The 71,689-nt window shown below is 45.9% G+C and overlaps 1 protein-coding gene across 4 annotated transcripts; it reads left to right on the top strand.

Annotated features, from left to right (window-relative positions):
- Positions 1-529: 529 nt before the first annotated feature.
- Positions 530-45,580, top strand: LOC128343375 (major histocompatibility complex class I-related gene protein-like). 4 transcript variants are annotated; one of them, XM_053292354.1, is made up of 10 exons: positions 530-979; positions 15,621-15,890; positions 22,134-22,412; positions 26,274-26,558; positions 28,263-28,349; positions 30,385-30,474; positions 31,904-31,987; positions 33,519-33,540; positions 43,200-43,232; positions 43,949-45,580. In XM_053292354.1, exons 1-9 carry the CDS (start codon positions 916-918, stop codon positions 43,204-43,206), a joined length of 1,188 nt encoding a protein of 395 aa, XP_053148329.1. In that variant the 5' UTR covers positions 530-915; the 3' UTR covers positions 43,207-43,232; positions 43,949-45,580. The 4 variants fall into 4 exon arrangements, with proteins under 4 accessions (XP_053148329.1, XP_053148328.1, XP_053148330.1 ...); XM_053292355.1 differs by lacking the exons at positions 31,904-31,987; positions 33,519-33,540; positions 43,200-43,232; positions 43,949-45,580 and adding exons at positions 2,120-2,619; positions 30,842-30,969 and having other exon boundaries at positions 861-979; XM_053292357.1 differs by lacking the exons at positions 31,904-31,987; positions 33,519-33,540; positions 43,200-43,232; positions 43,949-45,580 and adding exons at positions 2,120-2,583; positions 30,842-30,969 and having other exon boundaries at positions 861-979.
- Positions 45,581-71,689: the final 26,109 nt, after the last annotated feature.

The raw sequence follows: 71,689 nt of genomic DNA on the forward strand, positions 1-71,689 counted from the left end.
TCATGAATTCAAGGGGTGGGGGGAAATCTGGAAATAAAACAAGTACTGTGGATCTGGGTCTCAATCCTAATGGGTTCCTAGCATCCCCTAGACTAGGGGGGCCCTAGTCAATAGATGCAAGATATAACAAAAGATGGTGACTGATGGCTTCAAACACTGGAAGAGAGTGTTGGATATCTGCAGAGAGGATTGAAAGGTTTAATTATCAGAGCAGGGTGGGGACCTGCGACCATTCCTGTGGGCTCCAGCTCCGGGTCTTTTAAGCAATGCCTCTGTTTGGGCATCCGTCCAGGCCTGCTCAACTTAGGCCCCCCCAGCTGTTTTTGAACTACAACTCCCATAATCCCCAGTGACAGTGACCCATAGCCAGGGATTATGGGAAATGTAGGCTAACAGCTGCAGGAGGGCCAAAGTTGAGCAGCCCTGGTCCAGGTCCTTCTTGGGGCAAACCACTCCTGCAGCCATGGGTGGAAGCAACCAACCTTGAAAGACTGGTGGATGGATTATTCGCTACCACTCCTATTCCCCTGAAAGCCAGGCTCAACTAAAACAAAGTGACTCTTTTTGCTTTTAAAAGTTCACCTGTTTTAGAAATGACGGGACGTCCCGCAGAGACAGCCGAGGTGGGGAATCAACTTAGCTCTGCGGCCACGGCAAGTCCCAGCAGCCACGGCGTTTTAGTCTAACATGGGCTAGCTAGAGCGCCTCGCAGCCCCACCTTTTTGGGGAGGAGTTTCGCGGGAGCTGCCAAGCTATGGCTCCCTCCCCAGGCCAATCCCCAGAAAAGGAAAGTGCTTGCAAAGCACTGAAAGTTGGAGGGATCTATTTTGGGAACCTTGGTGAGACTGCGAGCGGCAAATGCCTCCCCGTCCTGACTCCTGATGCTATGATGAGCTTACTCTGCTCTGGGTGGCGATGTGGGTGATTTTCTCTCTCCTGACGGCAGCTTCTGTCATTCCTCTGGCGCCGGCTCTCTCCGGTGAGTATCTCTCTGGGGCAGAAAGGGCAGGCAGCAGGCATTGTACTCCGCCCCAAATGTGGAGTGTCACGTGTGTCAGAGTCTAGGGAGACGTCGCCGCCGGGCATTTCCTTGTTAGTAGTGGATGGTGCGGGCGCTGTGGGGTGGGGGCAGCGAGAGGCATCTTCTTTACTGCAAGCTTTCTGCAAAGCTTTACTGCGAGTTCGAAGTCGCCAAAAAAGGAAAACACCCCCTGATGCAAGAAGTGGATTTTTTAAAACCCTGGATATAAATCAAGCAACCCTCTTAACACACATTGAAAAACCCAAATGAAGTGTTGGCGGATAGCTTGCATGGACTTCAGGGTAAATCTGGCCAATATGTGAATGCATATCCTCCAATCCGGAGGAGATGTAAACGAAAAGCACGGGTGTGAAAAAGCTCCTGGGTGGGGTGTCTTTTCCTGGAGCATTTCCAGACAGCAGGCTTCACCACGGGTCTACTGCAAGGCTTTACTGCGAGTTTGATCCCCCCCATGTAAAAAGTGGGTTTTCTTTTTTTACCTTGGACATAAACCGGGCTCTGCTCCAACGAGCAGTAAAACCCCAAATGGTGTGTGAAGCAAGTGCTCCCCAATATCTCGCATGGACTTTGGTGCAAATGTGGCCAATGTGTGAAAGCACCCCCCCCCCCATTATAAGGTAAAAGCTCCCTCTGGAAATGCTCCTGGACCTGCAAATGGAGCCAGCCTGGTGTAGTGGTTAGAGTGCTAGACTAGGACAGGGAGACATGAGTTCAAAACCCCATTCAGCCATGAGACTTGCTGGGTGACTCTGGGCCAGTCACTTCTCTCTCTCAGCCTAACCTACTTCACAGGGTTGTTGTGAGGAGAAACCTATGTATGTAGTACACCGCTCTGGGCTCCTAGAGGAAGAGTGGGATATAAAATATATATTTTTTTAAAAAATGGGGGAGCAAGGTTGGGGGGCTCTCCATCCAAAGTTCAACTGGGGGTGTGGTGGGGTGGGTTTTATAGCTGCTTCCCTCATTAATACAAAGTAATCTTATGTATGTTTAACTAAGATTTTATTCTAGGAACAACTCTGTTTTTTCTTCTCCTGTCCTACCCTTTTCTTTTCTGACTCCACCCCCACTTTACAGGATCCCCACTGGGTCAAACTTCCAAACAACAAAACATAAAGGACAACCAGATAGAATGCAACAGTGGGGCTTTGCACATCTGTGTTCTTTTAACTTGCTTTGCTGTTGGTTCCTGTGCAGTTCTAGCAACACGATGATGAGGACCATGATGAATTGCATACCTCGTCTTTGAATTGTGTTAACCTTCGTGCTAGCTTCCTGCTGAATCCAGGTGTTTGGAAAGGCTTCCTGACCCTCCAGCTGCTTTTTTGCCTGCTCCTTTCAAGCCTGGCTCACCTCACTGGCCATTGGTGTCAACTGAACGTTCCTCACGTATTCCTTCAGGAGTTTCTCCTAACTGGAAGGGACACAGTTGCTTTTCTTGTCTGCTTTCACCATTGCTGGGGGCTATCTCTTGCTGCTGTGACTAAGAGTTGTTGAAAATGCTTCATATTCCGGAGGCAGCTTGGGCTTGAGTGTCAGAGGTAAGGGGGGGATGCCTCCCCCTCCCGCTTTCCCTGGTGTGTATCTGGGGGAGATGCCCCGATTCCAAATGTTACATCCAAATGTGCTTTTGTGGTGGATGCAGATGCAGTTCCTCCCCCACCCCTCCTGTGCTGTGCAGTTTTATGGGTTGCTTGTGATGCGTTTCCTTGTGCAAAAAGGGAAGTCACATTGGGGGTCTCCTCCATCCAAAGTGCAGCCCTTTCCAATCCCCTCCTCCCCATCTTGTCTGTTCTCTACAGAAACCTCTTTTGTTTATCTCTTGCATTTTTGTGATCTGATGTACTTACAGCTGGTCAATAACCATAAGAAGTCTGTCTCAAGTTACATCCAAATGTGCAAGTTACATCCATTCAGTGGTCCCTGTCGGCAGCAGCATCCTTGCAGTGTCCCTCCCTCTCTTAAATGAAAAGCTCCAGGGTTTCCTCCTATTTCCTGTTTAGATAGAAATAGTTTAGAGATTGTTTCCTCCTTTTTCCATCCTGCAAAGACCGTCGGAGTGGTGTGCATGCATGCATGTGTATTCCTGCACTGGGAGGGGGTTGGACTAGAACAGGGATTCTCAAGGTTGGGTCCTCAGATGTTATTGGACTTCAATTCCCATAATCCCTAACAAAAGGCCACTAGGGCTGGGGATTATGGGAGTTGAAGTCCAATAACATCTGAGGACCCAACGTTGAAAATCCCTGGACTAGAAGACCACTAGGGTGCCTTCCAGTTCTAACATGCTATAACTGTATCCTCCTAGCAACCCTCTGAGGTAGGTTGTGCTGAAAGTTCATGACAGGTCAAGGTCTCCTGTTGGGGTGGGGGGAAGCACTCCAAGCATAGAAGGTCCACTGAGATGTTTAAAGTTCTGTCTTATTTGGCCTGATCCCCCAGAATGCTGACATGTCTGCCAGTACTCTGATGTTTGTTGAGGAAGCTGGGTAGTGGGCTCTAAGTGCAATGCCTATCCCTTTACTCATGGGTTGAAGTGGGGGTGGAGCAAGGAATGGACAGATGGGAGAACCCAGGTGGGTAGTTGGAGCACTGGGGTAGAGGTGGCAGTTTAGGGGGTATATGGAATGTACACAGACACAAATATATATACACGTGTGTGTGTACAGCAAGCAAACAGATATGTAAACATGTGCATGCACACCAGTCTCCATGCACACATGTGAATCCACATGCAAATCCACGTAGATCTGCACACATGCTGATATGAAAGCCCACATGCGCAAGCACACAGACACAGGCACGCATATGCAGACATGCACACAAGTAACTCGCTGGGTAGATGTATGCAAATTAAAATATTATGCCTGTTACAGTGAGTAGCATAGGGTGTGTGTGTGTGTGTAGTGGTTCTGCCATTACAAGCCTCAACATTCTGTTGCTTATAATTCTGTTATTTGTAACGAGGACTCCAGTTGAGCTAGTAACTTGAAACTTGGTGAGTGTGACCTGCTCGGTGGTTTGTGGTGTACTGCCTGTAAGCACACCTCCATTGCTCTGTTTTGTGCATGCATAGCAGCACCCAATTCCAGTGCCTCAGGTGGGGTTGGAGATTAAAAAGTTAGAGAGGTTATCCCCTGAAGTTTTACATCCCAATCGGGAAAACCCTGTAAAAGGCCAAAACTTTCCCTGCAACAACTAAATTTGTGTACCAGGATCAGAGGCGTAACTAGGGAAAACGGAGCCCGGGGCAAGCACTGAAATTGCGCCCCCCCCCCCCCATACTGTGCATACATAACACGTTTGCCCACCATAAGCAGATTCCTACATCAGATGCCAACATGCAGTATATACTTCTATGTTGTGGGGGACGAGAGCTGGTCTTGTGGTAGCAAGCATGACTGGTCCCCTTAGCTAAGCAGGGTCCACCCTGGTTTGCATTTGAATGGGAGACTAGAAGTGTGAGCACTGGAAGATATTCCCCTCAGGAGATGGAGCCACTCTGGGAAGAGCATCTAGGTCCCAAGTTCCCTCCATGGCAGCATCTCCAAGATAGGGCTGCAAGAGACTCCTGCCTGCAACCTTGGAGAAGCCGCTGCCAGACTGGGTAGACAATACTGAGCTAGATAGACCAATGGTCTGACTCAGTATATGGCAGCTTCCTATGTTCCTAAATACTACTGCAGCACACACACAAGACACCTGTCCCATCCTGACACTCAGCCAACTTCCATAATCAAGATCCTACACACACACACACACACCCAGAGGCGTAACTAGGGAAAATGGCACCTAGGACAAGCACTGAAATTGCACCCCCCACCCCACCCCACCCCACCCCACCCAAACATCTGACACGCATCTTTCAGAAAACTTGTCTTTTACCATAATATTACCTCACACTGCCAGAACATTTAAAACTAGCTTTCATTTCTGAACAATAATGCATTTCCCCATAGAAACCTCAAATATACACTTGCATAGGTGAAAAATCAAGAGAAAATCAAGTTGAAAGCCTTACCAGTACAAATGAACTAAAAGGAGTGGAGTGAGTTTTCCACTGCTTCTGAATCCTCATTGAGTTCAGAGGGCAGAACACTTACTTTGGTAGCAAGACAGTAAGGTCTTAGGACAAAACGCTGCACAGGACTCAAAGCTGCCTAAAAGCTATACTGGCTGACTAGGAAGTCCTTCCACTGAGAACAATGACACTTAATTTAAGGTAATTTTAAGTTAAATGTATGAGGTGCTGATTTTGTGTGTTGGGATGGAGTGTCTACCAGTTCTGAATGTTATGAGCCCTTCAGTGTCCTGGTAGGTATGGGGAAGTAAGAATTTTGGAATATAGGAGACCAAGCCACAAACTCACACAGCTACTATTACAGCGAATATTTATATACAATTGTTCAATCAACATTCTCAAAATGGTTTACATAGAAAAACAAATACTAGATAAACAGATGATTCTCTGTCTTCAAAGGGCTCACACTCTAAAAAGAAACGTGGTAGACACCAGCAACAGCCACTGGACAGATACTATGCTGGCGCTGGATAGGGTCAGATGCACTCCCCATGCTAAATATATAGAGAATCACAACTTTTAAGGATGCTCAGTTAGTTAGTGGGGTCTCTTAGAATGTATATATTCAGGATTTTGTATACTATTGGATAGCAGTCTCATACAAATTTAGAAGAAAAAAATGGAGTAAGCCTGCAGGAACAAGCAAACATATTTACCTGAATCTAAAAATAGTTTTTTTCCAAGTCTGCTGTTAGAAATTGGGGGGTTGTCTTAACTTTAGAACCATCTTTTATATGAATCAATATGACAATGTGATTTTTTGGTGGGGAAAGTGTTTTCAGATTTCTGCATACATGAAGTAGGAAGGTGATAGAGTAAAGGAGGACTTTATTAGAAAATTGTCTCTCCATTGGAAAAAACAAAGTAAACACATATACCAGAAGCAGCACTCACTGTATGGGAAGCCAGAAAAGTTTAACCCTGCCCCACTCCCAATAAAGTTTACTTTTTCCAGGAATCTTTCAGCCATACCCCAAGAGCAATTTAATGCTTCAAATGAAGAACAGGGAGGACATTTGCTTTGCAAATAGGACAATGCATGCTTGCTACTACAGTAACAAGACCAGCAACTTATCAAAAACTAAAGCCATTACAGTCAAGTCAAGACAAGAGGATTTTTAAAAACACACAGACCACCAGATTAGAGCTATAAGTAGCCTATAAGCAGTCTTCAAAGTAAACTCAACACACCAGCAAGTACATCATACACACACAAACGGAGTCTTCAACAAGTATATGTGTGGTGGCAGATCTCTCTCTCTCTCACACACACACAACAGTTAGGTGTTTTGTTCTATTTTTTTACGTTTCTTGAAGATGAAGCAAGGGAGACTTCAGCTAGTTTGCAAGACATTTCCATTCAGCTCCGCTCCTGGCGTTAGTCAAATACAGAGTGACCAGGAACTCAAGAATGCAGCAGGGGACCAATTAGGCTCCTTCTCCTGCTTGGAGGGCATGTCTGGCAGCAAAATCGTAGATGCTTCCCCCACCACCAAGCAGAGACTAGTTAACCCTTTTCTTATTCTGAGAGCTTCTGAGGCAGAGGGAAGCTCCAAGCAACGCAAAGTTAAGCAGCAGCAGGAAAGGAGGCGAGGCTGGCGGCGGTGGCAAATAAAGGGTGGGGGAAAGAAGGAAAAAAGATCAGCAGCAGCAGCAAAAGCCATTGCTCTGGTCTGCGAGTCTTCATTTCCTTTTTCCCGCCCAGCAGCAGAGAGAAAGGCAGAGGCGAGGGTGGTGGAGAGCACGTGCGAGCAGCCCGCTTGAGCTAGGGAGCAAATTCTTCCAGCTCTTCTTTTGTGTCGTCTGTCGTGGTTCAGAAGGGGGGAAAGCCAGGGGGCAAGAGCTAGCCAGGCAGGCAGCAAGCGAGGCAGGCAGGGGGAAGGGAAAGAAACTTGTTGCAGGCGGGGCACGCGGGACACACACGGCGATGAGATATCAGGGCAGCAGCAGTCAGTTTACTTACAGTTACTTACTTTGACTCACTGGGATTCAATCAAGACGAATGCAACAGCCAGCACAGGGCAGGCAGTGTAGTGGTGGTGGGCAAAAGCAGCACGAAGCACCAAACAGCACACGACGACGCGAAGGCCCAGCTGCAGTTGCTGCTAGTAGTCATGTGGTCATGGTGCAGGCATGCGCAGCTGCCTGCCACCCGTCCAGACGCAGAGATCTTGCAACGAGTGCGCTGGCTTGCCCTGCGTCTGTGTGAGTGAGGTGGTGGTGTGGGCGCCGCCTGCTCCGGTCCTGCGCGGCAGCAGTGAGCAGCGGGCCCGCCTGGTGGTGCCCCACCGCTGATGGAATGGGGGGGGTAATTTTTTTTTTTAAAAATTATTTTTTTTTACAAAAAAAATTTGGGGTGGGGGTGGGGCAGGCATTTTGGCGCCCCCTTCAGGTGGCGCCTGGGGCACGTGCCCCCCCTGCCCCCCTATCGTTACGCCCCTGACCAGGATGCTGCCCATGAAAGGTCAAAACTATGTTGGGTTGCCATATTCTGGCTCTCCAAATCTGTGCACCCTAATTTGCATATTATGCTAACTGGGCAAAGAGGCACCTTTTAACGTGGTGATTCTCTTTATTTAGCAGGGGGAGCGTAACTGGCCCTCTCCACCCCCAGCACAGGACCTCCAGTGACTGTTGCTGGTGTCTGTCTTACGTTTCTTTTTAGATTGTGAGCCCTTTGGGGACAGGGACCCATTTTGTTTATCTTATTTATTTGTTGTTTCTCTGTCTGAGCCTGGGCCATTTTTGGAAGGGTGGTATAGAAATCGAAATAAATAAATAAATAAATAAATAAATAAATAAATATTATTTAAATTGGCTTCCAAGTGATTTGCATATTATGCAAATTAGCAGATGCATTTTCCAGTTGACTTGTATTTGCTCTGGATATCTACCAACAATAGTTGGGGAAAATATCTTTGCCTGACTATTCTCCTTGACATATCAACAGCAGCTTAGAACAACAACAATAAAAAATGCACAGGTTTTTAATTAAGGCAGCAATTCTGTACACACTTATTTGAGATACCCGTATTTTATGGACTATAAGACGCTACAGACTATAGGACGCACCTTAATTTTAATCCAGTTTTTCAGAGTTTTAACATATTGAACTGTTATCAAAACTGTACCGAAAAGTCCTGCTAGCTCCAGGAAAGGACTCTCAGCCTTGCTTCAGTTTGTTCTCCTTTCTTCTTGCCTCAGATAAGTCCTCTTTCAATTGCTCCTACTCCACTCCTTGTTTTCTCTTCAACCTCACTTCTGACCCTATTAAAAAAAAAACCCTCTTTCATTTTCGAGCTCTCCTTCTCCTCACCAGTATGCACATACCAGAGGAGGGAGCGGCCACCACTTCGGCTTTCCTAATTCTTTGCACTTTCTTCAGCTGAACATGTTTGCGGAAAGGCAGCTGAACATGCTTGCAGAAAGTAAAACAGGACGGAGAGCTGATAACAATGGTGTTGCTGGTGATGATGTAAAACTTGCACGATCGGGGAGGATCGGGGAGGAGGAGGAGTCCACGGCCCAAGCGGCAGAGGGTGAGCTAGAGGGTCATCCCCAACCCCCTCCTTTAGCATCGGTACAGGCTTTGCCGGGGGATAGCCCCCCCCCTCGAACCTGTTGGGCAGGCTTACGAGTAAAAGACGCACCTGAATTTTAGTGGATATTTTTCAAGGAAAAAAGTGCATCTTATAGTCCATAAAATACGGTAAAATCTGATTGAAATCAGTGCTTGCTTCTAAGTAGGCATGTGTAGAATCCTTAAAGCCAGTCCTTAAACATGACAATACACATCCTAGAAAGTAGGCAGTGATCTACATAAAAAGCAAGCTATCCTCTCAACTGCCTGATAAGAGATCTCCTGATGATAAAAGACAAAGGCAACATCAGGGGATTACTGTACTGAAAGCTGCATGGCACACAGAAGAAGCTCTGCAGAGATTTCTCAGGTTCCTTTCCATTCTGCCGGTAAAATCCGGACAAATCCGACGGCACATTTGGAATCAGGATAAAATATGGGTGACTTCAGCAGCTGGGGGGAGGAGCCAGAATTTGGGGGCCTACCCAAAATTCCAGTTGACATGGCAACCCTTAAACCCTGGCAGCTGAACTTGCAATATCTGTGTGCTTCCTGTATTATGTTGACTGGTAGCGGCCCTCAGGCATTCTGTGTATACATACATAAAATATGTAAAATTCTCTGTATTAATCCAGCCATGTTTTCAGCAAGGGACAACTTCCCCCGCCACAGACATGAATGATAAAAAGTCCTTTGCAATGAGCCAATTGTAACTAAATTTCAGAGGGAAAAGGTGAAATGTTGAGAGCTTATGTAAACAAAGATCAGAGAATTTGGAGTAAATGCTGCAACCACGAAATGCGATTTGGGTAGGGTTGCCATATTCTGGCTTTCCAAATCCAGGTGCCTAATTTGCATATTATGTAAATTGGCTCAGAAATAATCTTTGAGCAGAATAGTGATTGCACGTTTGCTCCATAACGCTGGTTCTACATGGGCTAGAGCTTAGCTTTTTATCTTTTTTTTAAAAATGAAAGCTGAAATCCAGGTGAATCCAGGTGGGCTAAGCAATCTGGGCGAGATGCTTAAAATCTGGGTGAAACCTGGAATTCTGGGGGGTGGGAGGATGGCCTTTTAAGAGGTGGCAGGGTAAGGAGAGGAGGAGGATGCAGGGCCTCCTGGAAGGGTCAGACTGGGTCTTTTCTTGCTCTCTTCCTTCCTCACCCTCCCTGTGCCCACCTCTCCTGCCCACTAGTGTAGTGATGTTGGCGGTAGCCCATGGCTACATTTCTGCTGGCAACCTCCATCATAAGAACATAAGAACAGCCCTGCTGGATCAGGCCCAAGATCCATCTAGTCCAGCATCCTGTTTCACACAGTGGCCCACCAGATGCCGCTGGAAGCCAAAGGCAGGAGTTGAGGGCATGCCCTCTCTCCTGCCATTACTCCCCTGCAACTGGTACTCAGAGGCACCTTGCCCTTGAGGCTGGAGGTTGCCCACAGCCCTCCGACTAGTAGCCATTGATGGACCTCTCCTCCATTAAGTCATCCAAACCCCTCTTAAAGCCATCCAGGTTGTTGGCTGTCACCACGTCCTGTGGCAGAGAGTTCCAAAAGTGGATCACGCATTGTGTGAAAAAGTACCTCCGTTTGCTGGTCCTAGATCTCCTGGCAATAAATTTCATGGAGTGACCCCTGGTTCTAGTGTTGTGTGAGAGGGAAAAGAATCTCTCTCTCTCCACTTTCTCCACACCATGCATAATTTTATAGACCTCTATCATGTCTCCCCGCAGTCATCTTTTTTCTAAACTAAAAAGCCCCAGGTCTAGTCTTGCCTCATAAGAAAGGTGCTCTAGGCCCCCTGCTTGCCCTCTTCTGTACCTTCTCCAGTTCAACAATGTCCTTTTAAAGATGTGGTGACCAGAATTGTACGCAGTACTCCAAGTGTGTTCGCGCCATAGTTTTGTATAAGGGCATTATCATGTTAGCCGTTTTATTTTCAATCCCCTCTGTAATGATCCCTAGCATGGAATTTGCCTTTTTCACAGTTGCTGCCATTGAGTCGACAGTTTCAACGAGCTGTCCACCACGACCCCAAGATCCCTCTCCTGGTCCGTCACCGACAGCTCGGATCCCATCAGCATATACTTGAAGTTGGGGTTTTTCATCCCAATGTGCATCACTTTACACTTGCTAACATTGAACCGCATTTGCCATTTTGTCGCCCACTCCCCCAGTTTGGAGAGATCCTTTTGGAGCTGCTCACAATACGTTTTGGATTTCACTACCCAGAAGAGTTTGGTATCATCTGCAAATTTGTCCACATCGCTGCTTACCCCTGCTTCTAGATCATTGATGAATAAATTAAAAAGGACCGGGCCCAGTACAGATCCCTGGAGGACCCCACTTCTTACTTCCCTCCATTGTGAAAACTCTCCATTTATACCTACCCTCTGTTTCCTCTCTTTCAACCAGTTAGCAATCCACACATGTACTTGTCCCTTTATCCCATGACAGCTAAGTTTCCTCAGGAGTCTTTGATGAGGAACTTTGTCAAAAGCTTTTTGGAAGTCCAGGTAGATTATGTCAACTGGATCACCTTGATCCACACACTCGTTGACACTCTCAAAGAACCCCAAAAGGTTGGTGAGGCAAGATTGACCTTTGCGGAAGCCATGCTGGCTCACTCCCAGCAGGGCCTGTTCTTCTAGGTGCTTTACAATTTTATCCTTGAGGATGCTTTCCATCAATTTGCCTGGAATGGACGTTAGGCTAACTGGCCTGTAATTTCCCGGGTAGCCCCTGGATCCCTTTTTGAAAATCGGTGTTACATTTGCTACTCTCCAGTCCTCTGGTACAGAGCCCGATTTCATGGATAAGTTATATATTTTAGCAAGGAGGTCGACAATTTCACATTTGAGTTCTTTGAAGACTCTTGGATGGATGCCATCCGGCCCTGGTGATTTGTTAGCTTTCAGTTTTTCCAGAAAGTTTAGAACATCACCCCTTGTCACTTCTATCTGACTCAGTTCTTTAGCCTCCATCCCTAAAAAGCCTGGTTCAGGAACAGGTATATGCTCAGTATCCTCTGCCGTGAAGACAGATGCAAAGAACTCATTCAGCTTCTCTGCAACCTCCATATCCTCCTTAATAATCCCTTTCACTCCCTCATTGTCTAATGGTCCAACTGCATCCCTGGCAGGTTTCCTGCTTCTGATGTACTTAAAGAAGTTTTTGTTATTCCCCTTGATACTTTTAGCTAAATGTTCTTCAGACTCTCTTTTTGCCTCCCTTATTGTCACCTTGCATTTCTTTTGTCAGAGTTTGTGTTCCTTTCTGTTCTCTTCGTTTGGAAAGGCCTTCCAATTTCAGAAGGAAGTCTTCTTCCCTTTTATGGCTTCCTTGACTGTACCTGTTAGCCATGCTGGCATCCTCCTGGACTTAGTGGTACCTTTCCTCCTTTTGGGTATACAATCTAACTGGGCTTCTAGTATTGTGGTTTTGAGTAAACTCCATGCACTCTGGAGCGAAGTGACTCTCCTGATTTTCCCCCTCAGCTTTCTTTTCACCATACTCCTCATTTTGGAGAAGTTTCCTCTTCTGACATTCAAAATGTCTGTGTTAGACATCCTTGGTGATTCTCTCCCGGCATGTATGCTGAATTTGATGGCACTGTGGTCACTGTTCCCTAAAGGGTCGATGACACTGACATCACGCACCAGGTCCTGGGTGTCACTCAGAATTAGAACCAAGGTCGCCTTCTCTCTGGTCGGTTCCATGACCAACTGTTCTAGGGCACAGTCATTTAGCGTATCTAGAAATTTGACCTCTTTGTCCTGACTTGAATGTGAATTTACCTAGTCTATGTGTGGGTAGTTGAAATCACCCATAATTACAGCCCTGCCTCTCCTTGACGCCTCCCTGATTTCCTCCTGCAACTCCCAGTCACTGTCGGCATTTTGATCTGGAGGGCGATAGCAAGTCCCCAGTAGCATGTTCCCTTTCCGGCCTTGTATAGTCACCCACAGGGTTTCTGTGGAGGACTCCAGTCCACCTAGGTTTTCTAGCTTGTTAGATTCTATCCCTTCTTTAACATACAGTGCTACCGCTCCTCCAAGGCGCCCCTCCCTGTCCTTTCTATAGAGTTTATACCCAGGGATAACAGTGTCCCACTGGTTCTCACTGTTCCACCATGTTTCTGTTATGCCCACTACATCTATTTCTGTGTTAGCAACCAAGCACTCCAGCTCACCCATCTTGGCTTGGAGGCTTCTGGCATTGACCTATAAGCACCTATACACTGAATCTCTCCCCTGATGTATGCTATTCTTTTGACTCTTTGACCCACTGGCACAGGCTCCCGTCTGCTCTTTATGCAGTTCTCCTCTTTCCCCTTCTGTTTTATCTGAATTCTTTGCAGCCTCACACTTTAAAGAATGGCTTTCCCATCGGCTGTTCCCCAGGTGTCATTGTAAAAGCTGCTCTGCAACCTTTTTGATTTTAAGCGCCAGCAGTCTGGTTCCATCTTAGTTCAAGTGCAGCCCGTCTCTTTTGTACAGGCCTTGCTTGCCCCAAAATGTGGCCCAGTGCCTAACAAATCGAAACCTCTCCTCCCGGCACCAACGTCTCATCAATTCATTGAGATCCCTCAGCTCTGCCTGTCTCACTGAACCTGCTCATGGAACAGGTAGCATTTCTGAGAATGCTACCTTGGGGGTCCTGGACTTCAAAATGCTACCTATCAGCCTAAATTTGGCTTCCAGGACCTCCCGACTGCATTTCCCCACATCGTTGGTGCCGACGTGCACCACGACAGCTGTCTCCTCCCCAGCACTGCCTAGGAGCCTGTCTAGATGCTGAGTAATGTCCGCAACCTTCGCACCAGGCAGGCAAGTCACCGTGCAGTCAACACGCGGGTCACAAACCCATATCTCTATCCCCCTAATGATCGAATCACCCACTACAAGGAGGCTCCCACCCCCCAGAGGAGTATCCCCTGTGCGAGAGGATATGGGCTCATCATTCACGGAAGGGGTCCCTTCTAAAGGAGCATTTCCCTCTTCCTCAGACCAATGTCCTCCTTGCCCAAGACCTTCATTCTCCCTGACAGCAGAGGAGCTACCAGCCCTGGAGTGGGATGCCTCTATCACTTCCCTGAAGGTCTCGTCCACATGCCTCTCTGTCTCTCTGAGCTTCTCCTGATCCGCCACCTTAGTCTCCAGGGAACGGATTTGTTCCCTGAGAGCCAGGAGCTCCTTGCACCGAGCACACCCCCATGACTTCTGCCCATGGGGCAAATAGTCGTACATGTGGCACTCTGTGCAATACACTGGGAAGTGCCCCTTCCCCTGCTAACCTTCTATCTTCATGGTGTTTTTGTTGGCTGTTTACAGTATTTAGGGAGCTTATTGTCCGTTTATTAGATAGTTTATTAGGATAGGTCTCAGCTGTAATGGTCAACTATTTAACTGTCCAAACAGTCTTTCCCAAGTATATGAGGGAGGGATTTGTACTTACGTTCTCTTCTCCACCAGGCTCCTTGTGATCACAGGGGCTTGTTCCAGGCTCCCCCGCACACTTCCCACTAAACTCCTGCAAAACTCCTACGTCCTGTTTGCTATCCCTGTTCGCTATGCTCTTGGGCCTTCACTTCATATGTAGAGTAGCCTTCCAACTGTCACACAGGATGTGAGTCAAAGGAAAGGAATGTGGGGCCTCTCCCAGCCCTAGCTGACTCCACCCCCACGAAGCAGCCACTAAGTAAACACTGCCTTTAGGTAACCCTAAGAACTCCTAGCCCTGTGATATCGTAACCCTAACAAGTAACACACAGAGAGACAGAGAGACTAAGACCTACCCCTTAAAGAGAAACAGCCCCTGCCTCTTCCTGTTAGTTTCATCCTCTGTTAATTTCATCCTCATCCTATCACTTGCCTGCCTCCCCTCCACAGCAGCTCTTTGCCACTGGTGATGAGGATGGTGGAGTGTGCAGCTGAGTGGGGGCCATGGAGGTGGGTAGGCGGGCAGTACAATGTTGCTCCTGGCTACACTGAACAGCCTGTGTTCTCTGCACATGGTCACCCAATGATAGATCTGCTCCTTGGAATGGCTGGCCCTGAAGAATGCTCTGGCCTCTCGTTCTCCTCTCCCAGGGGTGTAACTATAACAGGGCAAGGGGAGACAGTTGTCTGGGGGCCCACTGCCTTGGGGGGCCCCCCCAGAGGCAAGTCACATGACTGACTCCCCCAGCCGTGCACCCGCCCGGGCTTCCTTCAATTGTATTCAACCTCTGAAATTGATGTGAGAGTTAAGACCTGGAGCTACCAGAACAGTGTGTCTTTCTCTAGTACCATTAAATGACTTGCATCGTCCACAATTTACAAAACCTTTTAATAAATAATTTAGGATGACGTTCTATTGTGGCACATAGAAGATATATATAACTATGCCTCATTTAAGATTTCTTTACTTCATGAGCTGAGCTTCAGTGAGGGAGGGACCCATTTTAAAATTTTGTCTCTGGGCCTACTCCAACCTTGCTACGTCCCTGTCCCCTTCCCTTTCCTCCTGGGGGCTGCAGAAATGCATCCCTACTTCTCACACTTTGCCATACTGCACTCCATTCCCTACAATTGCCTCTGAAGGCTGTTTCCTCCCCTCCAATTCTCCCTCTCAGCTCCCATGACCACTTTGCCCTCCCCACCTCCTCCCTCTCTTATTATGCCCCCCTCTTTGGTCTCCTGCTTCCCCTCCCCCCGCCATCTCCTGCCCATGGTATTTTGTCTATTTATAGATAAGGAACTCCCTACCCCAATTCTCATGCAGACATCTCTTGGAGCTTTCTAAATGGGTGTTGGGGGTGCTAGAGGGTGATGATAGGAATTTTGAATGACAGTAGTTTGAGGATAGTATTGGGGGTTCCTAGTCTGTAGCGCCCCCCCCCCGCAATAACTCTGTCCTCCTCTCTTCCTTTCCAGGCTCCTCTTGGCACTCTCTACACCATCTTTACCTGGGGGTGTCAGAACCCATTCAGGCTCTGCCCTTGTTCACTCAGCTGGGCTATGTGGACGACCAACTCATCACTTACTATAACGACAGCACAAGGAGGGTTCAGCCTAGGGTCCCCTGGATGGAGAAAGCTGAGGATGCCCAGTTCTGGGAGTGGGAGACCCATTTTGCCAAGGATGCTGAGTTTTTTTTCCAGTTAGCTCTTCCAACCCTGCAGGATCGCTACAACCAGAGTGGAGGTGCGTGGAGGGAAGAGTGGCATGGGTTTGCTCCCCAACCAATCGTTCTCTCTCCCAGGGACAGAAGGTGGGGCAATGCAAGTGCTGGCAGGGAGGGAAAGGGGAGTTTCTTAAGAACATAAGAGCAGCCGTGCTGGAGCAGGCCCAAGGCCCATCTAGTCCAGCATCCTGTTCCGCAGAGTGGCCCACCAGTTGCCACTGGAAGCCTAAAGGCAGGAGTTGAGGGCATTCTTCCAGGAAATAAGCCTCCCCCCTTCAGTTGGACTGCAGCCATATGGGAGTGGGGAGGAAAGAAAGGCTTCTGGTTGCCTCCCTTTTGTGGCCCCAGAGGAAAGGTCAAGAGCAGACCTTGTGAACTGAGAGAGAGGAGGCAACAGTTCCACTCACGGTAAGTTCTGCGAGACATGCAAGCCAAGTTCTGGGAGATATATCCATTACTCTCCCTTTTCGCTCCCCCAGGGATGAAGTGGGAAGTACTTTTAGAACAAGTGGGAAGTGGAGGAGACTAGCATCATGCCAAGACACATGTTAGGAGGACAAGCATCTCCCTTCACTTCACTGTACCCCATCTATAACTGTTCTTGAGCCAGATAACCCCCTACACAAATGTACATGAATGTCCCCACTGAAGTAACATTTACATTATAGGAATTTTTTCCCGTGTGTGTGTGTGTGTGTGTGTGTGTGTGTGTGTGTGTTCTCCTGCAGTAGTATTTGAATGAAAGTATGTTAGCACAAATTGAAATATTGACTAAAAATCCCCAACATGCTTTCTTTGCGATCCACTCAATTTTATCACTGTGTTAAGTTTCCTCACTCCCATATTTTAATTCAATCATCCCAAAACCTTCAGGTTAGGATGCTTTACTTTCCCACTCAGGCTCTAAAAAGTGTGGACGTTCAAGTCAAGATGCTCACCTTGGCTTCTGTGCCATATAACCTGTAAACACCTTGTATAGTCTCATGTTATGCTGTATTAGAAATGAGGCTGCATGCATGCACGAGTAGGGATGGGCACGAACCTGTTCCATGTTCCATTTAAGGAATGCCAAACAGATTCGGAACCCCCATGTTTGAACTGGTTCGAACGTGGGGCAGGGGTGACTTTAAGGCATGGGGAGGGTGCTTTTACCTCTCCCAATGTGTTTCCCCTCTGGCGCTGCTGTAAAAAATGTTGGAAGTTAAAGGACTTTGCGCTGTCTCTTTGCCTCAGACAGTGGAGGACAGATTAGTAAGTCAGAGGGCTAGAGAGTCAAGACATTGGTCATCCCTTCTCCACTGCTCTGATGCTATCCCTTTGAAATGTAGATTGCTACTCTTAGGGATTCAACTTCCTCTTCCTCTCTCTCTTCCCTACCTGGCCGCCTACCTTGCAACATGGCAAGCCTCTCTCCCTGCACCATATGTGCAGAGAGGATGCAGAATCCATCTGCATCCAGCTAGCTAGCTAGATTAGAGATCCTAACTCCTCACTTTCCTATCTAGAATGGAGTTCCTTAATAAATGCTTTTTATATTGATTTGAAACTATGAATTGGCTCCAAGTTACTTTACTCTCAGCACACACGCATGCCTAACTATTTCCGCTGTGTTGTGCCTCTGTGCACTCTGCTATAATGAGAAAGGGATTCTCTCACCACAGAGAATTTCCAACAGGTTATACACCCCCTCTTTAAACTGAAAAGAAGAGGGGGTGTTGGAAGTCCTTTAACTTCCAACAAAAAATGCTGGTGCGGGGAGGCTGTATTCCCTCTTGCCGCCTTGGTCAGCGTAAAATTGGAAGTGGAGCACGCACGGGTGCCTGCCACACACGTGCGCACGGCCACTTCTAGTTTTATACTGCCCTGCACCAGCATCTTTTAGTGATGCGCTGGAGGGGGAAATGGGGAGGTAAGAGCACCCTCCCTGTGCCTTAAAAGTCACCCCCCAGCCTCCCAGGTGTGCATGAAGCCAGTTCCATGCACACCCCTAAACATGAGTACACCTCATGCTGTTACTTGTGAGTAGACCGGCAAACTTAACCCTGAGAAAGGGTCCTCTCTAGCAAGCAACTGGGGAAGCTGCATCTGTAGAATTTGTCTCGATGCATCTGTCTCCTGACCAATCTCAAGCAGAAAGATCAAGGCAAAGTGTGGGTGCATGGAGCCTCATTTATAAGGTAGCATAATATACGATTGTACAAAGTCCTTACGGCTTATATGGTGCAGAAGTTAAGAAGGGCATATTAAGAGCCAAAAGTTAAGCAAAGTTAAGAAGGGCACCTTAGAGCCAGCCTGGTGTAGTGGTTGGAGTGCTGGACTAGGACCGGGGAGACCTGAGTTCAAATCCCCATTCAGCCGTGATACTTACTGGGTGACTCTGGGCCAGTCACTTCTCTCTCACCCTAATCTACTTCACAGGGTTGTTGTGAGGAGAAACCTAAGTATGTAGTACACCGCTCTGGGCTCCTTGGAGGAAGAGTGGGATATAAAATGTATAATAATAATAATTTGCAATTTTCTCGAAAGCATCTTAACTCTTATCTTACAGAGACTTTTTTGGTTGACTGAATTTGCAAGCTTTTTGAAAAGTAAAATCTAATTGGACACCGTGGGGAAAGTGGCTTAACAGCTAAGCAGAGCCCTACTGGCTAAGTGGAGCCTCCATATTCATCAGCAGTCTATCTCATGTTCAAAGGCAGTTGGCCACCATGTTGTGTGACCTTGCAACGCTCCATAGCATCTTGCCATTGCCTCTCATTCCTTCCTAAGTCCATTTGCTACCTCGCCAAGCAATCATTTGCTTACCCTCTCAAAGCCCCTTTCCACCACACTGCTGCCTCAGTGGAGACAAAAATAAAAGCCCATGAATGGAAGGGAAGAGGAAAGAGAATGCCTGATTAACTATAGAAGTACCAGAGCACTCCTGGACTCTCTTTATTGAGCAGTGGTGATCAGAACAAGGAAGCCACTCTCTTTAGAACTTACCAGGAGTTGTCCCTCTGAGGGCCTCCCAGTTCTGGCTTCAGAAGCTTTAATGGGTAAAATCACCTATAAGCACCTTTCCATGATTTTTACCCTGTTATCATGGGGATTTCAGAAGTTAAAGGGACATTAAACATTGTATAAAATATATGATCAAAAATGCATGGCAAAGTTGTGAACCCCCTCATTTTAGGAGTTGATATTTAAACTTCTGTCTCTCAGCCATTTTTCAACGCATCTGCACCCAATTTGGAGAGATGGTGCATCTTGTCACCTAGTGGGTGGATGTCTGCGATCAAGTAGATTTGACAGACAATTTTGATTTTCTGACCAATGGAATGTTCAGAGCTATAATGGTAGAATGTTGGAACAACTTCTCATCTTAACTATACTGGCACTGCCATCTCAGTAAAATTGGCACTGAATTTTTAGCCTCCCTTAATAACTTTTTTAAAAAGGTAGCAGTACAGGAACTCTTTGAATATTGTCCAAGTAACGGTCCACAAAAGTACCAGGGAAACTAAAACCATGCTTTTCAAAAACTTAAACCTAACCTGGAAAATGGGTTAGGTTCTTGGGAGTTCCTGAGAAGTGGTGTGGGCTATTTATTCCCTTCCTTTTTGAAATCCCTAACCCCTTCTAAGTGGAGAATGGCTCAGGCTGCATTTGCAGTACACAAATTTAATCATTGGGGTAGTTTTCAGGCATTCACAGGGTTGGAGATGTAGAAATTAAAGAGGTTTTCCCCTTTAACTTTTATATCCCTGCCAGAAAACATAGTGAAAGATCAGCAGTGCTCCTGTGATAATTAAATCTGTGGACCAGGAAGTTGCCTGTGGAGCTAAATCTGTGATATCTGTGGGTCTTCCTGTAACCATTTTTTAAAACAAAAAAAATCCAACTTTAGTGCAAGTTTTATTTGGGACTTCTTCAAAGTTTGGCAGTATATTGACATCACCAGACCACTTTTGAATATCATGTTTTGAGATACCTCTGACCTTGGAGCATTAATGTAACTTCTGGGAGCCATCTCAATCTGAATTCTGATCCAAGGACAGGAGCCATTTTGAAACTGGGCAAATACAGCCAGACCTGCTCATCAAGTCTTTTCCATATCCTTTTTCACCTTCTAGAAAGCAGGCTGATGGAAAAAGGCAGAATGGGGCATCATGCATAAGGAGTGCTGAACAGAAAACACGGCCATCCTTTTTGAGAGAGGGGGCAGGGGGTGATTGCCTAACATTGTCGTTTTTATCCCCACACTTCATATACACAGATGTCTGGCACACTTTAATCCTAGAACACAATATGCCAGACATCAGCCCTTTATCTTTAAATACTCTCGTGCACACATCTTCTTTCCGACTCCCACTCCTCCATTCAGGGTGTAGCAAGCTGGGCGGCCACCCAGGGACAGGCCACCGCCATATTCCCCTGCACTGCTGTGCCAGCCACACTCCTCCCCCCATGTCATCAAACTGGTGCAAGGGGCATGGCCAATGCGGGGAAGAATCCACAGCAGCTCCCTCACCTTCTCCAGCCTTGTAGCAGATTACCAAGCCTTTGTCTTAGAGCAAGCCCACGTGAGGGGAAGGGAAATGCTGCCTCATCCCCTCTATGCTTTCCGAACAAAAGGTTCTCCTAAAACTTTCCTGTATCTTCATAGGCTGCCACCACACCCAATTATCAACCAAGTTTAACCCCCATTGGGTGGAATTCCAGGGAAACTCTCCTTCTCTTACTATTGGAAAAGTACAAAAACCTTCCATGTGCAAGCTTACAGGTGGTGAGAAAACTGGTAGCTGATGAATGTATGAGGCGTGTTGCATCATAGGAAAAAACACCTACCAGATCCCCTTTCCTGAGTTAAAAATCCACTCAAGGAGGCTTGTTAAAATTGCGAAGAACAAAAAGAAGAATAAAAGTTCAAATGCTACAGACTGCTGCAGTCTGAGGCTTTCTCAGCTTTTAATTACAGGTTAAAAAAATATTCAGTAGGTTACAAGAATACTGCTAAAAGCACCCCAGATGATATGGGGGGGTGGGCACACATTAAAAATCATGGCTACCCAGTTGCACTGAACATGGATGTAAGAAAATACAAAAGCACCTTTTAAAAGCTTGCAGAGTATTTTGCAACACCCTAGCTGGATGGGTATAGGCTAGCGTTTCTTAGCTTAGTTACATTACAGGAAAACAATCCTAGAACAGTTGCAGAGATATGCAAAACAAACGAAAGAAATATCTGTTTCTAACGCAAAATATCTCCTTTTCCTTAAAACTCACCCACCATTTGATGAGAATCAAGCTTCCTGCAATCCTGTATCTCAAGGATCTGCAGTTCCTTCCATGCCAACCTCCATGGCCACACATCCTGCCCTCACACTCAGGCTGCTTCCTTCTCACAAAGAAGGAACAACTTCTGTTGTTCCAGCTCCAACTCCTATCTAGGTTCTACCCATCTGGTATGCTGATTGGCTGAGCCCTGGAGGTCACCAGCCTGTCAGTCAGGACAGGGTTCACCTCTGCTTCACTCTTTAGGGGAGAGGCTGTTCACTACAAGCCTACCAAGTGTTTGCTTCACAGGCTGGATGCTTCCTTTTTCTCTCTTGTGCACACAAGAAAAAGGAAGCACCCAGCTTGTGAAGCAAGCACTTTGTGAACTGGGGAGGGCAAGGGGGCCACTGCACATTCCTCCCCAGCTCTGGCTATGCCCCAATGTCAGCGTGATGTGTGGCTGGTGCAGGTGGTTTGGATAACTTCATGGAGGAGAGGTCTATCAATAGCTACTAGTCTGGTGGCTATGGGTCACCTCCAGCCTCAGAGGCATGATGCCTCTGAATACCAGTTTCAGGAGAGCAACAGCAGGAGAAAGGGCACGCCCTCAGCTCCTGCTTGTGGGCTTCCCAGTGGTATCTGGTGGGCCACTGTGTGAAACAGGATGCTGGACTAGATGGATCTTGGGCCTGAGCCAGCAGGGCTGTTCTTATGCAGTTCTGTGCCCGGCTTGGACAGGGGAAGTGTGGTGTAGGAAGTGTCGGAGAGAGGGAGGCATAATGGGGACGACGACGACAAGCAGCGACCTTAGTGGTGCCCTTGTGCCCTGCAGCTGACATTTGCACCCCCCCCCCTTGCTCCATTATCCCCATGCAGCTACCTCCATGTCACTTAAGTTGGTAGGGACAGGCGAAACAAACAATGCAGTTCTATACTAGATATTTGGGGTTTGGCAGGGGACTAACCTGACCTGCTGACGATCCTGTGTTGTGTGTCCTCTTCAGGGCTTCATACCTGGCAGTGCCTGGTTGGCTGTGAGATGAGCAAAGACGGGAAGCAGACCGGAAGGTACATGCAGTGTGGCTATGATGGGAGGGACTTTATCAGCCTGGACAAAGAGACCTTCACCTGGACAGCAGCTGATGACATGGCCCAGCTGACCAAGAAGCTGTGGGAAGGTGAATGGAATGTTGCCCAAGATTGGAGGCCCTACCTGGAGGAGAAATGCATTGAGAGGCTGAAGAACTACCTTCACTATGGGGAAGAGACTCTGCTGAGGAGAGGTGAGGAGGAAAAGGAGGGACAAGGCTGATGCTTCCTGCTTTCCATGGAGAGAGAAGGGTGATGCTTCCTCCAATTCCCCGCCCCTACCTTCAATACACTTCATGCAGGTGTCAGACATCAGGGATTGTACTCCTTCTTACCACAACTGGGGAAAAAAAATACATTTCTAAAAGATTCCTCCAGTTGAAATAAAGGTACTCCATAGAAATGGCAAACAAAACCAAGCAAGGCTACATTTTCCTCTTTCATCTGCTCATTTCTACTTTCAGGGTGTTTTTAAAAAAAACAAACATGGGGAGCTAAAGCACATGTTTCGTACTTCCACTTGCAGTCTTTATCACTTTTAGGATTCTACCACTTCAGATGGTGCTTGTCTAGATTCTTGCTGAAAACTAGAGAAAAGTCCTATCAGAGCAGCCATTAAGTTCAGCTTTTTCCTGGGTGGCTGGACCATTTCTAACCCCATGTAGGTGGGGGCTGCATGAGTGAACCCCATACCAAAGTGGGGTAACTACCTCCCTGTGCATGGAAAACAGCTCTGCTCTTTATCATTTGTTTCTGCTCTATATGAAATTCATCCTTTCTACCTTAGCCTGCCCACTACTACTAGGAGTATTATTAATATGCCACTTTTGAGCCAAAAAAAGGTTCCCAAAGCTATATAGAAAAAGAATAACGTCTGACGTCAGACACGGGGACGTGGTTATCCCCTGCGTTTGACATAAGACGCAGGGGGCGGGGCTATCGAGGCGCCCGCTGCGGCCGCACACGGGCTCCCGGCGGGCTGGCTACGCCCCTGGGAGGGCCGCAGTTTGGAGAAGTCTGAACTACACGATTGAGCTGTCCCTGTGCATCACTAACTGCAACTGTACCTCATTTGGTTCAAATTGGTTAGGTAGTTCACAAGTTAGCCCACTTGTGCCTCAAATGTTCACGCATCCACCACCTTGGATTGGGATGGATGACATCACAAACTACGCCGTTGAGGTGTCCCTACATCTGTACCCAATTTGGTCCATATTGGTCCAGGCGTTGTGAAGTTGATGACGGGGGGGTGGGAGACACACAGAATGCTGGATGATCTCATAAGTCTACTGGAAGGTAGGCTAACAAGGTAGACGCCACCCACAGCCACTGGAGGGATGCTGTGATGGGGCTGATTAGGGCCGGTTGCTCTCCCCCTGATATATACAAGAGAATCATCACATTGAAAGCAAAGCCAGCTCAAGACTCGGGGGTACCCCATGCAAAGTCTGCATGGGTTCCTCTTTCACCTGTGCCCTGCACTGTGCCCGCCTGCCTGATCACTCACTCTTTCGCGGATGCGGGCAGTGGGCAGGTGGCCGTGCACTCCCTGTCACCCTCCTTCCTTCCTGGCTGCCCCTTCCATTGCCTCCACCCACCGCTTTTGTGGTGAGTTAAAGACGTTGCTGCATGATGTGGCAACGTCATTACAGCTCACCATAAAAGTGGCGGTGATGACGGACAGGCATTCCCTGTGGCCTACCCACCTGCTCTCCTTGCTGCTGCCACCTCCACTCACCACTTTTACATGGCAGTGAGCTCTAACCTGAATAATTATGCTTTAAAAGTATGCATGGTACCCTATTGAGAATAGAAAACATGAGCTAACAGCCATGTGGGCAAGACATCAAAAGCTATAAGAGATTTTGGAGATCACATTGACCAGGAACAAAAGACCTCGTTCCATATGATGGCATAGGCGCTATCTTGGGAACTACAAGTATTCCTTTACACTAGTTATGCCACTGAAGAAGGCCCTGTATAGGCCAAAACACATATGGCAAAACTGGACAAGTTCCCTTGTGTGATTTGTAGCTGATGTCAATTTCCTACAAGATATGAAACTTGCTTCTTTGCTTCATTCAAGGACGACTGGATTCCTCATAAATTCATATTGGACATTTAGAAACCTAGAATGACATCTTATGAAGGCTGAACTGCAAGTTCAAATGCAGCAGCTAGACTGGTCTCTGGGGTAACCTGGAGAGACCATATTATGCCTGTTCTCAAACAGTTGCACTGGCTGCCAATATGTTTCCGGGCAAAATACAAAGTGCTGGTTATTACCTTTTAATTCCCTAAATGGCTTAGGTCCAGGTTACCTTAGCGCCTTCTTCTGTATGATCCCCATCACACGTTGAGATCATCTGGAGAGGTCCGTCTCCAGTTACCACCGGTACATCTGGTGACGACTTGGAGCTGGGCCTTCTCTGTAGCTGCTCCTGGCCTATGGAATGCACTCCGGGCAGATATCCATAGTCCGAGCTCATTGTTGGCCTTCAAGAGAGCCCGGAAAACTTACTTGTTTGGCCTAGCCTTCCAAGGTTTTTAAATTGTAAATTAAATTGTGTGTTTAATTGGTTTTGAATGGCTCTGAACTCTTTTAGATTTGTTTTTATATTGTTTTAACCTGTTTGTTTTAAATGCTGTTTGTTGTAGTATTTTACCTGTTGTGCACTACCCAGAGCCTTTGGATGGTGTGATATAGAAAGGTAATAAATAAGTAAGTTGCAACGTTTCTTGTGTAGTCCATTTTGGAGACTTGAGTCGTGAGGTTGATTTCAAACGTTCACCACATAAGCATGTTTTTCTGTACCCATGTTTTTGAGAGAGAGAGACAGAGACATATATACATACATATATATATATATATATATATATATATATATATATACACACACACACATATATATATATACATACTCATCTTTTCAGCTGTTTGAGACAGAGCATTGAGAATGATGTGTGTGTTCAAGTTTGGTAAGATATTTTGTTTTTTTGTTTTTGTTTTTACTCGCACATTAAAGAAGGCTTAATATCTTGTCATTATCTTTTATATATATACATTGTCTTTATTGATGATTTAACTGAAATGCTTTTAATTAAATGTTTTTTCTCTATATTTTATTATTTTACTTAATGGTGATCAGAGGCGTTATATACTTGTACTACCTTTTGAGGTCCATGCATACTTTTAAAGCATAATGTTTCAGGCTACTACATTGTGGTGGGTTCCTTTTTAATCTATTTGTATACTTGGCCCTGTGGCTGCTTCCTCATTGCCTGCCTTTGTGGCAGCTCACCTGCTGCCTTTCCCACTTCTGGGCTTTCATCTGTCTTTCTTCTCCCTCTGGGCCGCCTCTCTCCCTCCTTTCCTCTCTCCTCCCTCCTCAAACCACTTTCTCTATTGCCTCTGCAGCAACTCTTAAGAATAAGAACAGCCTTGCTGGATCAGGCCCAAGGCCCATCTAGTCCAGCATCCTGTTTCGCACAGTGGCCCACCAGATGCCTTTGGAGACTCCTCAAGCAAGAGGTATGAGCATGCCCTCTCTCCTGCTGTTGCTCCCCTGCAACTGGGATTGAGAGGCATCCTGCCTCTGAGGCTGGAGGTGGCCCACAGCCACCAGACTAGTAGCCATTTATAGACGTGTCCTCCATGAATTTGTCTAAGCCCCTTTTAAAGGTATCCAAGCTAGTGGCCATCACAACATCCCATGGCAAAACATTCCATAGATTAATTATGCACTGTGTGAAAAGTACTTTGCTGATCCTAAAACTCCCGGCTTTCAGTTTCATGGGATGACCCCTGGATCTAGTGAGGTGATAGAAGGAGAAAAACTTCTCTCTGTCCACTCTCTCTACTCCATGCATAATTTTATACACCTCTATCATCTCTCTCCATAGTCGCCTCTTTTCCAAACTAAAAAGCTCCAGATGCTGTCGCCTTGCCTCATAAGGAAGGTGCTCCAGACCTTTGGTCATCTTGGTGTACAACTTCCAGTCGATCCAAACAATGGAGAGTCTCAATGTTAACAACAGTGTTGATATTTTCACAGAACCTCCAACCGTGAAAGTGACACACAAAGTGGGCCATGATGGCTGGGAAAACCACACCTGCCAAGCTTATGGCTTCTACCCCAAGCAAATCAACATCACCTGGAGGAAAGATGGGAAGGTCTGGGAGCAGAACACATCCCGTGGGGGTGTCTCCCCCAGCTTGGATGGGACCTACAACTCATGGGTCCACATTGAGATTGACTCCAAGGATAGGGACCACTACCGGTGCCATGTGGAACACATTGGCCTGCTAAAGCCTCTAGACTTGGCCTTGGAGGATCCTGGTGAGAGACTGTGTGTGTGGATGGATGGATGGAGGGGAGAGCTTCTTCAGGGGAGGGTGAAACAAATTCTTGGAGGTGAACTTTCTTTCAAGGAAGGATCCTTCGGCAGTGTAACTGGCTAGAACAATCCATCAGATTCAGTATTTGTGTTTAATGTGAAACAGGTGGTTCTCCCCCCGCCACCCACCCACCGCCCTGTATGTGGCTGCTAACAAAAGATGAACAGATTGGCCCTGGCAAGAAAAGGAGCCCCATCCTGCCATAGGGGAGACAGAAACTCTCTCAATTTGTATTGCTGTGAATGGGCTGAATAATTAACTTAACTTCTAGGGATGCGCACAAAGCATTTCATGTAGCCAAGGGGTGGCGGAGCGCAGTTGCTTTAAAGGGGGGCACACAGGTCTTTACCTGCTGCTCCAGCGCGATGCCGCTTCCCTGTTACCAGCAGCCTGCATGGCGATGATGCACGCAGGCTGCTGGAAACAGGGAAGCAGCCACACGGCACAGCTTTTTGGAACGGACAGTACAGTCCCGGAGGGGCAGGTGAGGACCTGTGTGTCTCTCCTCAAAGCTACTGCTCGCCTCCCACCGAACATAACTGTATTGACAATGGAAAGAAATTTGCAGACGCGTAAAACAAAGGAGGCAATGTATATAGAGAAATTAAAACCAGACATAAATGTTGAGGAGATGGTGGTGTCTGCTGTGAAATGTATTAGTCTTTAAATAGTGGAAGCTGAGTGAATTATTTCCTCAAATCTGAAGTTGATAAAAGCCACATATTATGCAGATTTTGAGTTATGTTTAGATATCAGATGATACGTTAACACCAATGCATGATCGATCGTAGAACGCCCTGCCCTAAAGCCAGCTTTATTATGCTAGGGATGATGGGAGCTGTCATTCAAAAACAGCTGGAGGGCCAAATTTGTCTGCTCCTGCCCTAGACAAAACTCTTCCCACTGATTACAGGAGGCACTCTTTATTTGCAGGGGTTCCATTCTTGCCTATAGGCATGGATAAGGAAACCACAAATAAATAAACCTTGCCCCTATAGGGGTTAGGTTCCTACACACACGGAAAAGGCTAAAACCCCGGGCAGGAAGGGGGAGGGAAATAAAGTGCTCTACCTTGCTTTCCAGGTCTCCAGCAAGCCCTCCCCCCCTTCCTCCAATTTTTGCAAAAAATCATGGGAATTTTTTTTTAAGAGCTGCAAAATGGCTCCATGCTGCCTCCTGGCCATAAAAGACATGGGAAATGGCTCCAGAAGTCACTTAAGGTGGCCCTGAAACCATGAGTAGGCAAAAATTGCCTATTTTTGCACCTGTAGATATGGAAACTGGGTCTCTAGGACCTCACTGAAGATACTTGAAACCATGGTCGCTGGGACTATAAATAAGAGGGGCCACCTGTACCTATTTTGTTCCTTGCTTACACATTTGTTTTCTCTTTTAAAAAATGGTTTCTAGTTTGTTCATCTGTCTGCTGACAGGATTCTTCACTGAGTCAGACATTACTAGCTTTAACATTATCTGTATATTTTGTAGTATGGACAAGGTCTTTTAACCAAAAAGGCCTCGATTGCTTCCCTGAAGGCCTGCAGTTCTTAACTCTGGTGGATTTTATATGGGAAGTGGGGATCTCTGTCTCCATCACTGGAGAGCCACTATAAGTCTGAGTTAACTTGTGTTTGTCCTATTTCAGCCTTGTGGCCTGTGGAGGTCACACAGGCAGTCATCATGATGATTGTGGCTGTTGTTTTGCAGCTGGCTGTGTCTTTCTTACACATTGGTGAGTAAATTCTGAGTGTGAGAGATTGAGACTGAGATTTTTTGCGGCAGTTTCTCAATGAGAATATTCTGGCACTAGCAGCAGATACTCCTAAAACCTGGTGGACGACACCTCCAAATTCCCCAGAATTTGGGCAGGTACTCCCAAGGTAGAGTACCTGGCTAAAGGTAATCTAGATCAGGGATTCTCAATGGGTCCCCAGATGTTTTTGGACATCAACTCCCATAATCCCCAACCCAAGGCCACTGGGGCTGGGGTTTATGGGAGTTGAAGTCCAATAACATCTGGGCATCCAACGTTGATAATCCCTGATCTAGATCACCCTTATGCCTTGACAAATTTTCTTTGGATCTACAAGCCAGTACAAAAATAAAGGATCCAGACAACAGACATTTGGCAAAATTACTGGACATCTGGACTCTGACTATTCTAGATTTCTATGCATCATGGCCCCCTGATGCCTGGAATTTGTCAAGCCCTGCTTTAGAAGCAAAGTTTTCTACTTGTGGGGAAATCCTCTAATAATGAATCTACAAGATTCCAGAGCCTGGAATGCACTTAGTAGTCATCTAGTCCAGGGTTTCCTAACCTTGGGCCCCCAGATATTGTTGGACTACAACTCCCGTCATCCTCAGCCACAAAGGCCATGTCTGGGGATGATGGAAGTTGTAGTCCAACAACATCTGGGGGCCCAAGGTTAAGAAACCCTGCTCTAGTCCATCTCCTTTCCTCCCCACACTTTCACTGAGATCCCAAACATATTTACTTGGAATTACCCTAAGGTGACTTCTGTGGAATCTGCACCTTGCATAATTACTGTATACACCATTTAAAAAAACAAAACACTTTTGGTTTAACATGTTGGGCTAAGGGCTTTCTGTGTTCACTCAAGCTCCAAAATGTTGGGAAATTGCAGTTATCAAGGTCCATGGTCTTCATGGTTCCATTATTTAAGCAATATGGATATGGGATGGTATCCTATGTTGTGGTTAGTTCCAGCTTCACTACTACCTTGGAGTTGGATGGCTGTCAACGGTAAAGTGGTGGACCCAAGTCCCAGAGGTGTCTGATCACTGGAATGAATACATTTACTATGTGTTCCCAAGGATGATCCAAGAATGTAAAAAATGCAGCATGAACACAAACCCCTGCCTTCTTAAATTGAAGCCCGGGCAGGGAAGATGTGGCCCTGGGATAAAAAGGAGATCCTTCCTGGTGTTGGAAGTGAAGGACTCTGCTCTGCCTCATGCCTCAATGACAGAATGGGACAGATAGTGAGTCAGAGGGCTAGAGGGGTCAAGACATTGGTCATCCCTTCTCTCTACTGCTCTGACACTATCCCTTTGGTATGTAGATTGCTACTCTCAGGTACTTCCTTCCTGCCTCCCTCTCCCTCTCTCTCTCTCTTCCTTCTTCTTCTCCCTATTACACATGCTCGCCTCTCTCTCTGGACCATGTGTGCAGAGATGCAGACAGCATCTCTCTGCATCCAGCTAGATAGATAGATTAGAGATTCTATCTCTCGACTTTCCTATCTAGAATGGAGTTCTCCAATAAAGAGTCCTTATATTGATTTGAAACTATGACTAGATCCAAGTTTCTTTTGCTCTCAGCAAACACGCATGCCTGGGCAGACTCCGCTGTGTTTTGCCTCTGTGCACTCTGCTGTAATAGAAGGGTATCTCTTACCAGAGATAATTCCAAACACCAGGCACAGGGGAAGTAGGAACTCTCAACAATTATTGCTATGTACTGACTTAGTATGAAAAAAATGGATATCAAGAAAGGTCCTTTTTGAGTAAAAAGGATTTGATAGCTTCCCTGAAGGCCTAGAATGCTGGGATTTGGAGGGTTTCCATGTGGTGGAGTGGGTTCTGGAGTGGCAAAGCTTCATGGCTGACTAATAAGGCTCACCATCTCTTTGCATGGGGTCAGCCCATGAGTCAGTCCAGAGCAGCTTCAGTTAAAGTTTTTCTGGATCTCTGCCTGGAGAGCTACTATCACTCTGAGATAATGTGTGTTTGTCCCATTTCAGCCTCTGTGCCGATGCAGTTCCTTGTGGTACCTTTCTTGGTGGTCTTTGTTCTCCACCTTGTGCTGCTGTTTCTGAGTGCCTTCCAAATCTGTAAGCAAACTCTGAATGTATTTGCTGGAGTGTGTGTCTCTGCTGGAGTGGAGTGTCTGTGAATGTATTTGCTGGAGTGTATAGGCCACCTCCAGCCTTAAAGGCAGGATGCCTCTGAGTACCATTTGCAGGGGAGTAACAGCAGGAGAGAGGGCATGCCCTCAACTCCTGCCTGTAGGCTTCCCAGAGGCATCTGGTGGGCCACAGCGCGAAACAGGATGCTGGACTAGATGGGCCTTGGGCCTGATCCAGCAGGGCTGTTCTTATGTTTTTAACACGGGCCAATCCAAGAGCTGTGCTTTTGGATACTGTAAACACGTTAGGTCCAGCATGAAGTCAACCCAAATTCCTCTTCTCATACTCCTAGTGCAGATCTCCAGTTCAGAATTCAGATCATTCCCTACAATTGGAGGAGGCTGTGAGGGAGGATGTGACTGCCAACAGAAGCTGAACAGAGTGATCCTGGGAAGAAAACAAGGCCCTTCCTAGCAGAGGGGAGGCAGGAATTCTCAACATCTTGGAGAGACCATGTTACTCCTTTACTGATGGAGTTACACTGGCTGCCAATAGGTTTCTGGACAAAATACAAAGTGCTAGTTATAACTTACAAAAACAGCTTAGGCCCTGGGTATCTAAGAGAGAGTCTTCTTCGTTATGAGCCCCACCACCCATTGAGGTCATCTGAGGAGGTCCGTCTCCAGTTACCGCCAACTCATTTGGTGGCTACACAGAGACGGGCCTTCTCGGTTGCTGTCCCAAGATTGTGGAATGCGCTCCCTGCTGAGATACGATCCTCCCCATCTCTGGCAATTTTCAAAAAACACCTGAAAACCCATCTTTCCACCCAAGCTTTCTCAGCTTCCTAAATTTTGGGGGTTTTAATATCTGGTTTATTTTAAAATTCAAAACCCTAAATTTTGGGGTTTTTAATCAATGTAATTGTTTAATTGTTGTTTCAAAATGTTTTTAAATTGTTAATTGTTATGTTGTTTTTTTAATTTGTTTTAGCTCTTTACTGTTTTAGTGGTTTGTTTTAATTGTAAATTGCCCTGAGCCATTTTGGAAGGGCAGTATAAACAGCAAGCAAATAAATAAATAAATAAATAAATAAATAAATAAATAAATAAATAAAATAAGCTGTTTTTTCTGAGTATGGTGGGGATGGAGGGCAGAACATGATATGATGTCCCCAAAGGCATTTTAAATTAAAAATGTGATAATTAGCAGTAGGCCTTGAAGGCCTGCACTGCTGAGCTCTGGTGGGTTTCCATGGATGGCTCAGTGGTAGAGCCCTGTTTTGCATGGAGACAGCACATGGTTCAGCCTACGCGAGCTCCAGTTCATGGGACTAAAGATCTCCAGCCAATTCTCTGGGAAGCCACTACCAGTCTGAGTAGACTTGTGTTTTCCCCCTCCGTTTCACTTCCAGTTCCTTTGGCGGCCATTGTGGAACCTGTCTGGGGGTTAATGATTGCCATACCACTGCTGTCTGAGATTGGCTCATACATCATCAGTAAGTACACTCTGTGTGCATTTGGGCAGTGGTGGTGGTGGTAGTAATGTGTCTGTGATATTTTGTGGCAGCTCTCACAGAAAATGTTCTAGCATTGGCAACCCAGCCACCCCCCTGGAAAAAAAAATTCTGATCCTCCAAATCCCACTTTCTATAAGTGAGACATTTATATGTTATTCAAAATATACACATCTATATATGATATTTTTTACACATAGTAAAGCTTTCTGTTATTAACAACAACTTGGACATGGACTGGACAGTACCTTGACTTTCAACATATGGAAGTTAAATAACCCTGTAATGATGAACCTACAAAACCCACCTTCCAATTTCCTGGGGCCTGGAACTCACCTGAGGATAACCTAGTCAGTCTCTTCCACTTCCCAATTTTTTTATGAGGATCTTAAACACAATCTACTTGGTGTTTATTCACAGTGACTTTTGTGGAATCTGTGTTTTGGATAAATATTTCTATTTTTTAAAGAGGCTCTTATTCCCCTATGTTCCTTTCTCTTTGGGGAGTCAGATGATGCCCTTCCACTGAGACAGTGAGTGGGCTTGTCTGCTGCCCACCATTTCCTCCTGGCAACCTTCAACATAGACATCTGAATCCCTGATGTCTCTTCCTTCAGAGTTACAAGTTGTTTTGCTGTCCTGAACTATCTTCCAGTGTTCTGCCAGAGGGGAATACTAGAGACAAAGGATTACACTGAAGCAAATGCTGGGCTGATACCCCAAAAGAATTATTTATTTATTTATTTATTTATTTATTTATTTATTTATTAGATTTATATACCGCCCTTCCGATACGGTTCAGGGCGGTTCACAACATGATAAAAACAATTAAAAACAAATTAACAATTAAAATCAAACTATTAAAAACACAATAAAACCAATAAAACAGCTAAAAGCCCTGAAAATCAGGGCAACAATTTAAAACAGTTTAAAACAATTAATCATTTAAAACTCTGGAAGGCCAGGCCAAATAAGTACATTTTAAGGTACTTTAGTAAGTACGTTTAAGTATAAATAAGTACCAAATAAGTACCAAATAAGTACGTTTTAAGGTACTTTATTGTGCTAATAACAATTACCTAGAGAACTTGTGAGATCTCCTTCCCTGCTGCTAGTTGGGAAATCAGGTTTTAGTGTCTGAGATAGCATAGAACATAGGAAGCTGCCATATACAGAGTCAGACCATAGGTCCATCTCGCTCAGTATCGTTTACCCAGACTAGCAGTGGCTTCTCCAAGGTTGCAGGCAGGAATCTCTCTCAGCCCTATCTTGGAGATACTGCCAGGGAGGGAACTTGGAACCTTCTGCTCTTCCCAGAGCAGCTCCATCCCCTGAGGGAAATATCTTACGGTGCTCACACATCAAGTCTCCCATACATATGCAGCCAGGGCAAACCCTGCTTAGCTAAAGGGACAAGTCATGCTTGCTACCACAAGACCAGATCATGCAAAGGATGGGAATGGTTTTTTTTGGAGATACCTTCAGCCTTGATTCTTTGATTCTGTCTCTGCAGGGGGACTACGGAGAATTTTCAAGTAAGTAATGCCTGCCTCTGTAAAATGTTACTGCTGTGGGAGGAGCCCTTGGTGGGATATAGGGGATATCTTGGAGGTCAGAAATCCAGTCATTTGGAATACTTTGAAGCCTTATAGTCAGTGAAAGGTGACCACCCGCTATTTTTTTCCTTTGGCTTCGATGTCCCCTTGCAATGGCTGTATTAACCCATAGGCTGAAGGCTGTAGCATTTGGCCTTTATAGGGGGCTGGCCCGAAGCTCAGGGGTGCCCCAGGCGAAGCCTGCCTGGGCACCCTCCTGGCCACAGCCTCCACTGGACCATCACAGGTGGCCTGTAGGAAGATGGGCGGGTGACAGGGAGTGCGTGCCCTCCTTGCCACTGCTCCTACCCATCACCACTGCCTCTGTCTCCATGCTGCCACCTCTACCCTGCCCTTCTCGCTGCCTTCACTTCGACTCAGCATAAAAGCAGCGGGTGGAGGTGGTGGTGAAGAGAGTGGGTGAGCATTTCCCATTGCTTGTTTACCCTGGCTGCCACTTGGCAGCCACAGGGAGGGGGTGGAAGGTGGCAACCCTGCCTGGGTCTCACGTGTCCCAGACTACTGCCGCCCCTGCCAGCTTTGTGCCCTAAGCGGGTGCTTAGCTAACTTAATGGGCAGGCTGGCCCTGCCCTTCTATTTTTGTTCTCTCTGTTTTTATATTGCAGTAATAACTGAGTGTCAGTTCTTGGGCCCCTGGATTTTTCTTTTTTGATCCATTGGATATTGCTTGTAAAAAGTGAGGGAAATTTTTGAGGTAGTATTAGGAAACTTCTGACTTTCCAAAAATAAATAAATAAATAAATAAATAAAAAAAGTGACTACAAAGCAATACTTCAAAAATGAAGTTACTTTTTTTTTTTTTGCAGTTTGTAATTCATAGCGTCCTTCCATCCCATTAACTTTAGCCCCCTCCTCATCTTAATAGGGTCCTGCCTTTGTTGCCTCGGTCTCTGGCTCCCTACCCACTTCCTGCCAACAGCACCTACTAATTTCCTGCACTTTTCTGTACTTGTTTTGCCTTCTGTGAGGATTTATGCTCACTGCTTCACCTCCATGCCTCACCCTTCCATGTTTCCTATGCTGTTCTTCATCATGCTTGCTCTTGCCTTGCCTGTCCCTTTGCACCCTCCTTCCGCAGCCTAAGCGTTCCCTCCCTGCCCATAAAACTGCTCCTCTCTAAGCCCTGTGTGAGGCTTCTCCTTCAGCAAATTTGACAATTCATTTCCTTTAGAGAAATTAAACAATTGGCCAACAGTTTCTTTTGCTCCTGACACATTTATCTTGATGAGTTAAAGTATCTGAACAACTCCATGAGATGACAGCAAATCAGCCGCAGAAGGTAGTTTTTGTCTCGTATGGATATAGCAATGGTTCTCAACCATGTTCTTCCAGATGTTGCAGAACTACAATTCCCAGCATCCCTAACCATGATATAGTGTGGCTGGGGATGCTGGGAGTTGTAGTTCTGCAACATCTGGAGGAACATGGTTGAGAACCATGGCTATATATGTATCATTTCAGATTGATTAAGTGCCGTCAAGTTGGTGTCGACTCTTAGCAACCACATACAGTAGATAGATTCTCTCCCGGATGATCTGTCTTCAACTTGGCCTTTAAGGTCTCTCAGTGGTGCATTCATTGCTGTCGTAATCGAGTCCATCCGCCTTGCTGCTGGTTGTCCTCTTCTTCTCTTTCCTTCAATTTTCCCCAGCATTATGGACTTCTCAAGGGAGCTGGGTTTTTGCACAATGTGTCCAGAGTATGATAATTTGAGCCTGGTCATTTGTGCCTTGAGTGAAAATCCTGGATTGATTTGTTCTATGATCCTTTTGTTTTTTTGCTTGGCTCTCCATGGCATCCTCAAAAGTTTTCTCCAGCACCAAAGTTCAAAAGCATCAATTCTTTTTTCTATCTTGCTTCTTTAAAGTCCACCTTTCGCATCTATACAATGTCATGGGAAAAACCATTGTCCAAAGGATTCTAATCTTTGTAGGTATAGACATGTCATGGCATCTAAATATCCTTTCCAAAGCCTTCATTGCAACCCTACTAAGTGCTAGTCCCCAGGTGTGGGTGGCAAAGCTTTGCCTGCAAAAAGATCCTGAACTGGATGGTGGGTCAAAGGTTGCCCTAAGGTGGCACCTGCTCTTTGGAAGGAGTGATGCTCAGAAATCTTGGAACTTTGCTGATTTCTGTGGAATCCCATCCATAATAGGAGGGCTAACTATGACCTTTGATAAAATCTGTCTACTGCATGGAACATGAAACCCTTTGCAGCCCTTCAACATTTGGAGGAACCAGTCAGTGCAGAATGAAATAAAGAATCGATAACAGCTGAGATGGTTCCACAAACAATGCGAAAGCAGCTGCCAAAAAAAAAATCCAAAATATATTTATTCCAACGCGTTTCAAAAAGTATCTTTTTCAAGGAATGTTTCTGCTTGACTACCCAGGGCTTGAGCAAGAATCCACATCTCTTTCAGGCAGTCAGGTAGAATCATTCCTCGAGAGATATTCTTTTTGAAATGTGATGGAATTAATATATATTGGAATTATATTTTGGAATATATATATATATATTTTCCCAGCAGTTGCATTCGCATTGTCTGTGGGACCAGTCAGTGTCCAGTAGCATTTCCCAGGGCCTGGACCAAACTTGGAACACAGATCAACCCCCGCTCCCCAGGATCCCATACTCCTGAGTCATGAAAGAAAATCCTATTTTAATATCTGAAATAACATAAATATTCACAGCACTTTAGAAACTGCAGTTTTTGTTCCTCTAGTGCCCCTAGGCAATGCATTGCCAGGGCCAGACTGTAGAAAGGCCTTGTTTGGCTTTAAAATTGGAAGTCTGATAGATTGTCTGTCTTAGCTTCTTTTTAGTCCCTTTTGCTTAGGGGGATGGGATCATAGCTCAGTGTAAGAGTATCTGCTTTGCATGCAGAAAGTCCCAGATTCAATCCCTGGCATCCCTCTATCTCACTGTTTCTCAGCCAGTGGTCCAGGGAACACTGCGGGTCCGCAGAGACTTGAGTGGTGGTCCATGACTGGGAGGTAAATCCCCCCCCCAACAATGGAGGAGGCAGCGATGGATTAACCTAGGGCTCCGCACTTTGTCTTGTTTCTTAACTGCTGCCTTTCTTTTTGTCTCCTTCGATTTGCTTATTATCATTTGCATGCCTCTGACTTTTCCTTTTCCCACCCTTTTTATACCTACTCGGAAGGGGAAGTTACAAGGAAAGAGAGGAAGTAAAGGCAGGAGTATCTGCAGACTCGGGCAAGTTACAGGGAAAGAGGGGAAGTAAAGGCAGGAGTGTTTGCAGACTTGGCACGGCCTCAGCCTTGTGCTGCGGGATGGGCTTTTTGTCCCACCCCCAAGCACAGGCTCAAGGAGAGCCCCGATTGGTCGGGGCTAGGAAGTGGCTGGGAAGCGCGTGCTCTTCGTGCAGCTCCCTCACTTCCTCTTCCTCTTTGGGCTCCGGCCGGTGTTGCTTCCTCCCTCCCCTCAGCTCAGAATGGGCTTTGGCTGGTTGTCCTTTTGGGGAAAGGCAGGAGTGTTTGCAGACTTCTTTATTTCTCTTCCACGGGTGGGACGAGTTGGAGAAGTACGTGGCAATGGACTGAAGCTTGTGCATGAGGGATGGCTGGAAAAAAGATGGGCTGGAGGTTTTGGGGGGGTCAGGTTCTTAGGGTGAGGTAGCAGTCCTGCTCCTTTTTCCTTGGAAGTGACTTCTGAAATCAGTGGGCGTTTACTTCCAAATAAATGTGTGTGTGTGTGTGTGGGGGGGGGGTTTGTGGGAACTACTTTCTCCAAAGTGGAAGCGCGAGCATTTTTCAAGGGAGTTTACCCTTGGTTTTGTAGAGATGTGCATATGTTGGTGCCAGCTGGCTTACTTTGCCCATGAGTATTAGAATAGACAAAAAGTTGGAGGGCTACTTCTGAACGGGAGGGAGAGACCGCTTTGCCTTGATCTCCAGACTGCAGAGTCGCCCCATGGACTGGAGCAGCCGCTGGTGGGTCTCAGATGTTCGTGGGCGCTGGTGGGTCTCGGAAGAGCAAGGGTGCGTGCCCTTCTAATTTTAGCTTTCGAAGGAAAAGAGGAAGATCTTGCCTGGGAGAAGCCCACAGTGGCGGTGGGACGCTTCTCCTTTTCTGAAGGGCTTCTGGCTAGTTGGTGGGATTATATCCAGTTTCACATTAATTTAATATCTCGTGTGTGTTTTTTAAGAGTATGTAAGCAAAATACATTCTTTGTTAACAATTTTTTTGTTAACATTTGTTAACAAATGTCTTCGTATGACATTTGTTCCGCCAGGCTTTTGCAGGGGTTCTCAACCTTCGGTCCCCAGATGTTGGTGGACTTCAACTCCTATAATCCCCAGCCATAATGGCCAAATGCCCTTGTGGTTGTGGGTTATGGGAGTTGAAGCCCACCAACATCTGGGGACCCAAGGTTGAGAACCCCTGATTTATAGTTTTAATATTTAATGTTTGCTTTTAAATGATTCCAATTGTAATGATTTTAATGCTCATAGTATTATTTTTTTATTGTAAACTGCCCAGAGATGTAAGTTTGGGGCGGTATAAAAGTCTATTAGATAGACAGACAGACAGATAGACTTAAACTTGAAACCCCTTTACTAACTGCTGGTCCTTGAAACTACGCACGAAGAATTTACCGGTCTTTGACCCTGAAAAAGTTGAGAAACACTGCTCTATCTGAAACCCTGGAGAGTTGCTGCCAATCAGTGTCGCCAGTACTGAGCAGATGGACCAATGGTCTGACTCAGTATAAGGCAGTTTCCTACATTCCTGTGTTGCTCCTTACATTTCTGACTGCCTGAGTTGTGTTTGGTTACGAGCTACACTTATTCTAGCCACCTAATGGCGCAGCAGAGAAATGATTTGATTAGCAAGCCAGAGGTTGCCGGTTCGAATCCATGCTGGTATGTTCCCCAGACTATGGGCAACACCTATATTGGGTAGCAGCGATATAGGAAGATGCTGAAAGGCATCATCTCATGGGAGATGATGCATGGGATCATCATCTGCATGGAGATGGTGATGGTGAGATACCATTGCCATCTCCCATCATCTGCATGGGAGATGGCAATGGTAAACCCCTCCTGTATTCACCAAAGACAACCACAGGACTCTGTGGTCACCAGGAGTTGACACCGACTTGACGGCACAACTTTACTTTTACCTTACACTTATTCTGCACAGCTTCCAAGAGCCTCCCTATTTGCAGGCTTAGAGATTACATTTTGGATATGCTCAAGAGCTGCACTGCAATGTGAGCTTTCAGTTTAGGGCACACATGGGGACAGGTCACTTAGTTGGCACTGGGCTAGTCACCCCTAGATTTGGCTACAAACAAAGCAAATTGGAATGGGGTTCAAGATGCACGCCCCCTCCCTATGTGGGGACCCCAGCTAAGCAGACTCCCAGAAGTTAACTATAGTGAGTTAATTGGCATCCAAGGCCACTCTAAACTTAGATTGAACCACCTCACTCCTTTCACAGGAGATAACCCCATGCTAACGAGCTGATTATGCCAAGCAGGAAGAAAAGCAGATAAGGTAGTGAAGTAATGGTCTCCCCATCAAAAAGGGCATGAGTCAATGAGGTAGACCTAGAGGTGTATTTTATTGAAATTATTGATAGGATAGGATTACTGGAGAGCCTGTCCCGGCACGGATACTCTTTTGTGCACCTGCATACTCTGATTTTCATCACAAACAGCCTTACTTGCAAAAGGCCATCTCTGCATTGTTACACGCAGGAAGCACCATTAGACACAAGGTATTCTGTTCAGGCCCAGCCTGGCATTCCTAATCAGGAGGAAAGGGCAAGAGGATTTTGCCCCCAAGGCTTGTTTTGGGATATAAGTGTCCCATGACCCATGTGTTCTCTTGTGCTCTACACGTGAGACTCCAACAAGCAACCTTCGTGTTCTGTTGGGTATTTCTCTTGGGACTCTAACCAGCAATCTTTGTGCACCCTCGTATGTTATACTCCACTGAGCACACTTTTGCTCTCTTGCACCCTGAGAAGAGCTTGAAATCACTACCAGCTTAGGCAATCTACTGTCCACCTGCCACCACTACAGGGCAGGGGGTGTTTAGCTTTTTGTGCCATCACCAGATTGGTAGGGTGTGCAAATTGGCTTGACGTTTGAGAGGTTCGAAGTCGAGCTGGTTCAGTTCAATGGTCCGGGGTTGAACTGAACCACCCCCTGTTCAGTCCGACCCTGGACTGAACACCCCCCAACTGTTCAGGGGTTCGAGTCTTTATTTTTTAAAAAAATTTTTTACATCACTTACCCCCTTGGGAGGAGTTCCTTGAGGCAGTGGGGAGGGGGGGTCCGTGGAGGTTCCCCCTCCCCCACTGGCCTCCGTTATCACCACCTCCAGCCCATCCAGATGGTTTTTCAGTCTGACCCAGGACTCCCAGAGGCCAATTGTGCAAGCATGGTGGCATCCAAAATGGCCACTGCGCCAAGGTTTGAAGGCCCATCTGGATGGGCTGGAGGTGGTGATAACAGAGGCTGGTGGTGGGAGGGGGAACCTCTGCAGACCCCCTGCTGACTCAAGGAACTCCCCCGAAGGGGGTAAGTGACTTAATTAAAAAACAAACAAACAAACAAAAAACCTCGCGAACCTCCCTGGACAGAACGAAACTGGGGAAGTTCGAAGGGGTGCCGGGCTGAACTGGCCCGGTCAGGTTTGAGTCTGATCCATCCAGCTTGCCCCGCACCCATAGGAAGCTGGACCCATGAAGAAATCCTTCTCATTGGCACCTCTTCCTCTACTAATCTCCACAACTCTCCTGCTTCCCCACCACACTGAGGAGTGGGATTCTGCAGCCCACAAGTCCCGTCATCCAGATCAGGCGAAGGTGAATGCTTGCCCTGCTCTTGGGCCCCCAGTTATTTTTGAAACTATATCCTGTCTCAATCCAGTCATTTCTTGAGTCCAAACATTTGCACAAATTAAAGCTGGTAGAACTGACCCCCTTAAGTGGCCCCTGGTGGGCCACTGTGCGAAACAGGATGCTGGACTAGATGGGCCTTGGGCCTGATCCAGCAGGGCTGTTCTTATGTTCTTAAGAGCTAATTCCCCTACAAAGCCCGAACATTGGGGTGCTGACCAAACACTCAAGGGTAGTTCCATTACAGTTTATAGGCAGGCCTGGTAGTGTCTTAATTATACCTGCGTGCATTAACAAATGCCTAATGGACAAAGGTTGCGGAACCATTAGGGACATCATTTCTGGAGGCTGCAGAGGGAAAGGTAGCTTGCCCCAAATCACCCTACTCCTCTCTTGCAATAGGAACCCTGTAGCATCAGTGGAGGATTAGTTTGCTTATTGGCCATTCTTCTTGGAATGGGGTTTATTCTATATAGTTGTATTGGAGTTCAGAGGGGCTTCAGGGGGCCTCAGAAGCCCAGCACAATTGGAGCATAGGCAGCTGTTATATACCGAGTCAGGCCATTGGTCGATCTAGCTTAGTATTTATTTATTTATCATATTTTTATACCGCCTGATATGTAAATCTCTAGGCGGTGTACAAATTTTAATATTAAAAATACAGGTTAAAATACATAACACAATACAATACAAATTATTAAAATTCTAATTAAAAGCTTGCGAGAACAGGAAAGTTTTGAAGTTCTTCCTGAAAACAGAGAAGGAGATACTCTTATTTCAGTAGGGAGCATATTCCAAAGCCCTGGGGCAGCCACAGAGAAAGCCCGGTCATGGGTCACCAACAAACATGGTGGTGGCATCAGTAACTGGAGTTCTCCAGAAGATCATAACAGGTGGCAGGGTTTATGACAAAGAAGGCACTCTCTTAAATAGCCTGGACCTAAGCCGTTAAGGGCTTTATAGGTAAGAACCAGCACTTCGTATTTCACCCGGAAACATATTGGCAACCAGTGCAATTCTTTTAAAGCCAGTGTTATGTGGTCCCTTCATGTTGTCCCAGAGACCAATCTGGCTGCTGCATTCTGTACCAAATGTAGTTTCCAGACTACGTACAAAGGCAGCCCCACATAGAGCACATTATAGTAGTGAAGCCTGGAGGTTACCAGCATATGTACCACGGTTTTAAGGTCATTCGCCTCTAGAAACAGACATAGCTGACGTATCAGCCGAAGCTGATAAAAAGCACTCCTGGCCACCACCTCAGCCTGACAAACCAGGGAGAGCTTTGGGTCCAGGAACACTCCCAAGCTATGTACCTGATCTTTCAGGGGGACTTTAACCCCATCCAGAACAGGCATATCTAAACCATTTCTCGGGTCCTGAGAGACAAGGTATTGTCTGCACAGACTGTTTCTGTGGTTCTTCCAAGGCTGCAGGCAGGAATCTTTCTCAGCCCTATCTTGAAGATGCCAGGGAGGGAACTTGGAACATTCTGATGCTCTTCCCAGAGTAAGAGTATATTACAGTGCTCACACATGTAGTCTCCCATTCATATGCAACCAGGGTGGACTCTGCTTAGCAAAGGGCACAAGTCATGCTCAGAGGTGCTTTTACCCCTGGACTTTTGGGCTGAAGTCCAGGGCCTCCACATCCCCTGGGGGCCGCCAAATCCTTTTTAGTCTGTCCCAGGTGGTGTGGTTGCCTGACCGAGCATGATGATGCTTAATTTGTGGGTGGGGTGGGTGGGTGGGTGGTGGTGTCCACAGGCCTTTAGGCCTAGGCTCCAAAATTACCTAGGTGCACCTCTGGTTGTGCTTGCTACCACAAAACCAGCCCTCTTCCCTTAGATAAAATTGTGGAGATGATGCCATCTCCTGCTGTCCCCAGCACCAAGTTGGAGAGGAAGGCTGGGACTTGTCAGCCCTCAAAGGGTGGCAGAACACTGGCTGAGGTGAGCAGAATTGTGGACCCCAGTATTCTGGTGCTTGATGTTCTGCCACATCCAGCTGGCTTCTCCTGAATTGCCAGCAGGAACTTAGGAATTCTGGGACATGGTTTTCAAGAGAGCCTGTCACACTGGATGGCACATTTTTCTCTCATGCATTTCCTTCTCTCTGTGTATCTTAGAGCCCCCCTCTAAGATACACAGAGAGAAGGAAATGCATGAGAGAAAAATGTGCCATCAAAAATGTGCCATCATCATCATCATCATCAAAAATGTGCCATCATCATCATCAGTGGAGCCTGGGCCAGCCACTGACTGGGTAGAATTTTGCTTCTAACTCTTCTTCTGATTAGCTCCATCAAATCTCATTTCTTCTTACAGGATCTGAAGAAAACATTGAGTAACGTTCTCCAGCATGAGCCCCATTTTGTTCCTCGTGGTAATGGACTTGTAGCCCCATTCTGCATCTCTGGCCCCTGGCAACATGTGCCCAACACCTATCACAATGCTTGGGCCAGGGACCTGTCCAGGCTCTCACGCCTGCCTCGGTGGGACTGGACAAGTAAAAGTTTTTCCAAGTACCACTTAGAGTTATCTGTCATTTGTAGTGGCTAATGCATTTGGGCAGCTCCTTCCTGTTATGGAAGGAGGTTAGATGTGTGGCAGAGTGGAGCAGAAAGCGGCTGAGGGTAATGGGAATCTCCTCCCCACACTGCAAACAAAATACTGACTCCCTCCTTTTTATCTTCTTTGCAGCATGTGACCAGTCGCCTGTCAGGTGTGCCACCAGTAAGTCGAATCTGTGATGGGTGGGTAACCCTCTCAGAAGTGTGGTAATCTTGTGACATATACCAGTGGGGAATGTGGTGTTACAAACTGCAGCACTTTTACCCCTGGACTTCTGGACCAAAGTCCAGGGCCTCCACACATCCTGGTACCCCCCATATCCTCTTCAGTCTGTCCTGGGTGGTATGATTGCTGGACTGGGCGGCCGAGCGTGACTGTGACCTGTGCCAGGCGGCTGAGCGTGACCTCTGCTTTAGAGACAGGAGTGGGGCAAGAAGTATGTGGGATGGGAAAGACGTTACGTTGTGTGTTGGAATGTTTCTGCGAATGCATATTTGCATAAATGTACCTGGGCCATATATAGGCCCTCAAGAACCTATGTGTTACAAATACTGCATGTGTCATGGTGTGTATGTGTGTGTGTGTGTGTGTAGGGGGGTGATGCTTGACTTGCTGGTGGGGTTGGATGCGTGTTGTGGGGCTCCAAAGGCCTTTTGGTCCAGGCTCCAAAATCACCTAGGTGCACCTCTGGTTACAAATAACAGTTGCCCAGAGAGCTTGTGGGATTTCCTTCCCTAAAAGAAAATAGAGGAGCATCTGCTAGGGATGGCGGGGGTGAGGCGCTTAGGGTCTGAGAGCCTTGCCTCACTATAGAGGCAGGACTGGACTGCCTATGGAGGATGAGGAGGTCACTTTCAGCTCTGATTCTGTCTTTGCAGGGATATGGCCACAAGAGTCTTCCAAAGCAACCTTCATAGCAGCATCAATGTTGTGGGGGGAAAGGAGCCCTTTCATCCCCTCATATGGACTCTCTCGCTACCTAGTCAGCATCGGTGTGAAGCTTCCTCACTCTATGCATAGAGAGGCATTCAGAAAACCAGTCCGATGGTGAGGTTCAGGGAGGCGGCAAGGGACACTCCAGTCACTGCCTCAACTGAGGGCCTTTTATTTGTGCCCGCTATTTACCCCTTAAGGGCTGCTGGGTCTCTCAGGTTTCCTGCCCTGGCTCGTCTTTTCTTATGGTGGTTTTTTGGTGTGTAATTGTTTTTACTGTTTAACTGGTTTAAAGGTATTTAAACATGATTATTAAGGAGTTTTATTATAATTTGATTTTTATAAACCACCTTGGGATGTCTTATGGAAAGTGGTATAAAATTGAACTATAAATAAAAATCTACTACTACTCTTTATATACCACTTTTCAACACAAGTTCTCAAATCTTGAGAGAACTTGAGAGGAGAGCTGGTCTTGTGGTAGCAAGCATGACTTGTCCCCATAGCTAAGCAGGGTCTGCCCTGGTTGCATCTGAATGGGAGACTTGATGTGTAAGCACTGCAAGATATTCCCCTCAGGGGATGAAGCCGCTCTGGGAAGAGCAGAAGGTTTCAAGTTCCCTCCCTGGTTTCTCCAAGATAGGGCTGAGAGAGATTCCTGCCTGCAACCTTGGAGAAGCCGCTGCCAGTCTGCGAAGACAATACTGAGCTAGATAGACCAATGGTCTGACTCAGTATATGACAGTTTCCTATGTTCCTAAATCAGTTTACATACTGTAATGCACTCTATGTGGGGCTGCCTTTGTATGTAGTCCGGAAACTCCAGCCTCAAGGGCAGGATGCCTTGGAGTACCAGTTGCAGGGGAGTAACAGCAGGAGAGAGGGCCTGCCCTCAACTCCTGTGTCTGTAGGCTTCCAGCGGCATCTGGTGGGCCACTGTGTGAAACAGGATGCTGGACTTGATGGTCCTTGGGCCTGATCCAGCAGGGCTGTTCTTATGTTCTTAAACTACAGCTGGTTCAGAATGCGGCAGCTAGGTTGGTCTCTAAGTCATCTCGGAGAGACCATATTACTCCTGTTTTGAAAGAGCTACACTGGCTGCCGATAAGTTTCCAGGGGAAATACAAGGTGCTGATTTAACCTATAAAGCCCTAAATGGCTTGGGCCCTGGGTATTTAAGAGAATGTCTTCTTTGTCAACAATCACACATGAACCCCACCGCCTATTGAGATCATCAGGAGAGGTCCGTCTGCAGTTGCCACCGGCTCATCTGGTGGCTACTCGGGGATGGGCCTTCTCTGTTGCAGCCCCACTGCTTTGGAAAGCGCTCCCTGCTGAAATAAGTGCCTCCCCCATCTCTGACAATTTTAAAAAAATCTTTAAAGACACATTTGTTCACCCAGGCTTTTAATTAAATACTGTTTTAATAGTTTTAACTTTGTTTTAAAATATTGTTTTAAGGTTTTAAATTGTTGTAATGTTTTAACTTTTTGCTATCATTTATTTTAACCAATGTTTTAATTTCTTTGTTGTCATTTATCTGTTTTAACTAATGTCTTAACTTTTCTGTTTTTGTTGTAAACCACCCAGAAACTAAAGTTTTTGCTGTATAAAAAATATGTTAGTTAAATAAACAAATAAATACAAAAAGAAAGAAAGAAGATGATCCCCTGTCCCAAAAGGGCCTAAACTCTGAAACATAAGGAAGGCAACAGCCACTGGAGGGATGCTGTGCTGGGTCTTGATATGGCCAGTTGCTCCCCCACTGCTGACTGTAAGAGAACCGCAATTTTAAAAGATGCCTCTTGGTTCAGAGGGGCCTCTGCTGTCAAAATGCAGTCAGCCATACACTTTACCTCTAGGGATGTGCACGGAACATTCACATCCTACATTCTTCACTTTGTGTTGTACAGGTATTGCATTTACCTTCATCTGAATTTTATGTTGGGAATGTATGGCAGTGCCAGGAGTATTGGCAAAAACATCTGAGAAATCAGCAAACATATCAGCATATGGATGCTCCATCATCTGTATTATGGGTTCTGTGCTATTTGGGTCTAATACTATCTGTAGATGTTTCTGATGTTTCCAGCCCAATATTGAGAGTCCTTTTTGTGACACATACACTTTCCCTTCTGCAGTATGTCCTTTGTATGACAGGACAGCAGTGAAATGTCCATTTATGGCAATAGGGGAACCTCCATATTCTGATTGGTGTATGTCTGAAGGCTGCAAGTGCAGATCTGAGGAGAGCTGGTCTTGTGGTAGCAAGCATGACCTGTCCCCATAGCTAAGCAGGGTCTGCCCTGTTTACATCTGAATGGGAGACTTGATGTGTGAGCACTGCAAGATATTCCCCTCCGGGGATGAAGCCGCTTTGGGAAGAGTAGAAGGTTTCAAGTTCCCTCCCTGGCTTCTCCAAGATAGGGCTGAGAGAGATTCCTGCCTGCAACCTTGGAGAAGCCGCTGCCAGTCTGTGAAGACCATACTGAGCTAGATGGACCAGTGGTCTGGCTCAGTATATGGCAGCTTCCTATGTTCTTATGATGTAATGAATCGTTTCTTGTGAAGCAGATGGGAAATGAAATTGTACGGAGAACCAGAATCGGCCAGCATCTGTACCTCATGGCCATTAAATTTAACTTGACAATGGTAGAAGCAGGCTCTTGTTGGAATTCCTAATTTTCCCTATTAGCTAGATTTTAGCAATGAGTTTATTGGGTCCTGACCAGCTCTTTGCCACTGCCCAGAAAGTGAAACGCACATGAAATCAAATAAACATTTTATTTGAGTTAACGTTAGAAATAAGTTAAAGGAGGAGCAAATTTTAAGAGGTTTAAACAAATCAAGGAATTCAGTAGTCAATTCAGTCTGAAAAGCGATCTCAGCAATGCAAAAGATAAAACTCAAAATTAGAGATTCAATTAAAAATAATTAAAAGAATAATCAAAAACTATAGCCAGGGGTCTGGCTAGAGAAAATTAACGGGGGGGGGGGGGGCGGTCAACAAAGGCATAGCTAGAGCTTGAAGCTCAAAGCTATGAAAAAGCAAAAAGCAAAAGAATGAAAAAAGTTAAGAGTGTGGAGGAAAAGTTCTAAAATTTCTGATCCATGAGCCAAACTTTTATAATCCTTTGTTTTAGGGGAATGTCCCTCTCTCCCAAAAGTATGGCTTGGAATACTTGTTGAGTTTTGATAGGCCACATCTAATTACAAGATAGCACCCATTTTGATTAGAAAGACATCTGATCCATATAGATAGATTCATTCATTCTCTCTCTCTCTTTCGTTCTCTCTCCTGGCTCCCAATTTCTCCCAAAACTTGTTTTTTAAAAAAATATTTTTCTGTAAAGTGGATATTAAAATACAAAAGCTGCTGTGACATCCCCTTTCTTGTAGTGGTGTGCCCGAACCGGTCCGGCGGCCATTCCAAAGAATGGCCGAACTGCCGGACCGGTCCGGCCCTGCCTGGTCCGGGTCCGGGTGGGGGGTATGCCTTTAAGGGTGGGAGGGCTTGCTTAGCCCTCCCGCCTCCTTGCCCCTGCCAGCGCCCGTATTTTCTAGTATAGGGGCGCTGGAAACCAGCCGCCCCCCCCGCCGCCGCGGCGAAAGAACTCCCCATTACAGCCCTCCCTCCCTCCCAGCTAGCTGCCCGCCCACCCGCTGCTCACCCGCTCACCGGATAGTAAACGAGAGGAGCTCCGGCACAGAGCTCCTCTCGTTTGGAAGGCCTCCGGCAGAATGGTGTTTTGCGCGCGCGCGCATGCGCGCGCCGCAAAGCACACCATTCGCCGGAGGCCCGGTCTACCCGCCGGGAAAGGGCCGGGTAGACCGGGCCTCCGATCGCTGGGTAGACCGGGCCTCCGATCGCCGGAGGCCCGGTCTACCCAGCGATCGGAGGCCCGGTCTACCCGCCGGGAAAGGGCCGGGTAGACCGGGCCTCCGATCGCTGGGTAGACCGGGCCTCCAGCGATCGGAGGCCCGGTCTACCCAGCGATCGGAGGCCCGGTCTACCCGGCCCTTTCCCGGCGGGTAGACCGGGCCTCCGGCGAACGGCGTGCTTTGCGGTGCGCGCATGCGCGCGCGCGCAAAACACCATTCTGCCGGAGGCCTTCCAAACGAGAGGAGCTCTGTGCCGGAGCTCCTCTCGTTTACTATCCGGTGAGCGGGTGAGCAGCGGGTGGGCGGGCAGCTAGCTGGGAGGGAGGGAGGGCTGGCATGGGGAGTTCTTTCGCCGTGGCGGCGGCGGCGGGGGGGGGGCGGCTGGTTTCCAGCGCCCCTATACTAGAAAATACGGGCGCTGGCGGGGGCAAGGAGGCGGGAGGGCTAAGCAAGCCCTCCCCGCCCTAAAAACAAGGCCCCCCTTCGGTGCCGGTCCGGACTTCTCCGGACCGTGCACATCACTACTTTCTTGTTTCAGTATTGGAATGCTATCTATGGTGTACGCAAAAAATGTTGACTCTGTCTCAGAGATATATCCTTTCACACAGTCTATTGCCCCTATAGAAAATCAGGTTTGGCTGGTGATGTTGACACAGGAAATAACTGTGGTCAATGGCACAGAAGTAGGTTTGATACACTGAAAAATTGAATGGTGAGAATGGAAAAATTGAATACAACATGAAGGAAAGAGAAAGAATGCAGTTCTTTGCTGCACATCATGTGCATTCTTTCTCTTTTCATCATGTTGTATTAGTGTAGTTCTGAATTCAGGTGGACTGTTTTGAATATCTTCCTGCTAATTCCAACCCAGGCTGCTTTTCTGTCTGCTGTTTTGTTGGGAATTCTCTTTGGTGAGAGAATCCCTTTTTCATTATAGCAGAGTGCACAGAGGCACAACACAGCGGAATTTAGTTAGGCATGTGTGTATGCTGAGAGTAAAGTAACTTGGAGCCAATTGATAGTTTCAAATCATTATATAAGGCATTTATTAGAAAACTCCATTCTAGATAGGAAAGTGAGGAGTTAGGATCTCTAATCTAGCTAGCTAGCTAGCTGGATGCAGATGGATTTTGCATCATCTCTGCACACATGGTGCAGGGAGAGGAGCTTGCCATGTTGCAAGGTAGAAGGACAGGAAGAAAAGAGAGAGAGGAAGGAAGTCACTCTGAGATTAGCAATCTACATTCCAAAAGGGATAGTGTCAGAGCAGTAGAGAAGGGATGACCATGTCTTGACGCTCTAGCCCTCTGACTCACTAGTCTGTCCCCCACTGTCTGAGACAAGAGACAGCGCAAAGTCCTTCACTTCCAACACCCCCTCTCGATGTCTCGTGACTCAGTTCACAAGATTCATTTTCTCTCTCAGCTTTTCAAAGCGGTGTCTTGGTAGTGGCTTAGTGAGCATGTCTGCAAGCATTTCATTTGCTGGGTAGTAGATCAGCTTGATTAGTCCATCCTTCTGCAGACTTCTCACTACATCGTACTTCACATCAATATGCTTGGAACGCCTCTTTACATCTTCTTGTTTGGAGAGTTGAATGCAGCTTTGGTTGTCTTCATACACTGGTATGGGCTGTGGTACCTCTGTACCTAGATCCTTCAGTAGTTGACACAGCCATTGTATCTCGTGACAGCCCTGTGCAGCTGATACATATTCTGCTTCAGTGGTTGATGATGCTATTATGTCTTGCTTTGTGCTTGACCAGCTTATGGCTCCATCTCCATAGAAAATTATGTGACCGCTGATGGATTTCCTTTCTGTTAGGTCTCCACCCCAGTCTGCATCTATGTATGCTTCTAGTTTTGGTTGACTGTTAGCTGGTAGCTTGAGCTTAAGGTGTGCAATGTTGCCAAGTTGCTTGACTTCCACATCTCTGTTCAGATGATGCATTATTTCCTTGCTGTCATCTGGATTTTCATAGGCAAGAATCAAATCATCAGCATACGCCAAAATGTAAGTCCATTTCCCATCTCTGCATCTCGTGTACAGGCAGTGATCCGCTTCACTTCTTTTGAAGTTTGCTTGAAGCAGCATATCATTTAGTTTTGTGTTCTGTGCTCTGGCAGCCTGTTTTAAACCATAAATACTCTTTTGCAGTTTGCATACATAGTCCTCTTTGCCTTTCTCTAAGAAACCTGGTGGTTGTTGCATGTAAATGTCCTCTTCTAGTTCGCCATGCAAAAATGCAGTTTTCATGTCTAGGTGTGTGGAACCTGAATTTATTTATTTATTTATTTATTACATTTCTATCCTGCTCTTCCTCCGAGGAGCTCAGAGCTCATGGTTATTTTTATCCTCACAATAACCCTGTGAGGTAAGTTAGGCTGAGAGATACATGACTGGCCCAGAGTCACCCAGTGAGTTTCATGGTTGAATGGGGATTCAAACTTGGGTCTTCCCGGGCCTAATCCAACACTGTAACCACTATGCTATGCTGGCTCCCTCCCTAAAAAAAGGTTCCAAAACAGGGAACTGAAATCACTCATTTCTTTTGTTTATTTTATTTTATTTTTAACAAATACAGCACATGTGTAAACACTGTGCAGCAATGGAAAAGAACAAACAATAAAAACCTGAATATAAACTAGAAGTTAAGAGCCATTTCTGGTTATACGCAAGTCCAGTGTTAAGAAGAGATTGTCGGTTGCTGAGCATGCAGGTACAACTTGATAGGAGGCTAATGAAAACAAAATTCAAGAACGAACATGATTCCAAAATTTGATTTGAGTGGATGAAGTGTTACAAACTGACCATTCCATATTAACATATTCAGTAAATGGAAACCATATTTCCAAACACTTGTCTTGGTTTGTTACTTGTCTAGCTAACCTGATTTGAAGGGTTAGCTTTTTGGATGATGTGATCTTCCAGACCATATTGAACCAATTTTCAGTGTATAGACTTTCAGTGTTGAGGATTTCTAATCTACTATCAATGTTTATCTTTGTTCATTCATAATCTTCTTTGGTGAAAAATGATGAATAAACTTAGAAAGTATCCACTTTCATTTCCTACCAGAGAATCTACTCTCAGAACACTTCAGATATTGAAAACAACAGAACTCAGTGCCCCAAGGGCTTGTCATTTTGTGGGTGGTTGGCATCCTATGTTAACTACACCACAACCTGCTCTGAGCCTCCCCAGTCCCTCCCACCCAGTGGAGTTATGGGGCTGCTGAAATTCCCATTATTCCCTATGGGGAAACAGCTTCTTGGTGAATTGGTGAAAGGTGTGATTTTAAAAGAATTTATGAAGTTGGCATGTCTTTGGGGCAGATTTGGGGCAGAAAAGGGGCTTCGGGGGCAGAAGAGTGGGCCAGGTGGTAGTTCCTCAATGGGTGCCTGCTACCACCCAGATTCCAAAGGAATTGGTGAAAGGGGTGGTTTTTAAATAATTTGTGAAGCTTGTTTTGTACCTGAATCGCAGCCCACCATAAATGCAGGAGAGTACCTCTGTTTTACATCCGCACCAACAAAATGGTAAGATGTTTTGGTAATATCATGCATCTTGATTTAATGTTGCCTCCCTTATCTGGGCAGATGTGGTTCTAAGTGGTTTTTTCCAGCCCAATTGCTTCCTATTCATAATCTTCAAAAGAGGTTCCTAAATCAGTTTCCCATCTTGCTTTACTTTTAGCTCTCCCGAGGAACCACAGGATTCTGATATGAGGGTATTGTATATAAGCAAAGCTAACCCCCTTGTTTTGTTAGTTGGTGAGACACACAAGTTTTTATAGACAAGGATCTAGTAGCCTCTCCTTTCTGTAGCAACTTGGATGCAAAGGACTGGAGTTGAATTTTCTACATCCAAGCAGCTTGGTTGCCAATCAGCATAGTACCAAGTTTATCTTCTGATATTGGTTTCCCTTTTTCAATAATTTGCCAATCACTTCTGACTGCCACTTCTCATATTGTTGATATTTGCTTGGGTCTGCAAATACAGGGTGATCTCAAATAGGGAAGAGTGGTGAAGTGGGTGGTGCCAATTTCTTCGCCTAGGGATGCCAGATTCTCAACGTCGTGGGCAGGAAGGGGTTACTCAAACCTGACAATTTAGCTTCAGTGGCCTGTTTAAAGGGGAGAGCTCGAATTGTTTGAGCTTCTGAGGAAGCTCAATAGAAACCCATGGGACCACCGGATCATTTCAAACCGCCCTGAGCCATTTTGGAGGGGTGGTATAAAAATCAAATCAAATCAATAAATGAACCCCTGCTAACTGGGCAAAGAGGCACCTTTTACCGTGGTGATTCTCTTTATTTAGCAGGGGGAGAGTAACTGGCCCTATCCACCCCCAGCACAGTACTTCCAGTGACTGTTGCTGGTGTGTGTCTTATGTTTCTTTTTAGAATGTGAGCCCTTTGGGGACAGGTAAACCGCCCTGAGCCATTTTTGGAAGGGGGGTATAGAAATCGAATTAAAAATAAATAAATAAATAAATAAATAAATAAATAAATAAATAAATAAATAAAATGATATGACTGAGTTGCTTCAGCTGGAAGGCATCAATATAAAGCTGATGTTTGGGGACCCCGAATCCACCCTTATTTGGGTGCCTGTATACAGAACTTTTGTTTACTCTTGCTGTCTTATAATTATTGCAACAAGCTTCAAGTGTTCCCTGACACTTTTTAAGTGTTTGGGATGAATCCAAATTGGTAATGTTTGAAAAATAAAAATAAATTTGGGCAGTGCTACCATTTCTATGTCTGATACTCTCCCTAACCAGGAGAGATTCAGTCAAGTCCAATTTTTAATATCCTTTTTGATTTGTTGTTAAGAGGGCCTATGTTTCTTTTCCTTAATTGCTTTAGATCCTCTGGAATAATCACCCCTAGATATTTGAATCTTGAATATTGTAAGCTTAAATTAGACATATGCTGCCATTTCCTTTGTTCCCCTATACAAATGTTGATGCATATAAGTTCTGATTTCTGATAATGTTTTTCTAGACCAGCTGTTTGTAAAGTGTTAATATTTCCTTGACTGCCGGTATTGCTTCCCATGGATTAGATAAAAATAATATGATGTTGTCTGCAAATAAGTTGATTGTGTTTTTTTAAAAAAATCATTAATTTGGATTCCATGAATTTTTTTGTCATTTTAAATTGTCAGCTAGTACTTCAACTGCAATGGCAAAGAGCACTGGGGAAAACACTGCCCTGATGCAGCTTTATTGGGCAGTCACTCATTTCTTGTCTCATCTATTAAGCCATTAAAAAAAAGAAGGGTTGCTATCTTTTAAGTTGGCTTGCAATGGCCTGCCTAGTCCTTTTCTGCCTCAGTGCAGGAAACCAGCAGAAGGACACAAGAAGGCTTCCTTTTTCTCACTTCTATAAATGAAAGAAGCAGGAGTGTCCAGTTCGAGAGAAGTCTTTGGGATCTGGGGTTATCTTTCAAGTTAGTAGGAAGTCCACAGGGGTTGGACTGAGCCTCAAGATGCCTGTGTCTTGAAAGGGTTTCCAGTTTGCAATTGCAAACATCAGGAGGCTCCACATGACACCAAAACACTCCACATAACTCAGCTCCAAAAGCTGAGCTGCCAGTTACCCAGTCAGTGTGCACTTCTGCCATGAGCCACCAGTTCTTAGTTAATCAATCAGCCAATCAGTCTTCACTGAAACAATCACAGACCAGCAAACAACCCCATACAGGTCGAACAGCTGGGGGTGGGCGGGAAACAAGTGTGTGAACATAATAAAGGTAAAGTGTGCCATCAAGTCAGTGTCGACTCCTGGTGACCACAGAGCCCTGTGGTTGTCTTTGATAGAATACAGGAGTGGTTTACCTTTGCCATCTTCTGTGCAGTATGAGATGATGCCTTTCAGCACCTTTCTATATCGCTGCTGCCCAATATAGATGTTTCCCATAGTCTGGGAAACATACCAACGGGGATTCCAACTGGCAACCTCTACAATAGCAGAAATGACATAGGAACTATACCTAACTGTGAGGTTATTTACACAAGTTTGGGAGCTGTGCGTGCTCTTAGTTTTTTGGTTGTGTGGAAGCAAGGTAGGAGGAAGACCCTCCCTTGCTTCTACCCAGGTTTTCCTCCTACCTTGTTTCCACACATCCGAAAATTGGGAGCACACAAAGCTCACAACCTGGGTAGAACACAATTTTTATTGTATGAATGACCTCGGTTTCTTCCTAAACTCCTTTCACTTGGCCTGTACCAGCTATGAGGAAGCTAGTATTTGTTTTGCCAGCTATCAAACAGATCTTAGCGACATTTAGGGAAACCTCATCTTTCTGGTCAGACCCAGTTCTTCTTCTGGCATGTCATTTGAACCCAAAATGTTGGGTTACTGAGCTGAACTACCAACCACCCTACTTCAAATCTTGGTTACAGCTGTCAGGGTGGAAGAGGGAAATTTCTGGGCTAGGGCAACATGCTGGGAGTGGAATTAGTAGCTTGCTCTGAGAGCAGGCATATGCCAGGAACTGGCAGTTCATCTTTGGCATGTCGTTTGAAGCCACCCACCATCATGTGTGTGTAAGAAAAAAACCCCGAACTGTTCTGTTGAATGTGATTTAAAAAATGATATACCAAAATTGCAGAAAAGGCTAGATAGTAGGAGGAATTTGCAGACTGTATGAGCTAATTGACAGTGGAACTGACTGCCTCATACAGTGGTAGGCTCTCCTTCCCTAGAAGTTTCTAAGCAGAGACTGGATAGCTATTTACTGGATAGTCCGGAAACTGCAATTAGTACAAAATGCAGCAGCCAGGTTGGTCTCCGGGTCGTCTCGAAGAGACCATATTACTCCTATATTACAGGAGTTGCACTGGCTGCCAATAAGTTTCCGGGCAAAATACAAAGTGCTGGTTATAACCTATAATGCCCTAAACAGCTTAGGCCCATGGTACTTAAGAGAGCGTCTTCCTCTACATGATCCCCATCATTCACTGCCTACATCAGGGGAGGCTCGTCTGTGGCTACCTTCATGTCATCTCGTGGCCACCCAGGGACGGGCCTTCTCTGTTGTTGCCCCGAGACTTTTGGAACGTGCTTCCCGTGGGAATAAGAGTCTCCCCATCTCTAGCGGCTTTTAAAAAGTGTCTAAAGACTTATCTATTTACCCAGGCCTTTTTTTTAGCTTTTTAACTTTTTAAATTTTGGATTATTTATTGATTTGTTTTAAACTGTTTTTTTAAATATTTAATTGATTTTAATGTTTTGTTTTTGTTTGTTGTGAACTGCCCTGAAACCTTGGGTTGGGGTGGTATTAAAATGCGCGAAATAAATAAATAATATCTACCAGGGATGCTGTAAAAGTTTCCTGCACTGAGCAGGGGGTTAGACTAGAAGACCTCTGAGGTACCTCTACCTCTAACATTCTATGATGCTATGACTTTTTTTTTTTCAGACGACACAGAAGAGCTGGTCTTCCCCTTAAGGGGTGGAGCCACTCTGGGAAGAGCATCTAGGTTCCATGTTCCCTCACGGGCACCTCCAAGATATAATAATAATAAATAAATAATAAGATAGGTCTGAGAGAGATTCCTGCCTGCATCCTTGGAGAAGCTGCTGCCAGTCTGTGAAGACAATACTGAGCTAGATAGACCAATGGTCTGACTCCAGTATATGGCAGCTTCCTATGTTCCTATGTTCCAATTCAGATTTTTCATTGCGCATTAGAGTGGAGCCAGATTGATATCCAGGATAAAAAAAATCCACTCTTAGCATCGGTTTTTTTGAGCAACTTCAAACTCTCAGTAAATTTGTGGTAAAACCTGCCATCTGGAAGTGCCCCCGTCTCTTTTGCTCAGTGGGTGGGGTGAACGGCACATTGCAGGCTTGCTTCAGGTGGCCCAATTGCACAAGCCGGTGCTGACTGTACAAAATCAGAACCTGCCAGAAGAGTGTTAAATCACAGCATAAAACGTACGTGGCAATCCGGATAAAGGGAGGCTCGTAGAAAATGTGTGGTTGAAATTGAACAAATGTTGCAGAGATGACCCCACCAAGGAGGTGGTCTCCTGGCTTGTAATAACTCCAGGCACGTAACAACGATCGGGCAAGGGGAGACAGTTGTCTGGGGGCCCCACTGCCTGGAGGGGCCCCCCAGAGGCACCTCACGTGACTCCCCATTGCCCCCTGCCCAGCCCCAAGGCCCCTCAGCCACTTGCCCTGTTCGCCGTCTCTCCCGCTTGTTCTCCTGGCCAGCAATCGAGGCAGCAGACAAGCTGCAAAGAGCTCCTTTTCTCCCGCCTCTCAGCTGATCGGCGGGTGGGCGGGGCTTCCACGGAGGCCTCGTGTAGGCCGCAGTGAAGCCTGAACTCGAGTAGGGCCCAAGCAAGCCAGGAAGGAGGAGGCAGCCAGAGTGGCCACCACTGGTCTCTTCAGCAGAAGACCCCTTGCTGCCCTGCCGAACCCAGCATTTGCCAGGTAGAGTGTGAACTCCTTTTTGTGGTTACCTTCCCCCTCCCCCGGATATATAGGCATCTGCTTGCCATAGGGCTTTGATATGGGGGAGAGGGACTGAGAAGTCTCTGAATATTTATTTTTAAACAGCTTGGAAAATTTGCTGGCTTAAAAAAAACTATCTAAAAAGTCCTATAAGTGGCTTGTTTCATGGCAGAAAATTACAAAAACTTCTGGAAGAAACAGTATTATATTTATTTTATTCATTCATTCATTCATTTATAAATGCACTTATGTTCAAGTTGTTTTGCAACCCAGAAGGTCTGAGTGAGAACTGTGAAGCATGTGTGGTGCTTTTATTTTATTTTATTTTTCTTGTGTGTGAACTGCTCCCCAATAACTTGCAGGGACTTCAGGGTAAATCTCGCCAACATGTGAATGCAGCACCTGCATTCCAGAGGAGATGTGTGATAAAGGGCTTTAAAAGCCTCCTGTGAAAAACCTCCTGCAATCGAACTTGACTGAATTTGTTCAGAATTCTGAGAAAACAAACATAGGCTCACCCTGCATGGTTGAAAGTCTCCTTTGCTAATTTGCAGCAAGGGGTCCATTTTAATCATTCATCTTTCTAGTGTGTTCTAGGCATTAAAAGTAAAACAAATGTATAGTACTCAATGTATATCACTATATATTGTGACGTGTGTGTGTGTGTATTCAGTGAAATGTATTTGCAGGCAGCATACTTATTTTGGAATATCAGACTTAAATCCTTGGGGGCCTGGGGTGTGCGGAGGCCCTGGACTTTGAGTGGGGGGGGGGCATTTTAAAATCTTGTCTCTGGGCCCATTCCAACCTTGCTACGCCCCTGAATAACTCAGTGGTGCATTTTGATCCCTGATTAAATTTAGTGGGCACTTTGCATTCAGCAAGCTATAGGGAGGCAGCAGAAGCAATGGTATAAGCAGCAGCATTCTGGCTACAAATGCTACTGCCATCTTCCTGGTGATTGCTCGAAGAAGCCAACACTCTCTTGCAAAGCCAAGGCCGCAGTTACTTTATGAGTGAAGTCTCAGCCACAGATTCAGATCTGGTGTGGATGATATACTGGCAGGTTCCCTGCTTGCCACAAATCATAGTCCGAGTCATGCAGTGGCCCAGGAAGGCTTTATGCGCCAGACTTTTCAAACATGATGGAAGAGGCCACTGCATGTTGCTCTCAGTTCTAATGTTATTCATCAGAGAAGGGGATCCTTGGTGGAAAGATCCCTTGAGTTTTGGTGAGGAGAAGGAGGAGAAATCACCATGATTTTGGTAATGATATGGGGAAGGCATCCGTCTCTGCAACATCCATCTCTGTGCGCCTCTATGCGCAGGTGTGCAGCTGGAGAGAAGCATTTGTGGGGATTGACCAGTTTTGCTCTGTAATTTGATATGGCTTAGTGCGGGAGGCAAGTGCGCTTGGTGTGACCTTTTTACTGAAGAAACACTTTTATAAGAAAGAACTTCCTATGTTTCTATGATCTAATGTTTCATTCCTGTGCAGATAAGAGAAAACAGAACCCTATATGGATTCAACAATATATGCGAGCATTGATGGAGAATCTAAGTACTATGTACTGATATTTTAATATAATCATAATAAAACCATGTAAAGACTGTGCAATTGCATAAGTTGTAGTAATCTATATATTTATTTCACTTATTTATTTTATTTTTTATTATTTTTTACATTTTATATCCCTCTCTTCCTCCAAGGAGCCCAGAGCGGTGTACGACATACTTAGGTTTCTCCTCACAGCAACCCTGTGAAGTAGGTTAGGCTGAGAGAGATGTGACTGGCTCAGAGTCACCCAGCAAGTATCATGGCTGAATGGGGATTTGAACTTGGGTCTCCTGGTCCTAGTCCAGCACGCTAACCACTACACCATGCTGGCAATGTTCTGCTTCTATGTAGTTTAAAATAAAAACACCATTCCTCTTGCTGTTAAGGTTTTAACTAATCAGTCCTCCAAAGGAAAACTTAGACGTACCCGTTGCTAATCCCATGTGTGGCAGCTCTCACGAGAGTTCACGAGCAGAAGCACCGTGGTGATTGGGCAGTGGAGATTCCATATGAAGATAGAGAGGAGGAGCCTGTGAGAGCAAAAGCACCATGGTGATTGGGCAGTGGGGGTTCCATATGCAGATAAGGAGGAGGAGCCTGTGACACTGTGGTGATTGGGCAGTGGGGATTCCATATGCAGATAGGGAGGAGGAGCCTGTGATGGTTAAGGTCAGTTGGAATGCAACTGGTCAGAAGATGTTCTTGATTGTAGAAGAGAGGAATCTATCTATATATCTATATCTATATCTATATCTGTATCTATCTATCTATCTATAAAGATAGTGGGCAGGGGTCTGCAAAGAGAGAGGTTGTGAGGGAGGAAAGAGCCCCTTCAAGAGAAGGAGGCTGCCGTTGTGTGAATTAGATGAAGAAACAAGATGAACAAGATCTGTTAACTCAGGAAGGGGGGGGGGAGAGAAGAAAGACAGAAGGGAATAGCAAGTGGAGGAGAGAGAAAGAGAAAAAAAGAAGGGAGGGGATAGAGAAGGAATGAAGGGCAAGGAATGGGCTCGAGCCTGTCAGCGGCCTGAGGGGAATGAGTGGCCATCACAGCGCCTATTGGCAGCAAGGAAGGGCCCAATCAACCACTGCTGCTGTTTGGGGCTACTGAGGCCATTAACGGAGGCAGGCAAGGGATGGGCCTGGGCCTGTCAGTGGCCTAAGGGGCTCAAGCGGCCATGGCGGCAGTGAGGAAGGACCCGGTCAACCGCTGCTGCTGCTCCTGTGGGGAGGATCAGGGCCTGGGTGAGGGTGGAGAGGTCTCTGGGGATAGGGGGCTGCAGCTTAGCCAATAGGCACCAGCAATGCTGCAGCTGTTACCAATAGGGGTGAGGGGGATGGAAGCAACCGGATTGAGGAGGAGGAGCTGTGTTTTCCTCCTTACCTTTCCCAACTTTGGCATTCCAGTCTCCAACCACCAGCATCACATCTTGCTTGCATGTCCTGTCAATTTCAGACTGGACTTCAGCACAGAACTCATCAACTTCCTCTTCTTCTGCATCAGTCATTGGGGCATGGACCTAAACAGTCGTCCACGAAATCTAATTGATATTAGTCGATCACTGACTGCATTGCATCCAAGTACTGTCATTGCTATATCCTTCCTGACTATGAAAGCAACACCATTCCTTCTTTCGTTTTCATGCCCTGAGTAGCAAACGGTATGTTTTTTTGACTGAAAGTGTCCCATTCCAGTCCATTATAATTAAATGATGCCCAAGATGTCAATCTGTAGGTGATTCATTTCATCTTTACTGTGTTGAGCTTTCCCATAGTCATGCTTCTTATGTTCCACATTCCCATTGTAATTCTGTCTTTGCAGCTTCCAATTTACTTTTCCTACATGGCAACATCAGCGGCTATGCTTTAGTCTAACCACTAAAGTCCAACCATCCAAAAGGCTTTAGTCTAATCGATCCATTAACTGACAAGAATTAAATAAAGCTATTTCCCACTGTGTGGAAGGGAGCCGGTATGGATGAGCTCCAGCAACAAACTCTCGCATGCAAGTTGGGATACTTTGAAATTTCTATTGACATCCATTCTAGTGTCATTATACATTCATCTTCATCGTTCATGACAGGTTTGTTTTGTGACATAAATGAAGGGAAGAGAGTTTTGTAGTAACAGGAGCTCTGTTCGATCAATCACAAGTTAAGTGTTTTGGTTTCAACTTCAAGAGCAAAACTAAAGTCTGCCCATTTTGTGAAGATAGGGAAGGTATTTGCAATTTGTTTGTGTTTGTCACTTGTGCTGACTGTGACGAATGTTGTGTAGGAGAAACCGGAAGACCACAACTGACCAGATTGAAAGAACATCTTGCAGATTCAAAATATCCAATCACAATCACAAGTTAAGTATTTGGGTTTCATAATTGCCAGTCAGTTATCCCTCTAACAGGGATTTCCAGACGTTGTTGACTACAGCTCCCAGAATCCCCAGCTGCAATGGTTTTTGCTTGGGTATTATGGGAGTTGTAGTCAACAACATCTGGGAATCCCTGTTAGAGGGCACATTATTTGCCAATCTAGTATTTCAAAAGTTGAAAAGAGTGCTTTGAAGGTCAGACACCATCATTCACTTTCATCATTAGATGTTCCTTTGTATTCATATCCGGTCTCAACACAATAATGTAGCATTTGGGAAGAAAGGTGCGACTCAGTAACCCAGCACTGGAGGCCAAGATGGAGAAGACCTGCATGACCACCATGTATTTCCCCTTTGTGCTCAGGTAGGTGGGAATAAAGGACATCCAGACACTGCAAAAGACCAACATGCTGAAGGTGATCAACTTGGCTTCGTTGAAGGCCCCAGGCAGCTTCCTGGCTAGGAAAGCCACCGTGAAACAGATGCCAGCCAGGAAGCCCATGTAGCCAAGGGCACTGTAAAACATGGCCACTGAGCCTTCATTACACTGCAGGATGATGTGGCCAGGCTGGGAGTGCATATCAGAGTCTGGGAAGGGTGGAGAAATTCCCAGCCAGATGATGCAGATGCCAGCTTGAATACAGGAACAGGAAGCTACAATGATGTTGGCCAAACTCTTCCCCAGCCGTCCCCTCATCCTGTTCCCTGTCTTTGTGGCCATGAATGCCACCACCACAGTGATAATTTTGGCCAACACTGAAGGAAGCATTGCGCATAGATAAACTGAAACCTGAGATGAATGGTAAGGAGGAATTGAGAGAAAATTTGAAATATATTGGCCATTAAAGGATGTATTGCTGAACTTTCTTCTTTCCCCTCTCATTCTCCTTGTCAGTGCTAAGTTGGGGAAGTTCTGTTATCTTCCTCCCTCCTCCACCACTTCTCATGCTATGTATTAACTTCAGTTATCTGATTGGAACAGCTTACTACATAAGAATGTCTGTTCAAACAATGAAACACCGAGCACTGATTATGAGGTATTAACGTCAGAATGTTTGCTATTATAGAAACCTTTTGAATTAATTTCCCTTTTATATATACACCATACAAAGGTCTTTAAATTGTTGGGGTTTGCTAATTTTACCCCCATTAGCTAAAACAGCAGAGTGCTAAGGAATGAGCACCAACTCCAGTAACAGAGTAGGTAGCAGAGGATGGTATAGTTGTTGCAGCTATTTAGAGGAAACCCATGGAGATTCTTGTAGAACTAAATACTAAGTATTTATTGGTTAAGTACACTTGGATAGGAAAGACCTGAAACTAATCTAAAGGACTACATAATGAATAGTTAAGGAAAGAGATAGAGATGTTTCCATATGCTCTCTAGGAGGAAAGGAAGGATTGTGACTCAGCACAGGAAGTGCTGAAGAGTCAGTCCTGGGGTCATAGAGATAGGTAAGTAGACCCTTACTCACTACCTCTACTTCCAATGCCCCTAGTGTTCATTAGGATAGTTGTTGCAAAGGTTCAATGCACTGGAATTCCATCAACATAAAGGACTGTGGTTTCATTATTGCCAAACTAGCATTTCAAAAATTGAAAAGAGTGCTTTGGAGATCAGATGCCATCATTCACTTTCATCATTAGATGTTCCTTTGTATTCATATTTGGTCTCAACACAATAATGTAGCATTTGGGAAGAAAGGTGCAACTCAGCAACCCAGCACTGGAGGCCAAGATGGAGAAGACCTGCACGGCCACCATGTATTTCCCCTTTGTGCTCAGGTAGGTGGGCACAAAGGACATCCAGACACTGCAAAAGACCAACATGCTGAAGGTGATCAACTTGGCTTCGTTGAAGGCCCCAGGCAGTTTTCTGGCTAGGAAAGCCACTGTGAAACAGATGGCAGCCAGGAAGCCCATGTAGCCAAGGGCACTGTAAAACATGGCCACTGAGCCTTCATTACACTGCAGGATGATGTGGCCAGGCTGGGAGTGCATATCGGAGTCTGGGGAGGGTGGAGAAATTCCCAGCCAGATGATGCAGATGCCAGCTTGAATACAGGAACAGGAAGCTACAATGATGTTGGCCAAACTCTTGCCCAGCCATCTCCTTATCCTGTTTCCTGGCTTTGTGGCCATGAATGCGACCACCACAGTGATGGTTTTGGCCAACACTGAAGAGACAGCAACCGAGAAGATGATGCTGAAGGCAGTTTGGCGGAGAAGGCAGGTGACCTTCCCAGGCTGGCCAATGAATAGAAGGGAGGACAAGAAGGAAAGCAGGAGGGACACCAGCAGGATGTAGGAGAGATCCCGGTTGTTGGCTTTGACAAGTGGAGTTTCCATGTATTTGATGAAGATTCCCAACACTAAGCCTGTGGTTAGGGACAAGAATGAGGCAAGGAGAGCTAGGGTGATCCCCAAAGGCTCTTCATAGGACAAGAAGGTTACTCTCTTGGGAATACATCGATCTCGGCCTTTGTCTGGATGCTCATCATCTGGGCATTTGTTGCAAAGCTCAGTATCTGAAATGAACAAGAAATATTTTAGTTTCATTAATAACTTCCTGGGGGGTTGTTTTAAGGCATCTAAGGGGCACTTATTTGTACTCTCCCACCTAGCAATTTCCTCCACTGAACGGAGGGTTGGACTAGGAGTGTCATGAGCATCTTAGCGGTCTTGTTAAGTGTCAACTCGAACAGTCAAGAGTCCCAATTAGTTTTACATGAATTTATTTCTTCCAATGTATGCATATAACTCACATGTAAGTAGCTAGGAGATTACAGACAGTTGATAGTTCAAATGGAGGTGAAATAATAGGAGATAGGTTACTGCAGATGGAGAGAGTTGGCTTTTGATCTGATAGGTGAACAAATGGTGCTTATTACTATCTAGGGACCTTCCTGGTGAGTATGGGAGAGAAGACTTCATGGTGATATGTAGGGGAGAAGACCTCATGGCGATATGCGCCAGAGAAGGAAACAAACATCGGTTAGCTGAGAGAAGACTCTGTCAATCAATCCCTGGCACCTTGATCCTTTACTCTGATTCTGATCAGGTTTGACTGGTAGATTTCTGCTCATACACAAGTATACAGGTATACTTGATTAATCTATGGCTCATCTAAGGGATTCTTCTAGATTACACAAATTGCTATAAAATAAGGCTAGCCCCACAATAATATGATTCTATACTATGCATGCAGTCTAAACTTGGCAAAGAGGCACCTTTTACCGTGGTGATTCTCTTTATTTAGCAGGGGGAGAGTAACTGGCCCTATCCACCCCCAGCACAGTATTTCTAGTGACTGTTGCTGGTTTCTATCTTATTATTTCTCTGTGTAAACCACCCTGAACCATTTTTGGAAGGGTGGTATAGAAATCAATCAAACAAACAAACTAACCCCTGATGCCCTTGTAACCACACAAGGAGACCGTCAAGGTCCCTTCCAAAGCTCTGATTCTATGATTTTCATCTCTATTCCAGTGACTTCACATTACTACTATTATTTATATACCACTTTTCAACAAAAGAAGTTCTCAAAGCAGTTTACATAGAAGAAGGAAGAAGACAATGGCTTCGTGTCCCCAAAGGGCTCGCAGTCTAAAAGAAACACAATGTTGACACCAGCAACAGCCACTGTTGGAGTTGAATATGTTGGAAATGGAGTTCCAGTGACATCGACCTTGTGCACCAACAATCCTAATGACCACTAGGGGCATTGGGAGTAGTGGTAGTTAGTGCGGGTCTCGCTACCTGTCCCTTCTTGCCTCTACTCTATGACCCCTGCTTTGACTCCTCCTCAGGTACTTCCTGTGGTGATTCAGTCCTCTTTCTTTCCTCCTAGAGAGATGATGGAAACATCTCTCTCTCCCCCTACCTATTCATTATGTAGCCTTGAGACTAAAATAAGTCTTGTCTATCCTAATGTATTCCACCAATAAGCTAGTTAAGTAACTTAGACTCTACAATAATCTGCATGCACATTCTTGAAACAGTTGCAACAACTAAGCTCCACACTGTAACTGGAGTGGTAGCTTCCTTGGCACTCTACTAAATAACCACAAACCCCAACAGAATAAGGCTAGTTGTTCTTTATATTAAGCAAAGAGAATCACCACTTTGAAAGGTGCCTCTTTGCTAAGTTAGCAGGGGTACCCAGTGGGGTGTTTCACTACATTGCTTGCCCAAAGGGGTTTTATGGATCATCCATTCCTTTTCAGAAGTCATAACCTGATATATTCATTTGTTGCTCTAGTAGTAGTAGTAGTAAATTCCCCACTGTGGATTTCTGGGCATTGTGCTGCCCAGAACTTATGGGTGTGTGATTCACACACCCACACCAGGATTGTCTTCTCCACTGCCTGCCTGCCAGCTAGCCCACTCACACGATTGTGAGAAAGGGCTAGAGTTCAAAACCAGTTTATTCAGGGCCCAGCTAAGGCTTCTTGGGAGTTGAGGAAATAAGAGAGAGAGAGAGGGATGGAGGGAGAACCCTAAAACCTTCTGTCTAAGTATATCTTTCCCCATTTCCCAATGACTGCTCTTTCCTCTGGAGTCACCTACCTTCCTGAGTGGAGATGGTCTCCTTCATGCATGGAGTACAGCCATAGCAGCAAATAGGTTTCCTTTCCTGAATCTCCTTGGCATACCCAGGGAGGCAGCTCTGGGTGCATCTGGAGGGAGGCAGAGTCTAAGCATAAAGACAAGGAGCAACAAGCAAAAAGTGTTAAGAAGTGTGTGCTTGACTAGGACAGGGGTTCCCAACAAGGGGTACTGGTACCCCTATGGGGATTTGAAGTGCTCCCAGGGGGTACTTTGAGCCCTCACACTTTATCATGCTTCAGCCACCCTATTTGTTCCTCGTCTGAGGATCACCAGTTTGAGTCGATTTGTCCACTGCAGAAGGGGAGGCCTCTGCTCCTGATTGGCTGACCATGTGCTGAAGCTCAGCGTACCCATCCCCTCAGCCTGACTGACAACTTTCAGAAAATTAGCACTGAGGACTCCCATTAAAATTAACAGGTCCCATGAATTTCAGTAAGGCTGCTTATGAGTAACTTGGTGTGGATGTGAGCCAGTGACCATAGTAGCCTGTCTCCCTAACCATAACATTTCAGTTTGTGGCTTTATGTATATATACACATAGACAAACACACAAATTTAAATGTTTCAGTTATGAGACAGGCTATACCAGTCACTGGTTTATGTCCAGATGATAATTACTCATAAGCAGTCTTACTGATGTATCGGGGTAGCCTTGACCCTAATAGGGGAGGTTCGTTCCTGGGCAGATTGAGTCAATAATCAGCCCAGATGAGAGGAATTACAATCACAGCTTTATTATGTTCTTAAGTAGCATAGGTACTGCTTGACTAATGTCAAAGAGCAGGACAAAAATTCATTCAGAAGGCAATACCTTTATACTCTAAAAATGCTTTCCAAAAGTCAGCTACACAGAGAAACAGAACGTTGTGGTCAGGATAACGGGCCAAGGTTGGGGAACAACATACAAGCTATGCGGGCAGACAGCCAGTCTCACCAGCCTTATCATCACTTTGTTACTTTGATTTTAAGAGAAGGAAAAGTACCTGTAAACAGTTTACAGTTCAAGAACTACTGACAAGGCTCTTCTTCCTCGGGGGACAAAGAGCTTAGTTAAACATAATGGCGTTGCTTATGTCAAGCTGTGCACTTCTATATCTAATTTGCCATACATCATTTCTGAAATTCATGGGACAAGTTTATTATGAATTATTGTTTATTCTAATGATTTCAATAGGAGTACTCATGAGCAACATTTCCCTGATGTAAGCTAGTGACTGGAGGAGCTTGTCTCCTAACTGTAGCATTTCAATTTGTGTCTACACAAAAAATCTCTATGGGGTACCTGAACTTAAGGTTTGCGACAGAGGGGGTACACTTGTTTAAAACCTTTAGGATCTCCTGGTCTATGAGAATGAGTCATAGAAATGGAAATGATATGGTGGGACATCCAGTGCCAGGGCTGAGCCATGGGTATTGGGCAACGGCTGCTAGGTGGTACAAAGCTGGAAGCTTGTATCTGCTTGAATCTGTTCCTTGCTATATTGGTCAAAGACTGAAATAAAGATTGATTGATGGAGGATGGAAGCTGGGACCAGTGGCGCCAGGCATTCAGGCAGCGCTCAGAGACCAAACCAGTAGCCAGAGGTCAAGCCAAGCAGGCAGTCAGGAAAAATGGGTCAGACTAGAAGCCAAAGGTCAGGAAAGTGACAGAGGTCGAGCTGAGCATACAGCTCAAGGAAGCAAACACATCAGAAACAAGGAGGCCTGGATGCTAAGGCAAGGCCTGCCTCAGACAGGAAGCCCCTTAACCTTTCTGCTACAGGGGGAACCAACAGGTAATCCCACAGGGCAGAGCTGGCCTAGAGCCTAAACTCTCTGGAACCCGTTGCAGTGCAGCAAGCTGCCACAAGGGGCAGCAACACACAGAGCATGAAGGACATGATCAGATTAGATCAGGCCTCAGGCATCATGCCAGCCCCTACCAATAATCATGCCTGAAAACCTGGAAAGTGTGGATAGTGCTGAGCTAAATAGATCAATGATCTGATCCAGTATATGGCAGCTTCCTATATTCCTATGGCAGTAGAGGTCTCCCTCCCACTCAAGCAGCAGGGACTTGAGGGGCTCACCCAATGAGCTACTATAGACTACATTTGCACAGGGCTCTGACTGCTTTTGGGTGCAGAATGGAATGTGTATTTAGCCTAATTATAAACCACCTAAAACTCACTTCTCTGGTTGGTTTACAATAAAGCAGCACAGATTAATACCAAAATAAAAACCCTAGAACATTAAAACAATTTTGAAACAGTGATTAATACAGTAACAGTATAAGTCCAATTAAAAGCCTGGACGAATGAATGCATCTATACCAGGGCTGCTCAACTTTGGCCCTCCTGCAGCTGTTGGCCTACAACTCCCATAATCCCTGGCTACTGGCCACAGTGGTTGAGGATTATGGGAGCTGTAGTCCAAAAACAGATGGGGGGGGGCTAAGTTGAGCAGGCCTGATCTATACATACCAGCCTGTGTGGCTGGGTGGCGGAATTAAGCTTCTGACTGGATTGCTTTCAGTCCTTGCTTAATACAATGTCTTTATACGTCCTTGTATAATGATCAATCCATTATTAAAATGAAGCAAATTTTGCTTTCCACACCTTGTTAAATAGCCTGGGCCATACAGTGGAATCTTGGTCAAAGGTGAATATTCGGTCTGGGGATTCCTTTCGTTCTAGACTCCCAACTTTCACTCTAAGAACAGTCTTATTGGGAAACACCATCCAGTTCACAATATCATAGTCGGCTGTCAGACCCTCATTCTCCTCCAAATGCACTCCATCCATGGAAGCATTGCAAAGCCAAAGGTTTCTCAGAAAAGGGTGAAGCTCAAATGACAGAGAAAATACCAATGTTTAAGAAAACTAGGACACGTCTAGGAGATCTTAGCTCTCATACGTTACTCATGACCCAAGAAAATGTCCTGAAGATTCAGTGGAATATGTTAACAGTTATCAAACTTGACATGACCAGAGTAGGGATGATTTTGGCTAGATGTGTTCTCTGACTTAGGAACATAGGAAGCTGCCTTCTACCAAGTCAGACCATTGGTCCATCTAGCTCAGTATTGTCTTCACTGACTTGCAATGGCATCTCCAAGGTTGCAAGCAGGAGTCTCTCTCAGGCCTATCTGGAGATACCAGGGAGGGATGCAATGTCTTTTGGGCTGGTCCTTTCCTTGCCTCAGTGCCAGGTCCCAACCAGGCCTCTGAGTTTGCCCGGCCCTTCTCTGCTCCTTCCCAGAGCCTGTAACCTCACAGGGCCCTTGTCTCAGGGTGCTAGGGCTCAGGCTGCCATGGTTCATAGGGCTTTATAGTGCTGGGAGCCCTCCTCATTATGCCAGCCACTCATCATCGGCTGGCTCCTTTTTATACAGCTAAGCTGTGCATGGGCACTCCTGGCCACAGCTACATCTGGCAAAAGTGACCGGGTTGGAAGTGTTGGGTATTCACTGGCATTGGCCCATGGGTGCTCTGAAACCCAAACATGATTACCATAGAAGCTCAGCCAAAGGAAAGAGTAGATGGGCCTAGGAAGCAAGAGAGTCTATAGCAGTGATTCTGCGCTGCTTCCTGTTTCCAGCCAGGTAACAGGAAGGAGCAGATGGAGCCAGTGAGTTTCCCTTTGCCCAAGGGAACTCCCATGTGAGCTGGGCCTTCCTCCAGCAGTGATCAGATCAGATCAGATCAGATCGATTCTATCGGCAGTACTTATCAGACCACAGCAAAACAATCATACTAAAACATAATAAAATCCAGTTATGTTTTGTTTTTTAAAAGAGCAAATTATACAATACAACACCAGATACAAGAGGAATGTTGGCACACACGTCTAAATGGCCCTATCCATCCCCAGCACAGCATCTCTCCAGTGGCTGTTGTTGGTATCTGCCTTATGTTTCTTTTTTAGATTGTGAGTCCATTGGGAACAGGGAGCCATCTGATTTATTTGTTGTTTCTCTGTGTAAAGCTCCCTGAGCCATTTTTGGAAGGGCGGTATAGACATCAAATCGAATCAGATCAAATCAAATCAATAAATAAAAATTAAGAAACAAGTTAAATTTCAGAATCCCCCCAATGAACCACAGCATTTTCTTTCAAGACATTCCCTCTAATGTTGGTTATAGCAGATAGGAAATGAGCTGTCTTTGCAGCCACACATTGATCTAGCCTTGTAGTGATGGGAAGGCTTTGAGGGAGGACTAGGCCTTACTTGGAGCAACTGCTAGGAGAGTGGGCCTTTCCTAATAAGGAAAAAGCCTGGGAAATTCAAAACAGAAGGACCAACCCAGAGGTCTATGTGGGAACCATACACACCAGTGTTTCTCAATGTTTTGGAGTAATGGACTGGTACATTCTTCATGCGCAGTTTCCCAGACCAGGGTGTTTTCCGGACTATGAGATTTGCAACAGTTAAAGCATTGCAAAGTGTGATGGAATAGTGAAATGGTTTAAAACTGAGAGTAAAGGGTTGTTCAATGCGTTGTTGCAGGCTGGTGGCCATTCAGATTTTCTGCCCACTGCAATGTGTTTTCAAGGCAGGAGTGTCCATATTCTTCTTGAAATGCATTTAACTGCCCCCCTTCCTGCTCCATTTGGGTAATGGAGTTGCGGGGAGGGTGTGATGTAACAACCTTTCTTTTTTCTTTTTGTAATGTCTTGGGTGCTTTGCACAAATCCGCCAGCAGGGGGAAGTGCCATTCCAAAACAAAAATCTAACTTTGTCTTGCATCATTCCTTTGCGCAGGCGATACCCGGGTGTGTGTGTGGGGGTATAATTAAAAAAACAAGGGGGAGTGGGATGTGTGAGGAGATCCTTTGGAGTGGTAAAACAAGGGAACGGCTTATTGGTGGGGGAGCGGAATAGAATCCTGTGGCGAGCCAGGAAGAGGGAAAGACAGGAACTGACACGCCTCCAGCTAAATAAATAAATAAATAGGAGGAAGGAGGCAGAGGGGAGGCAAGTGCTCCTCCACTGAGGGCTGTGGGATTGCACAGAAGTAAATTATTCAGTTCAATGGGCTTCCTTTTAAGTGACTATTCTTCCCCCCTGCCCTTTGCCTTGTAGTAAGCAAGTGAGATTGCACAGAAGTAAATGATTTAGTTCAATGGGCTTCCTCTTCAGTAAAAGTGCACGAGGAAGGATTGGAGTCAGAAATCTGCTCAGTTGCACGAATATGAGTCGCTGGCACAAGTACCCAATTAAAAGGGGACTGCACAAAAGAACCCAGGTGGGAAAATAATAATAAAATGCTCCAATCTTCTCCTTCCCCCTCCATCTTCCTGTTCTGTCCTCTCTGCTTGGCAAAAAGAGGCAAATGTGGCTGGGCAGCAGCAGTAAAGTTTGCAAAGACCCCTCGCCCAAATCTCCGGGGGAGAAGAGAGGACCTCCGCGCAGCCTCCTGCAAGGCCCGTCATTTGGGAAGGGGATCCCTGTGGCAGAGAGCTGGGGAAGGGAGGGGGTGAACCAGGGCAGACTTCTGCCTATGAGGGAGTCCTTGCCAGAACAGAAAAGGGGCTCCATAGAAAACAACAAATCATCACACTGTGATTTGAACCGCCTTGCAACACAAAAAGTACGGGACAAGTCTCCTAAAATGGAAAAATACAATTACTTTCTGGAAACACGTTTGCAACATTATAAGGGCTAAATCGCAGTGGTAAAATCTGAGACAAGGTATCCGAAATGTGAACGGCACCCTGCTGACAGTGTAGGGACTGCGGTGTCACAACACAGGAAGTACGGAAGCACACTTAGCAGATACATTGTAGGGGTTAATCTGGAAAATGCCCAGCAGTTAGTAAAGGGGCTTCCCCTGCCCCCTGACCCCAGCCCCCCCCCAAAACAACTGCAATACGCTCACCCATAATTGTCTTGATTGTGTTAACTCCCCATTCATTTATCTATTATTAAGTCAGCATCGCACCATTCAATAACTTGTTTGAGAGTGATTAAGCCATACACCATGATATTTTATACTGCTCGAGCACTTGGGGAGGGGGAAGAGACTCCTTGCCATGTTAAGAGTTGCTAGCTAGTCACGGAGCACTTAACAAAGCGTCATGACATTTTTTGTTTAAATGTTATCCCAGACCCGAATATTAATTGCTGTGCTTTAACTTGGTCCTTAATCGCTCAGCTTGATGATGACTCAGAGAGAAATATGTTTCCTTCTCCCCCTCCTTGCACACAATGCATGCGGCTGCCTCTCCGGTTTCTTTTTTGGCCAGTTGAAGAGCCGGTGAGTTATAGACACCTGGCAAACTGGGAAGATGGGAAGAGAAGTGTGTGTGTGTGTGGGGGGGGACACAAATGGGGCTCCCACACTGTGTGGTAGGCAACCTTCGACAGTGGACTGTGGATTCGATACTCATCAAATAACTTTGCCTCAGTTTCGGGTCAATCACCAAAAAGGCTTAAAGTGATCCCAAGGCAGCTTGCAAAGATTTAACCTTTCGTAAATCTTCCACTGGCTCAGGCAAATACTCCCAACAAAGCAAGCACAAACAAGGCAAGGCAATCAAGGCACATGACTGGTCTGTGTCTACTTACCAACCTCAACTCTCCATATGGATTGCTTGAGATGTTTAAGGACTCTTGCAAAGCTAAATCAGGTAGGTTTCCTTTTTGGAGCTTGGGGAAAGTCAAAGAGGAAGTTCCCTTTTACTTCAGAAAGAATCACTCCTACTAGTGAGAACTGATGGCCACCAATCCATTCCTGATGATCCATATTAATTATTTAATGTCACATGTCACACGCACCCCACCTCTATCCCAGATTCAAATGTCAATATCTAC

Source organism: Hemicordylus capensis, chromosome 2, assembly GCF_027244095.1.
Source record: "Hemicordylus capensis ecotype Gifberg chromosome 2, rHemCap1.1.pri, whole genome shotgun sequence".
Lineage (NCBI taxonomy): Eukaryota > Metazoa > Chordata > Lepidosauria > Squamata > Cordylidae > Hemicordylus > Hemicordylus capensis.

Coding starts and splice junctions, on each gene's coding strand:
- LOC128343375 (XM_053292353.1), top strand. CDS start 916: ATGTGGGTGATTTTCTCTCTCCTGACGGCAGCTTCTGTCATTCCTCTG. Junction 22,413..26,273: donor AGAGACTCTGCTGAGGAGAG/GTGAGGAGGAAA, acceptor ATATTTTCACAG/AACCTCCAACCGTGAAAGTG. Junction 28,350..30,384: donor TGTGTCTTTCTTACACATTG/GTGAGTAAATTC, acceptor GTCCCATTTCAG/CCTCTGTGCCGATGCAGTTC.